General features: G+C 37.2%; 3 protein-coding genes and 6 pseudogenes across 3 annotated transcripts; 2 read left to right on the plus strand and 7 right to left on the minus strand.

Moving 5' to 3' along the window:
• Nucleotides 1-3,803: 3,803 nt before the first annotated feature.
• OR5M9 (olfactory receptor family 5 subfamily M member 9) lies at nt 3,804-4,736 on the minus strand. The gene has a single exon (NM_001004743.1). The coding sequence runs from the start codon at nt 4,734-4,736 to the stop codon at nt 3,804-3,806; it is 933 nt and encodes a 310-aa protein (NP_001004743.1).
• Nucleotides 4,737-10,608: 5,872 nt separating this feature from the next.
• Nucleotides 10,609-14,687, minus strand: OR5M3 (olfactory receptor family 5 subfamily M member 3). The gene is made up of 2 exons (NM_001004742.3): nt 14,556-14,687; nt 10,609-11,876 (listed from the first exon to the last, which is right to left on the minus strand). The coding sequence occupies exon 2, from the start codon at nt 11,830-11,832 to the stop codon at nt 10,909-10,911; it is 924 nt and encodes a 307-aa protein (NP_001004742.2). The 5' UTR covers nt 11,833-11,876; nt 14,556-14,687; the 3' UTR covers nt 10,609-10,908.
• On the minus strand, nt 20,826-21,761 carry OR5M2P (olfactory receptor family 5 subfamily M member 2 pseudogene; annotated as a pseudogene).
• OR5M8 (olfactory receptor family 5 subfamily M member 8) lies at nt 31,770-32,705 on the minus strand. The gene has a single exon (NM_001005282.1). It carries the CDS (start codon nt 32,703-32,705, stop codon nt 31,770-31,772), a length of 936 nt encoding a protein of 311 aa, NP_001005282.1.
• Nucleotides 37,096-37,748, plus strand: LOC100128210 (ubiquitin C-terminal hydrolase L1 pseudogene; annotated as a pseudogene).
• Nucleotides 41,634-42,605, minus strand: OR5M7P (olfactory receptor family 5 subfamily M member 7 pseudogene; annotated as a pseudogene).
• On the plus strand, nt 50,909-51,531 carry LOC100129607 (ubiquitin C-terminal hydrolase L1 pseudogene; annotated as a pseudogene).
• Nucleotides 53,569-54,505, minus strand: OR5M6P (olfactory receptor family 5 subfamily M member 6 pseudogene; annotated as a pseudogene).
• Nucleotides 67,902-68,837, minus strand: OR5M5P (olfactory receptor family 5 subfamily M member 5 pseudogene; annotated as a pseudogene).

Consider the following 72,089-nt stretch of genomic DNA (forward strand, 5'->3'; position numbering starts at 1 on the left):
GAAAAGAATAGGGATTCCAGAAATAAAGCTGCACACCTACAGCCATCTGATAATTGTGAAAGTCAAAAAAAAAAAATGACCTCCTATTCATTAAATGTTGCTGGCTATTCATATGCAGAAGAATGAAACCTCACCCCTACTTTTCACCATATACAAAAATTAACTTAAGATGAATTAAAGTTTAAATGTAAGTGCTCAAAAAGTAAGAAGCCTAGAAGAAAACCTAGGAAACACCCTTCTGGACATGGGCCTTGGAAAAGAATTTGTGACTAAATGCATTCAGCAATTTAGCAATTGTTAAATGAGCAACTGCAACAAAAACAAAAATTCACAAGTGGGGCCTAATTAAATGAAGTGTTTCTGCACAGCCAAAGAAACTATCAACAGAGGAAACAGATAGCCTACAGGATGAAAGAAAATATTCACAAACTATGACAAAGGTCTAATATCCAGAGTTTATAAGAAACTTAAATGATTCAACAAGCAAAAAATAAATAACTCCATTAAAAAGTAATCAAAAGATATGAACAATTTTCTAAAAAATACATACAAGTGGCCAAAGAGACACATGAAAAAATACTCAACATCACTAATCATCACAGAAATGTAAATCAAAACCACAATAAGATACCATCTCACACCAGTCAGAACGGCTATTGTTAAAAAGCCAAAAAAACAACAAATGTTGGTGAGGCTTCCAACAAAAGGTAACATTTATACACTGTTGGTGGGAATGTAAATCAGTTCAGTCACTGCAGAAAGCACTTTGGAGATTTCTCAAAGAACGTGAAACAGAACTACCATCCAATCCAGCAATCCCATTACTGTGTATATATTGAAAAGAAAACAAATTGTTCTGTTGCAGCTTTCTTACTCCTGTCGTTTGGTGAGCAGGAGGGAGTGGTGCCCAGCAGCTTCTTCACTCCCATAGTTTGGCGAGTGAGAGGAAGTGTTATAGCTCTTTCATTTCTGCAGTTCCATGAGTTCCAAGTTCTTCTCTTGAGACCAAGAGGAATGAGGTACATGGACACTGGAGAGTAAGTAAGTCTCATTAAAATTTATTGAGTGAAAGAAACACTCTCAACAGTGAGAGGGGACCCAAAAGTGGGTAGCCTTATGTGAGGCTGAGTCTGGGCTTTTTATGGGCTTAGACTGGGGAATGCATGCTGATTGTTTTATTGGTGGGCTTGGAAAAGACACCATTCGGTTGGTTAAAAGGCATCATTCAGAAGGAATCAATCAAGAGCATGGGTAAGGTGGGGATGGGAGTTCTCCCTCTGTCAGTGGATTCTGTCTGGAACTAGCAGCTTGGCTTTCAGGCTTTAGACTGTCCTGGGCTTGAAGGTGGAGTTTCACCTGGACCCAACCCTGTCAGCCTAGGAATTTGTCTGTCTCCTGTTGTTATCCATTCTACCAAAAGGACATATACATTTGTAAGTTGAATACAGAGCAATTAACAATAGCAAATACATGGAATCAACCGAGGTGTCCATCAACAGTTGACTGGATGTGGCAAATATACACTATGTATCACCAAGAAAATGTGGTGTATATACACCATGGAATACTACACAGTCTTAGAAAAAAATGAAATCATGTCCTTTGCAGTAACATGAATACAGCTGAAGGACATAATCCTAGGTAAATTGATGCTGGAACAGAAAACCAAATACCGCATATTTTCACTTATAAGCCAGAGCTAAACATTGGACACTTGTGGACATATAGATGGGAACAATAGACACTGGAGACTATTAGAGTGGGGAGGAAAGAGTGGGGCAAGGATTGGAAAACTAACAGTTCTGTACCATGCTCACTACCTGGGTGATGAGATAATTTGTATCCTAAGTCTCAGCATCACACAATATACCCATGTAACAAACTTAGACATGAGCCCCTCAAATGTAATAAAAACTGAAAACATATTGAATGAACTGGAAAGAGGACCCAGAGTCTCAGGTGGAACCACAGACCTGACCAAGAAATTGATTTCTGCCTGAGAAGACCCTGAGCAGCAGGCCCATTTTATCTTTACCTGCACTCATAACCCATGGCAATTCTGAAATAATAAATTTATGCTGTTTAAGTTGTTAAAACAAAAAAGCCCAAACCCCCACAAATGTATATCAGGATAATAAGGAGAGATTAGAACTCTGACATACAGTTGGATAGCAAGTTTTATATTTCTAAAAGGAAAAATGAACTAGTGGAGAATGAGGAATAGCTCTGCCATAATGACCCCCCAAAAAATAAGGCCTTAGAATGTCAGGTTGTGACGCCGATCTCTGTAAAAGAAGTTGTTGCTTGAGTAGCCCTGCGTTTTGTTCTTCATCCTGACTTTTTAGAAGCAAATTTGGGTGGTTTAGAAATATAAACATAGTGTTAACACAATTTTCAATACAAGCAGATCATACTTTACTTTCAGAATGTAAATTTATGAAAGAGTACGTATCCCATCTACCTTTACTCAGATCCATTCTAAGTTACTAGGAAAGTGAACCATGGTAAATTTGCATGAATAACAATGCTTTCTGTGTTTGAATTAGTCCATCTTCCTACAAGCATTACCACAACTATATTTTACTTCTCAGAGTCAACTTGTACATACTAATTGAATTGTGCACCCTTGTAGTTGGATTATCACATCCCGAATAAACTCACTCATCAGCAATCACCTTTATCTCCCACTTGCCTTTATGCAGTTAACTTAGCAAGAGTCACCTGGGGCAAACAAATTTCCATTGTTGTCTTTAACAAGAATATAATGTAGAACAAGTAAGCTATGGAAGCACCAATCTAGACAAACAGTGAGCTTTTAAAAATGTTTAACCAGGCCCAAATGGGATGCAATTTAGAACTCTGCTGGTCACCTTTGAGTGAGGGTCCCATACAATTTAGCTGAACAGTTCTTCTTATCTGGTTTATCAACTATAGACATTAAAAGCTTGATTTAAGTTGCTATATACAAAGTCAAAGAATTTAATGTTAGTGAAAAGAGCTGGAAGCAAAGAAAACTTTCAAATCATATTATCAATCAATGGTTTAATAAGACAATATGGTATTGCCAAAGCTCAGACTTTGTGTCAGAAAATGTATACTGCCTCATCTTTTCATTATGATTAGGGCAGGAAAATCTTTTGTCAGAGAGAGTTCACCCTACTAACATAAAAGAATGTGTAAATGAGTACCCATCAAGGAGTAGAGTTAGGGTAAGAAAACAGACCATTGAAACAAAACATTATTAACTATCAAATTATGTGAAATGATGACAAACAGGATTATATTAAGACACTAGTTTAAAATTCTAAATATAATTGCATTTTCAAAATTTTAAACACTTTTTAGGTAAACTGTTCATCAGTATTCTATGGCCATGAAAAAGAAATGAAGTATTTACTTTTTTCTGAGAATTTGTATATTTCACATGAAATCTAGTTTGAGGAATATGTATATGTATAAAGTACTCTGCAAAATAACATCCAACACTAACAAGCATACTTCCAACTTAACATATATGTATGTACACTCATTTGTGAGTTCCTCCAGTGACTAAACTTAGCCCAATTTTAAGCATATTGTGAATGAACATTGTGTCATCTTTCATAATATTGGCGCACATATAGGAGAAAATATGCTTAGTAATTAGAGTCCATACAAGGGGTAAAACATCACCCTGTTACATCAGACCTCTTAGTGTGTGAAAGAGTTACCTTTTGATACTGTTTTCTGAGCTAGGACTTTTACATGTGACCATTTATAACAGGACCCTATTTATAATAGGGACAACAATATCCACTACAGTTTTACTGCCTCACATATGTCTTGGTGATTGCTTTGTTGACTGCTTCTTTTACATCCTTATTTCTCAGACTGTAGATCATGGGATTCAACATAGGAATTACTGTGGTGTAAAACACAGCCACCATTTTGCCCTGCTCTACGGATTCCTCAGTGGGTCTCCTGAGATACATGAAGATGGGGGTCCCATAAAACATAGAAACAGCCGTCAAGTGGGACCCACAGGTGGAGAACGCCTTCCTCCTGCCATCGGCAGAGCGCATGCGTAGCACAGCTACTACAATGAGAGTGTAGGAGATGAGGACCACCGAGAGGGAATATGTGAAGTTAATTCCAGCAATAACAATCATTGTGATTTCTTTGATGTGCACTCTCCCACAGGCAATCTGGATGAGAGGGGGATCTGCACAATAGAAGTGATTGATTTCAAAGTTTCCACAGAAGTATAAGCCATAAGTCCATAGTGTGCATATTAGGCTGACAGAGAATCCATAGACATAAGGCACAGAGATGAGCCGAACACACACAGTCCTAGACATTTTACTGCCATAAAGCAGAGGGTTGCAGCCGGCCATGTACCTGTCAAAGGCCATCACAGCCAGGATATAGACCTCCACGTGGACAACGGCAATGAAAAAGTAGCACTGCACCAAGCATCCCACATAGGAAATGGTTTTTGTCTCTGATAATAAGTTTTCCAGCATTTTGGGGGTAACGTTGGAGGAGAAGCACACGTCCGCAAAAGACAGATGACTCAGGAAAAAGTACATGGGACTCTGAAGCTGAGGACTGATGCTAATCAAAATGATCATACCAATATTTCCCAACAGAGTGATCATGTAAACCGCTAGGAACACCACAAAAAAGAGAACCTGTAGCTCCTGACGACAGGTCAGCCCCAGGAGAGTAAATTCTGTCACATCCGTGAAATTAGGCATTGCCTTAGTATAGGCCAAGTCTGTGTTGCCTATGGAGAAATTGTTTCAAAAGGAAAGTAAATGAATTTGTTTTATTCTTGAAACTGAGTTGCGTTTGTCCTTATTTTAATTCAAATAATTTAAAAACAATGTACACTTTGCAAAAATGTACAATACAGGGTTTAAATATACTATACATAAAATGAACTGAATATATAACATAATAGACATTGCAGTTTTAGTTCTGATCCAACTTTCCTTTGCTATAGATGTCCATGATTGTAGTTTCACTTTTTTGGCTCATTATAAATGTCAAACTAGGTAAAGAGCTGCAGATGCTGTGGTCAGAGATTTTCCTATGTAAAAATTTCTGATCTCTACTGGTTTCCTGTTACTAACAGAATTTGACTTGGGTTAGTGTTACTACTGTATTAAGTATAAAATATATGAAATAAAGCATCAAGGCATCTAAGAAACATAAACTAACACTACATTTTGTTTCAGTCACAGTGTGATGTACTTTTCTTATTTTACACAAAATCATTAGCGCTTTAGCATTTAGGTTGCTGCAAAAGTTATTGTGGGTTTTGCCGTTACTTTCAATGGCAAAAATGCAATTACTTTTGTACCAGCCTAATATTAGTTTGTTTTGTTTACCTTGAAACTCCTTAAACTGTCTTGCTTAGTAGTTACATTTAACAGAAATTTAGAAATAGTTATACATATGATTTCTACATGCCCTGATCTCTAGATCCACTAAACATAGTACAATAATCCAGTATAATTAAAACTCTCTAAGAAATATTTTTCTAGAGGCAACAGTCCCAGCCTTGTAATACTTATAAGAATAGCTGTTATTGAATGTTCAGGAAAACTCTTCTACGCAAATGTCCTGTAAAACAGGTTTTATTTGCATGACCATTTTACAAATGAGGAAGCTAAACACTGAGAGATTAAGAAAGTCTCCCTGGGTCAGAGGTCTACTAATTAGCAGAATTGGGATGCAAACAAAATCATTTTAGTGTTGTGTCTTTAACAATCTTCTATTGCTGCATCTTTGACAGCCTCTTCTACCATTATATTTCTTTTCATTTGAAATTCAGTTTGCTCATCCTCCACAATATGTGGAAGTTATCTCTTTCATAGTTCATCTTTAATGGACTTTTAAGAGCTTTGGTTACCCCAGAGCAGCCTAAACCACTGAGATAGTAAATCACTGCAACTCTCTACTTGTCCAAGTTTATCATCCCAGGATCAGATGATAATGATTTCTGGGAGAAAATTAATTTAATACCTAAATGTGTATCATCTATCAAAATAATCAAGAAGATTGAATTTGTAATCGACAAATAAAACCCAAAATTCATTTCTATTAACACTTCAGGAATTTTTCATGAAGAAAACCAGTGAAGGCATAAATTACTGGACCAATCATGCCAACTGACCCTATATCCCCAACTCCATTCATACATATATTTAAACAATATTATGAAAGTTAATAGTTTTTGTCTGTAAAAGAGAATGAGAGGACAAAAAATGAGAAATGAGGAGTTTTGCAAATCTTCATTATAATAAGCTCATTCTTACAAAGTTTTCAACAAACCAGGGATAGAAATACAAAAAGTTCCCAATAATATAATTTCATACAAGAAGACACTCTGATAACAAAATAAGTCTGTGAATAAGGTATTAGTTGCCTCTTCAAGACAGAGAGTGAAATTAAAATATTTGACTACATCAATCTCTATTGTAATGAGTGAAAAACTTGCAGACCTACCTTCAGCATAGAGAGTAGAAAATGATAACTTCTCACTATTTATAATAATGTCTTAAACATTAGGAACACTGGGATCATCTCCCTAAAGGACGATTCAGGTAATTATGAAAAAAATAATAAGTAAAATTCTAGACACAGCTCAGGTATAGGAGCAGTTAAGGAGTGTGGATGAGAAGAAGATTTTTTAAATAAAATAGATCAAAATTCTTGATCAATAATATAATCTTATCTCTCACTTTCACATGGGTTCTGTCTTCTTTTATTTACATATTGACAATTATGCATTTCAGCAAAATATTGGCCTGCATCATATAAAATTTCAGTGAGTCCCTTTCTTTCTGGTTGGACAATTGTTCTAAAAAGTGCCGTCTGTCAGGATAGATGATCATAGGAATGCACGTCCTATGCATCTCATGGTTGTGTTACAATGTCAGATGCCTCAAAGAATAAATCATTGGTAAAATGAGTACAAGTAGAAGTTATTACTGAAGTCAGTCAGGTCTGGGATTATACCTTTGGTATACCACTTTCACTATGCCACCTTGGACAAGCAATGTACTTCAGAGCCTCAGTGTACTCATCTGCAGAATAGGGAAATGACTATCTTACATTTTGGTTGAGATGATCTTAGAATGATATAGGGATAACTCTCTTCCCAATGGCTGTTGCATGTGAAGCACACAAAAAGTTGTCATTATTTGTGCAGTTTTACCTCTAAACAGTTTACTAGTATTATCTTACTACTTCTTTAGTATTCTAATATTATCCTTACCTTGAAGAATAAAAGTATTCCTATGTGAAATAAGTATGATGTACCAGGCTTGGTGGCTCACACCTGTAATCCCAGCACTTTGGGAGGCCAACGCGGGTAGAACATCTGAGGTCAGGAGTTCAAGACCAGCCCGGCCAACATGGTGGTACCCCGTCTCTACAATAATACAAAAATTACCTGGGCATGATGTCGGGTGCCTGTAATCCCAGCCACTCGGGAGGCTGAGGCAAGAGAATCGCTTGAACCTGGGAGGCAGAGGTAGTAGTGAGTCGAGACAGTGCCACTGCACTCCAGCCTGGGCAAGAGAGTAAGACTCCATCTCAAGAAAAAAAAAAAAAGAGAAGTATGATTTTAAGTCTTTCCTTTTTTAATTTTAGGGTTGGGGTACATATGCAGGTTTGTTACACAGACAAAGTGGCTTGATGTACAGATTATTTCATCACCAGGTAACAAACATAGCACCTAATAGGTATTTTAGGTATTTTTTTGCTCCTCTCCCTCCCCTCACCCCTATTCTCAAGTAGGCCGTGGTTATGTTGTTGTTGTTCCCTGCTATGTGTCCATGTATTCTTGTTGTTTAGCTCCCACTTATAAGTGAGAACATGCAGTATTGGCAAGTTTACATACTATCAAGCCAAAGAACATGGATACATGGATGCAAACTTAAATTATTTAAACTCTAAAGCATATACTTCCTCAATTTAGTCTGAAAAATCAACAACAGAATTGTGTTTGGGCAAAGTTTTTTCCAGTGTCAAAGTACCCAGAATTTATTAATTTCTTCTCACCAGTTATTGAGAAAGTCTATTAGATGAGTTTGACATTAGGGAATTTTGACTTCATATGCAATATCTCAAGAAAATGTAGATTGGAAAAGAAGAAAGAGTGTGTGTGTGTGTGTGTGTGTGTGTGTGTGTGTGTGTGTGTGAGAGAGAGAGAGAGACAGAGAGAGACAGGAAGAAAAAAATACAGAAGAGAAATAGAGAAAGAGATAACTTGGCTTCATGCTTAGACGTTGGAAATGCTTAAATATGATTAAGCTCACAGATGTAGAAATAAGTGTGACAATACTATCTATTTTTAAAAGTACTTTACAGAAATATCTTGAAATTCAGATGGGAAAATTGCTTTAAGCTCTGCCAAAAAATCGAGACTCATGAAAATTATTAGGCAGAAAATACATAGGGATCAGAGTTTACAACCTTAAAAGTAACTGGATGGGTGAAAAAAGTGACTTGTCCAAGGTCATCCACAAATTCACTTGAAATTTGGAAACTCAAACCAGAAACATGGTTTGACCACTGACCTGGAGTCATCATTCTTTATGTAACACTAAACTAACCCTCAAAAGAATAAACAGAAACACATTTCGCCTTTGAAAAAGAGAGGTAACAAAGATGGTTCAAATTTACCTGCCAATAAGCTGCAGGTGATAAAATGCTTTCAAAACACATTTTGAAATTTATTAATAACAAGAAAATAATTTGGCATATCAAGGGTTCCCCAAAAATGGCAAATAAATGTTTTTATTGACAAAATAAATTACTTTCAACTTCGGAGTAATCCCAAAAGAAGTTGTGTACCTTAGATATTAAAAGTCTCTAGAGGTTCGACATCTTTCAACCATGCTGCCCATGATTTATGTGTATGTATGTCGAAATGAGTTCATTTCACTTATAGGTTCTCTTGAGGTAAATAAAATTCAATATTGGACAAAGAAGAATGCTTTTTTACACTTTCATCAATAGCAGATAAACATTTCTTTTTCTTCACAACCTTGCCAGCATCTAATTTTTTTGGCTTTTTGATAATAGCCATTCTGACTGGTGTGAGAAGGTATCTCGTAGTTTTGATTTCCATTTTGTTAATCATCAGTGATGTTGAGCTTTTTCTTATGATTCTTGGCCTCATGTATCTTGGTTTAACCATTGTGGAAGACAGTGTGGGGATTACTCAAAGACCTCAGAACAGAAATATCCAGCAATTCCATGCCTGGGTATATGCCCAAGTGAATATAAATTGTTCTACTATAAAGACAAATGTACATGTATATTCACTGCAGCACTATTCACAATACAGGTAATCAACCTAAAAGCCCATTGGTGATAAACTGGATAAAGAAAATGCACATATACATCATGGAATACTAGGCAGCCATAAGGAAAAAAACGAGATCTTGTCCTTTGCAAGAAGATAGACGGAGATAGAGACCATTATCTTTAGCAAACTAATGCAGGAACAGAAAACCAAATACCTCATGTTCTCACTTAGAAGTGTGAGCTAAATGTTGAGAGTACAAGGACACATAGAGGGGAGCAACACACATTGAGGCCTATGAAAGGGTGGAGATTGGGAGGAGGGGGAGGATCAGGATAATAATTAATGGGTACTAGGCTTAGTACTTGGGTGATGAAATATTCTGTACCACAAACCTCTATAACACAAGTTTACCTATAGAACAAACCTGCACTCCTACCCTTGAACTTAAAATAAAAGTTAAATAAAAAAAGAATGCTTTTCTCTCAGATGACACCAATCTTGCTTTATATTCACATCTTTGCAGATAATTTTAATTATTTAAATGTATAATATAAAATGTATAAATTACATTTCTTTAGCTATATATTGTTTGCCTCAAAACAGAAGGTGATTATTTATTTATTTGGGCTGAGGACGTAGACTTGATGAAATAAGTTAAGTTGTAGCTTCATCCTTATGCTTCACGAAATATGGTGCAAGAGAGATGTGAAATTATGTTCCCATTATTATGTCATAAAATGTTATTGATAACAACAAATAGTGCATGCTAAATACTGAATTTATTTTAAATGCAAAAGTTAACTAGAATATGTAAGTGCCATGTCTTGGTCACAGGTGTACCAAATATCCCACATGAGTAGAATGTAATTTATTCTGTGGAATTTGGAGAGCAATGGTTTTACAATGACAGCTTCTTCCACTAATTCTTCAACTCCTCAGTCAGAGTGAAGACACCAGCAGGGGCAAACCACAGTCTGGTGACTGGCAATCATAGAGTAGAAACACAGCAGTTCCTGGGGTCTGTGAAACAGAGACACTTACCATGTTGTGTTTCTTAAGAAACACCAAAAATTTAAAAATCATGAAATACAATAGTATTGCTATTTTCAAAGTAGCAGTCTCTGAACAGACCCTACCCAACATAATGAAAGACGCATTAAACAATAAATAATCTCATAACAATTAGAGAGACCAATATTTTATGTCTTCATGTTGGAAAACCAAATTAAATATCATGGGTTTTTTTTTTCTGCCCCACATTTGTTTTTAAGTGGGCAAATAAATATTTCTTAAATTCATGCACCTGCACTTTTCAATAAGAAAACGTCTTTTGGTTGCAGCTATTTGAGCAATTTCCCTTAGTACACCTATGAACTTTGGCACACATCACAGTTTCAATTAACTTATTTGTATGTAATTAATCTCCATACTCACATCAACAGAAATGAATCATTCCTCCTTATATTTTCTCAATTTGTACCACTTTTATTTTTCTTTTCAACCCACAGAATATCTTTATCTTAATGTTCCTAGGTACTGGGTAATAAACTTTTTCCAAACAAATAATAGAAGATAAAATTAAATCAAATTTGATTTTATTTTGTTTAACATGATCTGCTGATCACTTTCATCATGGCCTTTTTCACATCCTTGTTCCTCAGACTGTAGATCATGGGATTCAACATGGGGATCACTGTGGTATAGAACACAGCCACCATCTTCCCCTGCTCCACAGACTCCTCTGTGGGACGTCTGAGATACATGAAGATCAGAGTACCATAGAATATAATGACAGCTGTCAGATGGGACCCACATGTGGAAAAGGCCTTCTGCCTTCCTTCTGCTGAGCGCATTCGCAGAATGGCAATGAGGATGAATAAGTAAGAGATGATAATTACAGTCAGGGAATATGTGAAGTTAATGCCGGCAAGTATGATCATTGTATATTCTTTTACAAAGGTCCCAGCACAGGCCATTTTGATGAGAGGTGGATCTGCACAGTAGAAATGGTTGATCTCAATTTTTCCACAGAAGTACAAGCCGTAAGTCCATAATGTTGCTGCCAGACTCGTCAGAAAACCATAAATGTAAGGGAAAGTAATCAGTCGAATACAGACAACCCTTGACATTTTACTGCCATAAAGCAGAGGATTCCCAATTGCCATGTATCTATCAAAGGCCATCGCAGCAAGAATAAAAATTTCCACATGGACAAGAGCAATGAAGAAGAAACACTGTACTAAACAACCAGCATAAGTAATTGTTTTTTTATCTGATAACAGGTTTTCCAACATTTTAGGGGTGACATTGGAAGAAAACCACACATCAACAAATGACAAGTGACTGAGGAAAAAGTACATGGGGTTGTTAAGCTGAGGACTGACCTTGATTAACACCATCATGCCGATATTGCCCACCATGGTGATGATGTAGACCACAAGAAAGATGATGAAGAAGAGAACTTGCCATTCTCGACGGCTCGTTAGCCCCAAAAGAATGAACTCTGTCACATCGGTGAAATTGAGCATTTTCTGAATTCTAAGTCAATATCAGTTACAAAACTTTTTGATAACTAAAATAAAATAAAGGAAATATTAGAATATTTATTTATTAATTTATACCTTCAGATGCTCCCTTTATACAATATCTATTAGCACACTTTGCATTCTTTTCACAGATCTTTTCTCAGTGCCTGTTATGTAACAGGCTCTGTGATGAATAAATGTAGACAGTCCCTATTATATAACAATTATACAAAGTTTAGTGACTGAAATACACTGGTAGTAAGTAATGTGAGTAGTCATATTTCCAAGATTATTTCATTACTTCTTAAATATCCCTCATTTCCAATGATGGCATGTTTGGAGTTTTATATTTTAAAGATAATTACAATGGATTATAGTTATTTTCGTAATAGAACTTAAAAAGTGTACATTTTTACCTAATCTCTTTTTCATTGTAAGCATATTCTCAATGATTAGAGAAAAAAATCATATGATGAAATAATTCATCAGCCTAAAATGTTATAAAAATGTTTTTAATCTAATCTTATATTTGCATTATTTTCAACTGAAGAACAAAAAAAAGATGATAGTAGCCATCAAAGTCAAGTTAAAGGGTGAATTATTGGTCCATGTTCACACTATATAAACATTTCCTGGATATGGACTCCCAACTCTAACATGAAATTATAATCCACTAGATATCATATACTGCTGTGTTCTAGAGATTCAAAAATAGGTAAAACATACAGATTAATGTCAGTATTTATGAAGATACTAATGTAAACAAATACTTTTTAAAACTTGAATGTATTCTCATAGAGGTATAATAGGGACAGAAATTTAGGAAGTGATTTATTCTTCTTTGAGGGTTCAGTGGAATTCTAGGAAGGTTTCTTGTATATTTTGCAAATTTATTTTCAAATATAAGATGTATCATATAGGAAACTTCTTCTAGAAAATGCTTCTCAAATTATATTTCTAAGAAAACATTAGTGCTTGGCATGATCTTACTAGATATAATGGAGAATAATCCACAAATTTTTCTCCATCAAATGGGACATCTTTGTGTCCTGTCAAATCTCTTAGTGATTCACAATCTACCTAGTAAAGTTATTTACTGTACACATCATTCATTTAACATAGAAATTTACACTCACACGCACACACACCTCTATTTATGTATATACATATGTATATATATACACACACATATGTATATAAACATACATAAAGCTTATGTATATTTCTCTCATATATGTATGAGAAATTCCATTAATTGGATATTTTGTCAATGAGCATTCACATTCTGCAGAACAGAGTGCAAATCTATCTAATAAGAATCTTGAGATAGCCTTTCAGCAGGAAATACATTTGTTGGAGATGCGATTGTGTCAAACCTTCTAATGGCTATATGTTATCTCTAGAGCAAACAATTATTCCCAAGACCCTTCTTGTAATCTGCAATGTTAAACTGTATTCAATCACAATTTGATGAAATTTATCCATATTATTACTGGTTAGCAGTTACCCAGAAAATTAGCAGTCAGGAAGGTAAATCACAATGGATAGTGAAAATAAGTGAACATTTATCCATAGTAATAATCCAAAACTTTTCAACCACAAACTTGGAAAGAACATTTTTCTATGACTAGAGGAGAAAATTACTAATTGAAACAGATTGCATTCTACATGGCCCCAGAGGTTTGGTCTAATTAATAAAAATTTGAAGGATTAATTAGTGGGTACATTTTTAAAAATGAATAATAGTTAAAGTTCTAAAAACTGTGTATACTGCCTTAGAATATATTTATATATAGACTGTAAAATCTGTTACAGAGTTGTTAAAATCTCTAAGATCCTTAGATTTATATCCAAACGGAGATTACAGACATGTCAACAGATAACTCCAGATTTCTGGTTCAACAGTTTATGTCTGTGGCTGCCTGAAATGTTCTTGCTGGCAATAGAGGGATTCTTATTTGGAAAGTCATATCTCATTTTGTAGTGACGGGTGATTCAGCACAAACAAGGATGTAGAAGATGGCATTGTTAGTACTCCCCTCAAGCTAAATACCAAGAGCCCTGAGTGACGGTTATCCAGGTGATAAATAGCAATAGTAAAATTACAGGAAACTAGGGGTTAGATTTCATCCTAGGGGGTGCGAAGTGTACAAAGAAATAGAGATTAGGGGACCTCAAGAGTATTTAGAGAATTTCCTCACCACCTAAATTTAAAAATACACACATGACCTTCCCTTATTGAATTACTTTATTTCAAATTAAAATGCCCATAAATATGGATTCTTTTCCAGATCAGGTATGAAGCAATATTAAGTATCCTAGTTAAAGTGTTCTGTTTCTATCATCAGAGCTTGGTTGGATCCAGGCTCTATGATTTATTTTATAAAACTGGACATGTTTTATTCTTGTTTTGTTTTGCTTTTACTTTTTATGTTCCTCAGTAGGACTTAATGATAATATCCATTTCTTTGTGTGTTTGTGAATATGAAAAGATATATTAAGTATTAACACATAATAAATATGAAAACAATTATCAGATACACTCCATTATTCACTTGTAATTATCAAATAATATAATCCTATTGAAAATGTATCTCTCTTTTGTGTATCTCAACACATACATAACAGATAAAATCATGAATGCATTTCTATAAATCGTAAAAGAAAATAAAATCTCCAATGCAAGCTCCATCTGACAATTCCAGATAGATACATTTTTCACCAACCTGAGAATGATGAGAAATATTCCCAATGTGGTTGCAGAGTTGAAAAGCGCATGCTATATATGGGAATGGTAAACACTTTCAACCTGATGAAAGGGAAACTTGGAAAAGTCCACAGTGGAAGCCTCCCTTAACTGCTTGCCTTAGAAAGCAAGGAGCAATTAAGATTTATTTTATTTTTTCCCGTAGAAATGGCCCCATGGGAAATGAATCTCTAGAGAGAAAGCCAGCTGTTGAGTGTGTGGGTTTTTTTCATTAGAGTTTTCTACAATTTTATTTTTCCCCAAACTCCAGTTATTTCGAATGGGTTCTAGAATCAAGTAAAATGTCGGGGGCGATTTGTATCACACTAAACCTGTTTATGGGGTTACCCAAACTGTATATATCAAGTTCATGCTCTATACTTCACATTCTCTGCCGCTAGGTTTTGCAGGGAAGATAAGTCAAGTATTATTCCCTCTAATTAAAAATATAGCATATCAAAGCAGAAAAAATACATTTTCTTCAATTCCCTCATTTTATAAATAACAAAAATATTACTCCAAGTAGTAGTAATAATAATAGCAACAATAATGCATTTTTGAAGTAATACACACCAGATACTGTGCTAATTTATTGTAACTCAACCCTGAGGCAATTATTATTATTCTCATTTTATAGACCAGAAACTGAGTCTTTCAGAGGTTCAGTGATTTGGTCAATGTCACACTTTCAATGAACCAGACTCCTGATTCCAGAATTTGTACCATTAACCATCTCATCCTTTTGTCCAACAAGTAACCATTACAGGAAAAGAGACCAAATTTCTTATTTCCTAATCCTAAAAGACTCTCATTTTCGTTACATGACTGGTGTACATGATGCATTCTATTATGGTCTTTGTGGACTTAAGGGAACACAAATCTGTTTTTTGTATAGCAAAAAATTGTGGATTGCTTCAGTGTCATGTGCACTTGTCACTTTACTTGGGTGCCTGAAAATTTTCTCCCACAGCTCAAACTTGTTCCCTCTTCTGGCCTCCCCACTGCACTGCATTAACACCAGCCATGTTTACATTCCCACAAAAAAAATGTTGATTCTCACTTATGAAGTATTGGAGAAAATTGCTGGTTTCTCTACACATACATTTTTACTTCTCCATGGTAATATAATTTTGATAAAAGGGCCATTGACTGAATTGCCCCAGCCCTGCCCCAGTATTTATAACAGTATTTGGCACATGGTAGGTGTTCACAAAATATTTGTTAACTGACGAAAATGGTTAAAGTGATTGAGTTTTCAATAGATGACTAAATAGATAGGAGAGGTACACATCTAAGTATTCCTAAGTAATTCTCAGAATAATGTTGAGATGTTTCAGACACAAAATGAAGTTGTAGTTTAACGTTGAAGAACCTTGGTTAAGACTGTGAAAGTTAGAGGTCTGAGTGCATCTAGAGAGAATAATTGTTGGCATAAGAGAATAATTGTGCTATCTATTGCCAAGAGTTTACTATCCACAGAGGTCACGGGCCTCACATTATAAAGGGTAACCTGCAGTTCTCTGAACACAGACTGCTTTTCAGTTGCAAATTAAATAATTTTGATCTGTAGTAATATTGTGTTAGGTTTAATTTTTAAGGTCAGTCTCTACAAGATATTAAATAGCCTCATGTGGTTTCTCTGGGTTTTATGATGTAAATACGCTTATCAGTGACTGATAAGCTGGGGAAAGTCAACATTTTTTACATACACATTACATGCACACAGAAATATAGATAAGACTCATTCCATATAGAAAGAAAGTAAGCTTGCCTTATTCCAGTCCTAATTAAAGTCCTCTCCAAGATAGAAAGAAGGTAACTTAACTCAAGGGTTGCTTACTTGAATCATGCAAATGTTGTCTTCTCTTAAACACTTCCTGGAGGCTCCCATGTAAAATTAATAATCTCTACTCCTGCATTTTGACAGCCCTTAGCTCATATTGCTCATATTGTAGCTACCACATTTTATTACAGTTCATTTTAAGTGCATGTTTCATAATGCTAGACTATGAATAGCTTGAAACCAGACACAGTGTCTTAAACATTATTGCATTTTTGATGATTACATAATATTAAGTATTTTGCTAGATACTGTAGAAAGTCCAGTAAGGTGCATAATATTTCCCATCCTACTTGCTTACCTTGGGACTTACCCCTCACACACCCAGAGATATACACAGACCACACTGACCCACCAAACTCATCCCATGCCTCTAGCACGTACTCCAAGATGCAGCATCTTGTCTCAGGGTCCAGGGCAACTCAGACATTTTTAATTTATTAATTTTAATGATATATACATTTATAAGGTTTTGTGGTTTGACATTTGTAGGATTTTATCTGCAAAATATTTTAGAAATTTGAGATTATATTGTATATCACTAAAATTAAACAATGATATTAATAAATTAATTGAGGTCTCATGTTTTCCTAAATTGTTAAAACCAAGCTGCACCCTGACCACCTTGAACACAAGTTCTCAAGTCCTCCTGAGGGCTGTGTCACAGGCCACAGTCATTCATAATTGGCTCAGAATAAATTGTTTCAAATATTTTACGGTGTTTGACTCTTTTTGCCTTCCTGATTGAATCACTTCTTAATGGTCATACCTCTTAACACCATCACAATGAAAATTAAATTTCAACATGAGATTTGGAGTCAACATTGAAACCATAGCACACAGCCACGTGAAGATGGAGGCAGAGATTGTTATTATGTTGCCACAAGCCAAGAAATGCCTGGGGTTACCAGAAGCAAAAAGAAGAAACAAGATTCTCCTCTAGAGTTCAGAAAGGAGGATGGTCTTGTGGAAACCCTGATTTGGGGTTTCTAGCTCCAGATCTGTGCAAGAACACATTGTTGTTATCTTAAGCCATTCAGTGTTTACTTTGTTATGGCAGCTGAAGAAAACTAATACTTTACTCTTCAATTTGGAACTGTCATTTACATGAGCCTTTATTAGTCTCTTTGTCTAAAAAGCCCAGGAAGGTGGGCAGTTTTTCCTTCTCCTCTGGGACATCTTCAAACTGATCCAACCTTTCTAAGCCTCAGTAGCTCATTTTAAAATTAAACATTTTTGTAAATTTTGATTGGTCTCTGCCTACTTCTCATACCATCAGGTAGCAGTATCAGTCAGGGAATATATTTTTGTTTGTTCTCCAAGAATATCACACAATATCAACCACATGATAGACATTAAACATGTGAATGGATAAATGAAAAAAATACATTTATTATATTATAGTTGAAGAGTTAAGTAGATCTGGGATTATGTTGCTTTATAATCAACCCAACATAAAGTTTTGTTCCTGGACTCTGACAGCACCACACTTATCACTTGGTTCTAGGCTACTCCTTCCTACCCCCACTCTATTGTAAGTTATTGAAATCCTCAAATTTTCAAATAGTCTTTGAAGTATGAAGAAGTATGGCCTTCTACCTCAAATAATCCTGACTTTCAAATTTGCATATGAAATTGACATCTTTTCAAAGGACGTGATGATCATGTCCTCTTAATTTTTCCCTAATTTTATTAATGTTTTATTGTTTTATTTTGGGGATGGGGTCTCTCTGTTTCCCAGGCGGAAGTGCAGAGGCACAATACAGGTTCACTGTGGCCTCAATCTCTCAGTCTCAAGGAATTCTCCCACCCCAGCCTCCCAAGTAGCTGCAACTACAGACATGTGCCATCACTCCTGACTAGTTTTGTTGCATTTGTTTGTTTGTTTTTGTGCAGACAATATCTCACTATATTGCACAGGCTGATCTCAAACTCCTGGATTCAGTGATCCTCCTGCCTCTACCTCCCAAAGTGCTGGGATTATAGGCATGAGCCACCCTGCCTGGCAATTTTTTTTTCCAATTTTATACTCTATTTTTTCTTCAAATAACATAGAGCATTTTGGAGCTATCTTGCAAAACTGGATCACAGATTTGCCATCAGTGTCTGAAGTGGCTAAGGAATGGGAGGTAAAGCAGTGTTGTGGGGCTGAGCCTGTGTGATCTGAGGCAAGTGCCAGGTAGATAGTGTCAGAACTGAATTGAATTGTAGGAAAAGTTGATATCCACAGAGAATTGGAGAATTTAACACACACACACACACACACACATAAAAGTGTGTGTGAGTGTGTTGAAGGTAAAACAGTTTAATTTTCTTTCAGTTATTTGTGATCATGGAACATTAACATTGACTCAATAGAATTATGGTCTAGAACACAAGACGGTGTGGGCCATCTATCAGTTAATAAGATTTTAATAAATGCTCACAGGTCTCTGAAGATCATATTCCCTTTTCTCCTAAGCATAAAAATTACCACGATAAATTGTACCTCTACTGGCAAAATTATTTTAAATCCAAAGATGTCTTTATTGAACTAATGGTTAGATATTATTGGTTAATAGCAATATAACAAAATGATGATAGTCATTGTATTTATATTACTGCCTTATCCATTCCTTTAACTTTTAAAGCAGGGTTAGATGTGAGAAGAAACACCATCAGGCTTGGTCAGTACTTAGCATCTTTGGCACATCTTTGCTAGGTATTGCTTCTCTTGCTATGCAGTAATTCAGCTTGTGACCCCTAACAGTTTTGTGTCTGTTTCCAATTTTTAGATGGTTGGATAATGTGCTTTCATTAGCAACACAGAAGGAGAGTTCTAGGTCCTCAAATCATCCATGAGGGTGAGAAGAATCTTTAGATGGCTGGGTAAACAGCCAAGTAATCTGATTCCAACTCTTTCCTGATACTTGGATTTTATTTTATTTTATTTTATTTTTTCAGAGACAGGGTCTTGCTCTGTTGCTCAGGCTGAAGTGAGTGGCTGAGTGGCATAGTCACACCTCATTCCAACCTCGAACTCCTGAGCTCAAATGATCCTTCCACCTTAGCCTCCTAAAGTGCTGGGATTACAGGCATGAGCCACTGTGCCTGGCTGGATTGGAATTTTTTGACACCATGGCTTCACACTTATGAGAAATTTCCTTATGACAATGGTCCATGAAGACCACAAGTCCCCTCTTCTGACACAGATTATAATGGTGTATTTGCCTTTGCTGCTAAGACATTTTAAGATGGCCAGGTATGGTGGCTCATGCCTGTAATCCCAACCACTTTTTGAGGCAGAAGCAGTCAGATTGCTTGAGCTCTGAAGTTCAAGAGCAGCCTGGGCAATGTGTTGAAATCCTGCCTCTACCAAAAATACACAAAAATTTGCCAGGTGTGGTGGCATGCTCCTGTGGTCTCAGCTACTTGGGAGGCTGAGGGGGAAGGATTGCTTGAGCCCGGCAGGTGGAGGCTGCAGTGAGCCGAGATCGCATCACTGCACTCCAGCCTGGGTGACAGAGGGAGACCCCACCCATCTCAAAAAAAAAAAAGACATTGTAAGATATAATGTTGATCAATGGAGAAACTAAATAAGAAAATTTTAGCATACACTTGCTGATTGTTGATTTAACGTCAGCAGTGTTGACCCTTCTCTAACAACCTCTAAAGATTAAGGAATATTGTAATTTGGCTGAGGCCATATTAGAATCCTTCACAGTATGATGATAAGTGAAATGGAAGGAAAGTAAGAATATAGTAATTTACTTGCACTGGGGTGAGTCTCCCTGCTCATGTTGATATTTAAATACAACTAAACCTAAACATCATGATTTACAAAATAACTTTAGTGGAATGACGGTTATCAAAACAAAATAAAGCAAAAAATCAGTTTGGTTTAAACCACTATATTTTGCAAGAAGTGACACTTGCTGTTACAAGCAGGAATGAGAAAATTGCCTAAATGGCATCTATTTTTGGGTGGGGGGACAGCATCTTGCTCTGTTGCTAGGCTGGAGTGCAGTGGCACTATCTCGACTCACTGCAAGCTCCGCCTCCTGGGTTCAAGTGATTCTCCTGCGTCAGCCTCCCAAGTAGCCGGGATTACAGGCAACCACCACCATACCTGGCTAATTTTTGTATTTTTATTATGTTGACTAGGATGGTCTCGATCTCTTGACCTCGTGGTCCACCCACCTCAGTTTCCCAAAGTGCTGGGAATTGCAGGCGTGAGCCACCGTGCAAGCCTAAATGGAATCTTCTACTCTTCCCGTTTCAACCCGCTAGTTTCAGGAAGCTTAACTCAGTCAGCTACCTAACAGAAAATTAGAAATGAATTGTGCAAATGTAGCCTAAAATGTGACATCTAACCCAATGATATTATATCTCATTACTTCACAAATTTTTAATGATAGCTTAGCATTTTTATTTTCCCAATGTTTGTTTTCCTATTGCTTTTTTCAACGCCTCTTTCACATCCTTGTTCCTGAGGCCATAGATCATGGAGTTCAGCATGAGTATCACTGTGGTGTAAAACACAGCCACCATTTTCCCCTGCTCCACGGACTCGTCTGTGGGACGTCTCAAATGCATGCAGAAGAGGGTTCCATAGAAGATTGTGACAACTGTCAGGTGGGAACCACATGTGGAAAAAGCTTTTTTCCTTCCCTCTGCAGAATGGCTTCTGAGGATAGCGACAAGGATGAACATGTAGGATGTGAGAATGATCAGAAGAGACTGGACGTTGCTGTAGCCGGCTACTATGTACATGGACAGCTCCTTGCTGTACGTGTCAGAGCATGCCAGTTTGATAAGAGGAGGATCAGCACAGTAGAAATGGTTGATTTCATTTGTTCCACAGAAGGAGAGGTTGTAGGTCCTTAAGGTTTCCATCACACTGAGAAGAAAGCCATAGACATAAGGGACAATGACCAGGTGGACACAAACACCTTGGGACATTTTGCTACTGTAGAGCAATGGATTACAGATGGCCATATAGCGGTCATATGCCATGACTGCCAACATGCAGTGCTCTGCAAGGACCACAGCAATGACAACATAGCACTGCATCAAACAACCTGCATAGGAAATGGTCTTCTTCTCTGATAAGAAATTTTCTAGCATTTTGGGAGTGAAATTTGTGGAGAAACACAGATCTAGAATGGACAAACTGGAGAGAAAAAATTACATGGGAGTGTGAAGTCGAGAATCAACTTTGATTAAAATAATCATCCCCAAGTTTCCTACCACAGTGGCTATGTAGACAAAAAGGAACAGTGCCAAGAAAGCAACTCGCAGCTCTGGACGGCTTGTTAGACCCAAGAGAACAAATTCTGTCAGTTCAGTATAGTTTCTTCTGGACATTTCTTCATCTCATATGAGACGCATTGGTCTGAATATCTAAGGAGAAAGAGAAACTTTTTAAAAATCACTAAAACCCTAGTTAAATATCATGCTTTGTATAAAAAGAGCCAAAAGGCTTTAGTTATGTTATCTCAGTAGCAGTTCTGTAACTGAAGATGAACAGTTATACTATGAAGCAAGTCTAAACATTTGCAACAAGTGGTTTCCACTGAGGCTGAATTTGTAATCACAGTGTGCAATTAAGTTGGAGGCTTAATGCAAAATTATAAACGAAAGTATCCTTATGCTGTGGGAAATTTCTTTTAAAAATCTAGATAACTTATATGTTAAAGATTAAATTGTAATAGAGATTTTGAAATGCTTAGAACTTCTAATGACATGCTTACATATACATACAAAGCTACATGGAGAGGTAGAAAGGACTTTGAGGATAATGCAGGCAAAGCTCTTCATTCTGAAGACTGAGAGACTGAATCCTAGAGAGATGAAGTGACTAATCCCACTGAGATGCTTATCTCATACATCCCCATTCGGTGATCTGCTAATATACTATATATCTCACCGAGTTCAACTTACTGTCTCGGTGTATTTTTATATTTTGTTGTTTTTAGTAGTAGTGCTTTTCATTGTGATATGTATATTGGTTCTTTGTTTATAAGTTAGTTTTTGGGAACTTATGTAAATAAAGCCTTTCGTTTGAGTCTTAAACATTGATATCACGTGTTTATAAGCATTTTTTCCAATTTGCACATCCCAATTTAGCCTGTCTGTCTGTTGGGTTAAACAAGTGTATTTATGCTCCTTCATCAATATCTCAATTCTATATGAAATTTCATATGTATTATCTTTGAGGTATCAATCTATGTTTTAATTTGTTCCTATATTTTAATTTCTTGCTATTTTACAACATTCATGCTGCATAGAACCAACATTATAGTCCCCTGCTTGGCTCACATGCTCTTTTATATCTCTGTATAAAGAAGTCCTATATCAAAGAATTTCCTATTCCTCCATTATGTTAACCCTGATGTGTAGTTTAGCCATTAGGATAAAAGGAATTAACTCAATCACCCTAAGATGATTAAAAAAATGTTTTCAGGTTCTCAATCTATACTTACTCCCTGCTAATATACCCAGAATAAATTATGTGATCACTTTGATGCCATTGCCACACAACATTAAAAAGCCTTAAAAATGGGCTGGATGTGGTGGCTTATGCCTATAATCCCAGCATTTTGGGAGGCCAAGACGGGTTGATCACTTCTGGTCATGAGTTCGAGACCAGCCTGGCCAACATGGTGAAACCCTGTCTCTACTAAAAATAAAACAAATCAGCCAGGTATGGAGGTGTGCACCTGTAACCCCAGCTACTCAGGAGACTGAGGCAGGAGAATCACTTGAACACAGGAGGCAGAGGTTGTAGTGCACTGAGATCATGCCACTGCACTCCAGCCTGGGTGGCAAAGAGAGGCGAGAGTTCGTCTCAGAAACAAAGAAAGGAAGGAAGGAAGGAAGGAAGGAAGGAAGGAAGGAAGAAAGAAAGAAAGAAAGAAAAAGAAAGAAGAAAGAAAGAAAGGAAAGGAAAGGAAAGAAAGGAAAGGAAAGGAAAGGAAAGAAAAGAGAGAGAAAGAAAGAACTAAAAATGGAGAGAGATTCTTTGTTCACTAAGGGAAGGATTCAATAGCATAAAAAGGTCAGTCTTTCCTAAGTGACCCATAGAGTCAAATAAATTCCAATCAAAATTCAAACACAATTCTTGTGGAATAGCTGATTCTAATATTTATACGGAAGTATAAAATAACCGTAAGACTCAATATCTCTCAGGGCAATAAGCAGAGTTACTTATTAGATATCAAGATTTGCTGTAAAACCAGTATTCAGGACAGTGTGTTATTGACATGAAATTGGAAAAAAATATACACTTTAACTAATGTTCCAGAATAGAAAGTCCAGGAACAGCTACATGTATATAGGTGATGTGGCATATAACAAAGATGACATTTCAGATCAGGGTTGGAAAGAGGGACTATTTTAGTATTTACTATTGGCTTAATGGATTATAGATTATTTAAATGGGAAAATTATTAAATTGTGCATTTACTTTAAACAATGCACAGAAATTACTTATAATTCTAGGGAGTGGTTTAATGTGTATTCATTATATTTTGTAGCTTACAATTTATATAGACATTATGCATTTACTGAATTTATCACAAATTATCTTAAATATATAAAATATCAAATTAAGTTAAAATATCATATGTGTTAATCTGTCTCCAAATTTTGGTTAAAAACAATTTCAGTATACTAACAATTGCGTAAAATGAAATTTACATCTAATTTTTTTCCATGGGGCAATTCAGACATGAGCAAATGTCATTAGTGGAGAACTTGTCAGAAGCTGATAAAACTTATCTCTTCTGAGCAGTCTCAGGAAGTCAATACGAGTAGCACTTTATTTTTCACCTAATCTAAGAATATCAGACACATATTTTCTATTAAATTGTATGAGATCTTACAACAATTGCTAAACTCTTATTAAAGTGAAATTTTATAGTTAAAAAAACACTAATTTACTTTGTAATATGTTGTCAGCCATGCATTTGTGTATGCATGCGTGCTTATAGCAGATAATTATTGAGCATTTTTCAAGTTCCAGACATGGTGCTGGATGCTAGAAATAGAGCAGTGGACAATATAGTAGAAATAAATTTAGTTAGGTGAGTAACCAGGCTCAGAAAATTTGACATTCTGGTCCCAGCTTACAACTCATAAGCAGAAGAATCAGAAGACAAATCATATATTATAATTCTCAGAACGGTGCTCTCCTTCTGTAATATTTTACTTTCCCAGAAAGGTCTATCTCTTCCTTTGGTTCCATTGACTGGTTGGGTAATGACAGAAATTGTTTCCAAAATGTTAAAATTCAATTTATCTAATATTATTGCCTCCTTATCCTGTCCCAGGAAACAAATATGAATAAATGAGGACTTTGAGTTAGAGTTGTCTTTGAGTTACAGATGATAGTGACAAGCACTCTAACAAAGATAAGAGATGGATGAGGAAGAAGAAAGCGAGCCAGCCGAGGTATCAGTGCCGAAACTGTAAAGAATATGAAAAATCTGGGCCAAGAATCTAGAATAATGCCTATGAATTGTAACTTAATTGGCAAGAAGGAAGGCACAAGGGCTTCTTTTAACTCTCTGGTGGTGAGCAACTTCTTCAATCCAGGGTCTTGGTTTTAGTCCTGACTTAGTCTCTAAGGAGCTTTGCAAATTTGCTCAGGTTTCACTGGTCATCTGGACATGCACTTTTAGTGGAGACCATTATCGTTAACCATATTTTAATTCTAGCATTGCGGGACAATGGCAATCAGAGACAGCTAATATACAGATATAGAGCCCATGAGAAATCTGTCCACTGCTGCTGAGAGGCAAGAAACACTCAAAACAAACATTCAAATGCAGTCAATAACTTTGATGATGATGAATTTGATAATGACCCGAGAATGATTCTGTGACTACTTGTGCAGCCTAGAAAAATAGGTATGAGAATTTCATTCATCAACTTACTGTTTAAGGTCCTTGACACAAGTTAGTTATTTGATTAGAATCAGACTGATTTGATTATAATCAGACTGATTTGATTATAATCAGGCTGATTTATGTTTCAAGTATTTTGTTGAAAAAAGTAAAATAATATTCTGAAAACTAAAGTCTCACTGAGGCACAAGTATTGCTTGTAAAAAAACTAGGTCTCTAGACAAAAATAGGGCATTGGAAAAGAACCCAGAATCTTATAAAATAAGAGAACCCAAGAGAACTTAAGATCTACTCACCCAAGTTCGTTAGCTCCACATACTGAAGCTAATGGACCACTTTCACACATGTTTAATGGTCACAATAAAAAGCCTGTTTGAGCATTTATTTTACTTAGACGTCAGAAAAATTTTATGTGATTAATTAAGCTATGTAGACTTAAATTATTTTCAACTTGCCTTTTTCTTGTGGCGATTGGTGACAGTAGGCACCAAGACATTAGGCAAATGGAAAACACAAAAATAATATTACTTGAAACTAATAACAGTGAAAACATCTGCTGAAATAGCCATACTATGAAATTCCACCAGGATGTTTCAATAACACTGGTAATATCAAAAAAGTGAAAGATGAAGCTAAGTAAGCTCCCTACAGATTTTCTTTCATGGAAAATGCATTGTCTGTGCAAATTTGCCTCAAAACTACCTATTTAAACACATTGCTGTCTAAAATGTACACAATTTAACAAAGTGAATACAGACATTATTAGATACTGAAAAATAATATGCAAAAACATTTCCTTTCTTACCTGTGAAAATAAGGGTGTCTTTTTCATGACACCAAAGGTCAAATTCTGGCCAGTGCTGGAAGATATATACCCACATCACTGGCATCAGCATATATCTCAGGAGAATCCCCAAATGTGTAAGAAGAGGTAATTAGAAGTGAAATCACAGTGGAGAACATTCTCAAGGGAAATACTAATTGGTTGTACTATTTTATCTTGAATCAAGATGTTAGAAAAAAATCTATATTTTATACTTCAGTAGAGCTCAAAGCAATCACCTGTTATCCAACGAGGGTAGCACTTTATACAATACTGAAAAACAAATTTAAAATAGTCTGAGGACACTTAACTTCTCATGAAACCTGAATTCAGGTAATTGTCCTTCCCATCTCAAGAGCACTACCATATTTCCTCCATTGTTTGTCCTTTATCAAGTTCACACAAGAATATGTACTAAGTACAAACTTCAATACTATTTAATCTGAATAATAAAAATATTTTTAAAGGATTTCTTCAACAAAGGGATTTGCATTTTGATGGGATGCCTAAGATATGTAAACAAATAATACTAGGTACAAATAATTTCTGGAAAAAACATGAAATGTTTTAGAAACAGATAGATGAAACAATACAACAGGAAGAGACTGATGAAGAAACAATGAAACAGGTAGAAGAGACTGGTGACTGCCAATGATGAAAGTGACTGACAGGGACAATAATCATATGTTAAATAAATGAATAACTAACATATTTAACTTATTGTTTTGATCATGTTTCCCATGTTAAAAAACTTTCATGAAATTGAGTCCACACTGGAACTCAGCATACTTGCCTCAAAATGCAATTGAGGAAAATGTATATTAAAAATAATATTTGATATTCACAATAACTCCATGAAATGGGGTTTTGCATTTGAATAAACTGATATGGAGAGGGAACTTCTCTAAGTTTACCCAGCTAACAAAATAGTAATAAAACTAGGATTCAGGCTCAGTTCTGAATAATTACAAAGCCAAATATTTTTCCACAACTGTATTCTGTTTCAACTTGAAGAGAATGTTTTATCATCAGCTTATCACATGGCATAAATCTTAGGACGGTTGGCTATGAAAAAGTGATGCACAAGAATGTACTTTTTCAAGGATTGGATATTTCGTTGTCTCAATATATACCTGTTGTCTGATTCCCACCAAACCTCTTTTCTGTCTGAGCAACAATGAGGTCCCTTTTGTTTCCTGCACCTTAAATCATGACTCAGCCCTTCCCTTGCCTCTGTCCCAGACAGCCTAGTGTAATTCTGTTCATTTTAAAATAATTTTATTACACAGTGGTTGATTTTTCCATTATAACCTTGCTATAAAGATCAAAACTAACATTTATAAAGGTGATAAAAATTGTCAGTTGTTTCCCAAATGCTATGGATAATTATGATTGCATATCAAGGAAAATACACTGCTACAAAGATTTATTCCTCACAAATATTTCCCTTAACATCTTTTACTGTAGTTCAGCATTTATTGTTATCTGTCTCTCTGCTATGAAGAATAGGATGTAGTATGTGATCTTTCCTGTCTGCTGCCAATGAAATTACTTTCTCCAATTCTTGCTCAGTTATGATTCACGTTGCTGGGCTTTCAGTGGGCCATTTATGATAAAGAACTTGAACATGGTTTTCTTAAACTAAATGATCTATTGTTCTGCCTTGAATATATGTTAGGATGGGAGAAGCGAGTATCATGGAGAGAAATCTGTAATTGGCCATAATTACAGACAAAGGTAGAAAGTGGAAGGGATTGTTCTCACAGTTTCAAAAAAAAAATGGGCATCCTCCCTTTATAGAACACTATCTTAAGGTGGTAAAAATATAAAAACAAAAAGATGTGGTCCTTTCCTTTGAGAACTTGCTAAAATAGTGGAAGGAACAGATTTACATGCATATAATTATAGAACCATGTTATGAATGCAATAATATAATTGTGAATCTGTGGGTGAATCATCATGTGGTACCTAATGAGAAATACAAATAAAATCCTAACCCCTGAATCAATTGAACAGACTGCCTCTTGGTCAAGGAAACCTCAGAAAAACTTTAAAATCTGAGTTCCTGCCATGACAGATGGGAGATCAGACATGCCTCGTTATCTCCCCTCCCTTGCTAAACACCATTAGGCTTCCTACAATAAGGGTTAAACAGAAACCTGCCCTTGTGAGACTCGCACCACCACTGATATCTGCAAACCACCTGACACTGGACTTCTCTTTTTGCGGTTTCAACACAGCAATTGACCAGCATTCCTTCTTGATAAGAGACCACCAATAACCTAGTGGCTCTTGCCAGTCAACAGAGGCTGTGCACAGAGGGTCTTGGTGTCTTCTGATTCACCTTTTGGTGCATAGAGTCTAATCATGACACATTTAAATGTTAAGTCCCCACTCCAAAGGGAACATGGGATGCATGTTGCTTATATTAGCCTACTATTCATGCCTGTGCCTCTTCTTTGTGAATATTCATAGTTTTTTCTATAGCCTGTTGAATATGTATTATCATATATGTGTAATATATTTGGTCATCCCATTCAGCATAAATCCCTGTCTTACTCTTCATACTGTCGAAGTGTCTCTTTCCAACTTCTAGCTGGAGGATATGCTTCACAGCCTGTCAGAACGGTCACCCTACAGGCTACAACCCTTTATGAGAAAGTCCACCTTTCTAAATTTATGAATCTCATCATTCCTCAGTTGACACTACACATCCTGAATGTGTTAAAGAAACCTTGCAGGAAGAGATAATTCTTCAGCTAAGTCTATTTTCTTGAGATAGAATTTCACTCTTGTTGCCCAGGCTGGAGGGCAACAGTGCGGTCTCGGCTCACTGCAACCTCTGTCTCCTGGGTCCAAGCAATGCTCCTGCCTCAGCCTCCCAAATAGCTGGGATTACAGGTGTCCACCAGCATGCTCAGCTAATTTTTGTATTTTTAGTAGAAACAGGGTTTTACCATGTTGGCCAGGCTAGTGGCGAACTCCTGACCTCTGGTGATTCACCCACCTCAGCCTCCCAAAGTGCTGGGATTACAAACATGAGCCACTGCACCCAGCTCTTCAGCTAAGGCTGAAATGGTAAGGGTAAAGGAAAGTGTAGAAGGGAACCTGGGGCTGAATCGTAGTATAGAGCCCCATTGATATAAGTTACTCCATCTTAGAAAATGACTTCATCTTACATTTTTAAAGGCATCATGCCAACAAGGGCCAGATGTTTTGCCTAATCAAGAAAGACTGCATCCAACCAGATAAGGACATAACAAAGTCACTCTTCCACTATCAGTTCTTACTAGAGGACTCTGTGTCCATAAAAGAGCAGGATTTCAGCAGCTTGAAACAGCCACCTTAAAAGACACCATCTTGTTATCACTTGAGATAAGCATCTTGCATTTGCCACTGAAGGCTTTGCCCACAACGAAAACTCTTCTTTACAAGGTTATTGATGGACCACCAGGGCCTGAGTAGGCTATTCTTTTTGTTCATGTCACTCTCAGTGGACTGGTTCCTTAACCCATTTCCAGTCCCTTTATTCTTGATGATAAATGTTACTTTGTTTGCTGTACAATGTGTAATCTATTACATTTATAGACTGATTAAATATACTGTAATTCATGGACTGCAATACTGACTGACTTGTTGAATGACTTGAGCCTGTTTGCCCATGGCTCTGACTACTGAGTGAACAGGAAGTTTTAAGGAGAATTGCCTCCTCGGGAACCCCATGTAGCTCATGGATTTTATGATTGAAATAGCATCAAGAAAATTCTGACATTGCAGAAAAATACAAACATGCATGGACCTAGTTATCTCTGACCTTGTGCCACTCATGATAACAGCAGAAAAGTTCATTAACTGTTCCATAAAACTCTCTTTAAGACTTTTTTCTGTCTTATTTTTGTTGAATCTCCAGTTTGTTGCATATTGTCATGTAATCAAGTTGAATGAATGAAATGCCTTAAACCAATGATTGGAATCATTATCTTCAAATAACAGCTCTGCAAACAGAGCAGAATCCAATGGGAGGACAGAGAACGTCTGAGAAAAAAATATGGAAACTATAGATCATCTATTGTGTTTGACCCTATAAAGGTGCTTTACAGTTTAGTGACAGTTTGGGGAAAAGTAGCTACTATACAAAAAGAAGAGCAAAACTGGAGGCCATTGTCAACTTTATGAAAATCCAGTAACTGTGCAAGAAGAGAATTACAATCATAGTAGTATTCATATTATTAATAATTAATACTAGTGTTAGTGATGCTCAAAGTATTATAGTATACTTCAGGTATTATTAATGATACATTCATAGTAATTTTAACAGTAGATACTGATTAAGCCAAAAATTCAAATGTGATCCTACTGTGACAATGAAGAGAAAGAAGTGATCATTGTAGGGTAAGAATGAAGTGATTGGTGAAAGAATGATGGCACCTTATCTTTAATAAACAGATGTCAATAAATTATGTGCATATTTGAAAAATCAGTACAGAGGAATACAAGCATATAATTTAAAATGGGTTAATTTCCAAAGGAAATAACAAGAAAGTATTATCTATGGGGAGTTAGTGGTAAGGTAGAAGTGAGACAGGAGTTTATATATGGCTTGTAATATTATTTGACATTTAAAACTACATACATTAATCATGAGTAGGTTCAAATGGTAATTATAATAAATAATTTTAACTGAACACACATGTGTATGTAAAAGCATTAAAAATGACTACAAGAACACAAAACAAAATCTCAAATGTGATTTCTTCAAGGTTTGTGATGTTCTCATTCTATGTTATATAATTCAGCCTGTGTGAATTTGTATAATTAATATGGCATCAATCAGAATAGGCTATTTTGTGCTAGGGAAACAAGCAAACTCCACATATCATAGTAGCTTATGAAAACGTTATTTATCAGCCGTTTTGTATTGCCATTGTGAGTCGGATGAGAACAGTGTTCCATGTCTCCTGACTGGGCAGCCACTATATTAAGTCTTGCTGGTCACCATGGAAAAAATAAAAACAACAGATCCACTCAAAAATGTTCTAACAATCAATTAAGTATTCAACTGAGAAGTGACATATGTGAATTTTAATCTCATCTTCCAGAAATAGCCACATGATCTTACCTAAACCTAAGGGCATGGAGGTACAAAGCCATTCTGTGCACGGAAGACAAAGAACTTAAAATAACTGCTGAACAAGATGAATGACAACTTAAAACATAAAAGCTTTTGTGAACAAAATTGTACGTATTTGAATTTTAGAAAATAAAGTTTTTAGACTGGGCGCGGTGTTTCATGCGTGTAATCCCAGCACTTTGGGAGGCCGAGCCTGGCCAGCATGGTGAAACCCTGTCTCTACTAAAATACAAAAAATGAGTCGGGCATGGTGGTGTGCGCTTGTGTTCCCAGCTACTCGGGAGGCTGAGGCAGGAGAATTGCTTGAACCCGGGAGGCAAAGGTTGCAGTGAGCCGAGATCACACCACTGCACTCCAGCCTAAGACAGAGAGAAACTCCATCTCAAAATATAATAATAAAATAAAAATAAATAAAGTTTTGAAAACTGCAATGTTCTCCATTGATGCACTATATTTCTCAGCTAAAGAAAAAAGTCTAGGAAGGGCTTTAGAAACCAAAAGAATACTGATTTTTAAGAAAAGTATATCTTCATTGACAGCTCTTTGATTAATGCTTCTTTTACATTTTTATTTCTAAGGCTATAAATTATAAGGTTCAGCATAGGGATTACTGTGGTATAAAATACAGCTACCATTTTACCCTGTTCAACAGATTCCTTTGAGGGGGGTCTGAGATACATGAAGAAAAGGGTTGCATAGAATATAGTGACAGCTGTCAGATGGGAGCCACAGGTAGAAAAAGCTTTTTGCCTGCCCTCTGTAGAGCGAATCTTTAAAATAGCAGGGAAAATGTAAAGGTAGGAAATACATATGATGAAGAGAGAAAAAGAAAGGTTCCAGCCAGCCACAATAAACATTGACAACTCCTTGTTGTAGGTGTCAGAACAAGCCAGCTTAATCAGTGGTGGGTCCGCACAGTAGAAGTGATTAATTTCATTGGGGCCACAGAAGGCTAGGTTGTAGGTCCACATGGTCTCCATCAGGCCAGTGAGCGCTCCATACACATAAGGCACCGTGATGAGGAAGGAGCACACACTCTTGGACATTCTGCTGCCATAAAGCAGAGGGTTGCAGATGGCCATGTACCGGTCAAAGGCCATCACAGCCAGGATGTAGATCTCAACATGGACCAAGGCGATAAAAAGGTAACACTGCACAAGACAGGCAGGATAGGAAATGCTTTTCTTCTCTGAAAGGAAAATCTCCAGCATCTTTGGAGTCACATTGGAAGAGAAGCACAGATCCACGAAGGATAAGTGGCTCAGGAAAAAGTACATGGGCATGTGGAGCCAGGCGTTGGCCTGGATGAGGACAATCATGCCAAGGTTCCCTGCCACCGTGACCATGTAAATGGCCAGAAACAGCGTGAAGAGGAGAATTTGTAATTCCCGGCGACTGGTCAGTCCCAGGAGAATGAACTCAGTCACCAACGTGCAGTTTCTTCTCATAATTTCCTTCGGTGGAAGAAAGGAACTTTACATATATATTGGATTACAATACAATAGCAACATGATTATTACTATTACAGTAATGATCTTTTACCAAAAACGTCCCCTCTTTTTGGCAGTTTTCCTCATTCTATTTCTACTGAACTTTGTTTCAGGTAAACTAAATTAGGGATATTCAAAGCAGCTCTCTACCTTTTATGATACTGCCCTTTATTTTTCTTGTTTTCTTTCCATTTTCTTTCTTTTCACTCCCTTCAAATTCAGCTTCTGTTTTTCTATTCTTCTTCTCTCGTTTCTCCTCCCCTTATTCTGCCTCTCCTTTTATTTGAGAAATGTACTTTATAGGTGGACTTGCCCCAAAACATAACATTCAGAACTAAGCAATTTCTTTTTTCCCGATTATAATACTGGGCAGAGAATGCGCGTAAAGAGAGAAAAGGACAAGTATCAAAAAGCAATATTTGCCCGAGGATCTTGTTCTTTGTGAATAGTTTTCACCAATCCGATCCCTTCCTGGAGAAGCCTGAGCAAACAGGTTGGGCTCATTTGTTGCTTTCTTATTCCTCCAGGCTCAGTGCAATAGGGATTCTCCAGGCAGGGCATGATTTTTTTCCCCTTATTTTGAAAAGTGTCTGCATATTTGCCTTTTGAGGGTTGCACAGCTATTAAATTCTCTAGCCAGTAACACTCTCTTTGAATTTTTTGGAGGAAATTTTCCATTATGTGGAGTTAAGACTCATGGAAATTCTCTCCTCTTGATCTTCCACTTCTAGTTTCCACTGAGAGACCAGATTCTCTGTTTAGAAAGGAGTAGTCAGGGCAGGTGTGGTGGCAGGCGCCTGTAGTCCCAGCTACTCAGGAGGCTGAGGCAGGAGAATGGCGTGAACCCGGGAGGCGGAGCTTGCAGTGAGCCAAGACGGTGCCACTGCACTCCAGCCTGGACGACAGAGCCAGATGCTGTCTCAAAAAAAAAAAAAAAAAAAAAAAAAAAAAAAAAAAACCATAAAGGAGTAGGCAGGGGTCAGATGTTAGTCCCTGCTTGTCTTAAGTAAGTTCATGACTCAAGGTTGCAAAATATTTTTTCATCTAATTGATTACAGTGAAGTTTGAAGATCAGGCTGATGTTGCAAAGAAACACTGATTCTGTGTGGTTTGATCTGCTCAGCCTCCACACCTGCCTAGGCTGCTATCTGTTCTCTGAGCCTGGTCTTTTAACCGCACATTGATTTAGGAGCCCTAACATCCTTTCAGAATGTTCCGGTTTTGCTTAGCATAACCAGAGCTGTGTTCTGTTACTTACAACAACAACAAAAACTGTTAACACTGATATTAATGAAATGTACCTTCTATTTTTCTATATAAAAATCATCTATATTCACAAGAACAACTTATAGAAGGTTATTTTTGAATATCTGAAACAAAGATTTTATTTGTGATTTATACAACATTGAGTAAAAGCTGTGTCTACATCTATTCAATCATAGTAGTGATGTACCCTCATTCATTTTTATATATCAAGCTCCTGTCAGATTTCACCTTTGTTTCTTTGTTTAATGTTGTTTTTGCAATAATTTATATACAGTGAAATTCACATATTTAAAGTGCCCAACTTTGTGTGTTTGACAAATGCACACATCTGGTTGACATTCTTAAGTTTTAGGACTCAACCAAACAAAAAGATGAATGCTTTGATAAAAATGCAATAGGCTTAGCATAAAATCAGTTCACAGGATCTGGAGTTAGATATTTCTGAAATGCTGCTCTATTCTTTTGACATGTTCCTTATTCTGTGTTTTAGTTTTACAACTAATTTAACCAGCACTTACATGGTGTTTCTTATAATCCAAACGCTAATCTATTTTATAAGTTTTAACACATTCAACCCTCAAACCGATTCTATGACACTCTGCCTGTAATAGGTATGGATAATAGCATATTTCCCTCATGGTTAGTACAGAAGGAAATTCCACTACGAACCATAAAGCATACTGTACTGGTAGAAACATGTGCTTTGGAGTCAACTGGTTGAGATCACACTGTGATGTCAGAACTTCTGATCTGAGTAGTCTGGGTCATATTTCTTAATAACTCTGGGCTATAGTTTTTTTCTATTACTGATGAAATTAACAAACACAAAAGTGCTATTTTTAGGATTTCACAAAATGGAGTATGTAATATGCGTAGCACTGTGCCCAATGTGTGGTAAACCCTTAATAAATATTAGCTTTCATTTATATTGAGTGAAAGATCCTAGAGCATGCCTCTTATATTTTTATGCCATTAACTTCCATCCTCATTAATCAAAACTTTAACAAATAAAAGTATCTTAAATACTAACTGTCTACATTTTTCTGGTAATTGGCATTTTTCTTTCTACCTAGTCATTTAATCATCACAATCATATATCTAACTCTGAAAATACATACGATTGTATAGCAAGTAGAGTTCCAGGATTAAAAACACATGCAGAAACTTACCTATGAATAAGGGAAGAGCTGTCCTTACAAAGAATATCAATGGCTTTTCTGGTGACAAATACAGGAATAATTTATAATATTTGTATGATGACTTTATTTCCCTAAGGGATTTCACAGATATGCAAAAATGAAGCAATTACTCTGTTAGATTTTTTTTCTCACTGAATAATTTCTCTAGAGAGATGACATTTGGCACAACACAAATTTAAAATGGGAACTCACAACTCTCTGGTCCTTCTCTGCCTTATGTTTCAGTCTCAGCATTTTCCTTCTTACATTAGAAAATCCATACAATAACATTCCTGACTGCCATGGATTCTCACATTGCCTTAGGTTTACCATGTTACTTTCAACTTAATTCAACTTTTCTGATACAGTTTCTCTCCTACCAGTGTCACAAACTTTGTGTCAAAATTCTATTAGCATTTTACATTTCTTAATCTGTGTTATGGACTGGATTGTGCCTCTTCCCTCACTCTCCAAAATTCTTATGCTGAAGTTCCAGCTCCAAGCCCCACAGAGCGTGACTGTTGGAGACACGATATCGAAAGAGAACATTTAAGTAAGATAAGGTCTAGTGGGTGAGCTGTGCCCTAATCCAATATGACTTGCATCCTTATAAGAAGAGATTAGAATACAGATACACACAGAAAAAGAAAGTGTAAAGAGGTCGGGATAAGATGATCATCCACAAGATAGAAAAAGAACTCAGAATGAAACCAGTTTTGCCCACACCTTGATCTTGGACTTCTAGCCTCTAGAACTGTGAGGAAATAAATCTGCATGTTTAAGTCACCAAGTTCATGGTACTTATTTGTGGCAGCCCTAGCAAACTAATACCCTCTGTGTACTGATGGGTAAATAGAATGCTTTGATATTGGAATGAAGCTTTACTTGCTTGAAGTCTAGTACTATTTTTATTCGTTTTTAGTAACCTTTATATTGAAGTCTAATTTACACACAGAAAGTGTGCACAAAATGTAGGCGTACAGCTTCATGAATTTTTACAAAGTGAACATACTTGTATTACTTGCCTCTAAATCCTCAAGTAGAACATTAACAGTACTGCACTATCTCTCTGCTTGCCCTTTCCTAGTCACTAACCTCAAATTAACTACATCTTCACTTTTAACACTGTACATTAATTGTGTCTGCTTTTGAGTTTTCCATAATAGAAATTATACAGTGCATATTCTGTTAGGTCTAGCCTTCCAATGAACACTACATTGGTGCTAAATATTATGTTGGTGATTTTTATTCAAAATGAGGAGTGTCATGAATATGTAAATAATTCCTTCATCTCCACGGCTGTATAGTAAGTACACCAAAATTAATAAATCCTTCCTACTATTGATACACATATAGGATACTTCCAGGTGTGGCTGTTACAAAATTCAATCTTGTGCATATCTCTTCACGAACATATTCATGTATTTCTGCCTGTTAGTACTTTGGGCAGTAGTGTTGGTTTATGGAGTATAAATATGTGCAGCTTAAATTTATGCTGCCTAGTAGTTTTCCATACTGTTTATATCCATTTGCATTCCCACTAGCATTATATGAGAGGGTCAGTTGTTCCACAGTCTCTCCAATGCTTAACAATATCAGTTTTTCTGTCATTCTGCAACATACAGACACAGATATATAGGTACAGATATATAAAGATACAGATATCTTGTAATGTACACTTCCCTAATTATTATTCAGGTTGAGCACAAAGTCATAAGTTACTTGGTTCTTTAAATATGTTTTTATATAGCACCAGTTCATATTTTGCCATTTTTTTCTGCTATCAGTTTGTTTGTTTTTTAACCGGGTGATATTTTAACACCACCAATAGCCTTACTAACTTTGAAAGGTTGTTTTTTCTTTACTCTGGGTTGTGGTTTCTTTTCTGATTTGTGAAGGTGCTGATCAAGCCCATGGAGATTTACCTGTATATGCTGAAAAAAGTGTTGGCCAGATTGAGGTTGCTGGTCAGAGGTGCTTTAAGGATGTCCTGGGCCTGGAAGAGGTGGCTCTGGGCTGGATGCCAGCAGCTGCCTACTGTTTATATCAGATCCCCACACGAGAACTTCAGGAAAAAGTTGATTGAAGAACTGAAGAGACAAGAGGTAGTCCTAAAGGGTACTTCATGAAGCAGAGCATTGGGAACTTCTGTCACACAATTAGACTTATATAAGCAGTGGCCGATAACCAAGACAAACCGAAATTTGAGGTGGGTCAATCCTAAAATATTTTATTTCTGAGGTGGAGAAAAATACCACTTGTAGACAGCACAAAATCCTTTGAAAATAATAAGACCTTTCAGGCAGTTTATGATGCTATTGCATAGCAAGGCCAATGTCAGGCAGATGACAAAGTGAATTTTTGTTTTATTCTGTTTAGCAACATGGATGGCCACCTCTCTGAACTTGATGGATGAATGCCTTTCCCAGTGAACTATGGTGCCAGTTCAGAGGACTCACTGCTGCAGGACTGTAGAGATTAGGCTGCCAAGGTCTGTAGAAAATTTACTGAGGAGGAAGGAGAGAAAGGCAGCCTCTCTGCTGTAACCCTCTCCAAGACAGTCTCATGAGAGGGACTTAGCTGTTTCTTCCTCTTCCTTTCAATGTGAAAATTTATATACCTACCTATCCACTCTAAAATGCTTCAATGCTCTCCCTCTCCCTCTCCTTCCACGGTCTCCCTCTCCCTCTCCCTCCACGGTCTCCCTCTTCCTCTCCCTCTCCCTCTCTCTCCACGGTATCCCTCTGATGCCCAGCCGAGGCTGGACTGTACTGCCGCCATCTCGGCTCACTGCAACCTCCCTGCCTGATTCTCCTGCCTCAGCCTGCCGAGTGCCTGGGATTGCAGGCATGCCCCGCCACACCTGACTGGTTTTTGTATTTTTTGGTGGGTTTCGCCGTGTTGGCCGGGCTGGTCTCCAGCTCCTGACCGCGAGTGATCTGCCCGCCTCAGCCCCCCGAGGTGCCGGGATTGCAGACGGAGTCTCACTCACTCAGTGCTCAATGTTACCCAGGCTGGAGTGCAGTGGCGTCATCTCGGCTTGCTACAACCTCCACCTCCCAGCTGCCTGCCTTGGCCTCCCAAAGTGCCCAGATTGCAGCCTCTGCCCAGCCGCCACCCTGTCTGGGAAGTGAGGAGCGTCTCTGCCTGGCCGCCCATCGTCTGGGATGTGAGGAGCCCCTCTGCTCGGCCACCCAGTCTGGGAAGTGAGGAGCGCCTCTGCTTGGCCGCGACCCCGTCTGGGAACTGAGGAGTGTCTCTGCCCGACCGCCACCCCGTCTGGGAGGTGAGGACCGTCTCTGCCCGGCTGCCCTGCCTGAGAAGTCAGGAGCTCCTCCGCATGGCCGCCGCCACATCTGAGAAGTGAGGAGCCCCTCCGCCCGGCAGCCGCCACGTCTGGGAAGTGAGGAGCCCCTCCGCCTGGCAGCCGCCCCATCCGGGAAGTGAGGCGTGTCTCCACCCAGCAGCCGCCCTGTCCAGGAGGTGGGGGTCAGCCCCTGCCCGGCCAGCTGCCCCGTCCGGGAGGGAGGTGGGGGGCAGCCCCCGCCCGGCCAGCTGCCCCGTCCGGGAGGGAGGTGGGGGGCAGCCCCTACCCGGCCAGCCGCCCCATCCGGGAGGGAGGTGGGGGGCAGCCCCCGCCCAGCAGCCACCCCGCCCGGGAGGTGGGGGGCGCCTCTGCCCGGCCCCCCCGTCTGGGAAGTGAGGAGCCCCTCTGCCCGGCCGCCACCCCGTCTGGGAGGTGTACCCAACAGCTCATTGAGAATGGGCCATGATGACGATGGCAGTTTTGTCAAATAGATAAGGGGGAAATGTGGGGAAAAGAAAGAGAAATCAGATTGTTACTGTGTCTGTGTAGAAAGAAGTAGACATAGGAGACTCCATTTTGTTCTGTACTAAGAAAAATTCTTCTGCCTTGGGATGCTGTTAATCTATAACCTTACCCCCAACCCCGTGCTCTCTGAAACATGTGCTGTGTCCACTCAGGGTTAAATGGATTAAGGGCGGTGCAAGATGTGCTTTGTTAAACAGATGCTTGAAGGCAGCATGCTCGTTAAGAGTCATCACCACTCCCTAATCTCAAGTACCCAGGGACACAAACACTGCGGAAGGCCGCAGGGTCCTCTGCCTAGGAAAACCAGAGACCCTTGTTCACATGTTTATCTGCTGACCTTCCCTCCACTATTGTCCTATGACCCTGCCAAATCCCCCTCTTCGAGAAACACCCAAGAATGATCAATAAATACTAAAAAAATAAATAAATAAATAAAGGTGCTGAGAACATAAAAAAAAATGTAAAATGCTTCAATGCCTATAAAACACAGAGTCTCTCCTTCGGCCTGCAGATATGCTCGGAACTCTACATATTATATATAATTATTGCTTTATATAATCAGTCTTTGCATATATATGTACACATACATATATATACACACATATATATGGTCTTCGAATTTTAATTTTCACACTTATTTCAATGATTAAATATCTTTATTTTATAATTTGCATCAAGTAATCCTAATATCTGTAATAAGTTGAAGGTATTCATTTGTGCTTTTTATTTCTTATTTTCCTGGAAAATGTCTGTCAATTAGAAACTTATCTGCGGGATATCTTTGAAGTCTGAGTAGTTGATAATTCATTCTCTGACTTATGTTTATATTTGCTTATTCCAGTGTCATGAGGTTTCTTCTAACCTGGGCCTCTTTATGTTTTGTTTTTTGTTTGCTTGTTTTTGTTTTTGTTTATGTTTGTTTTGAGACAGAGTCTCCTTCTGTCACCCAGGCTGGAGTGCAGTGGCTCAATCTCCACTCACTGCAAGCTGCGCCTCCCAAGTTCAGGCCATTCTTCTGCCTCAGTCTCCTGAGTAGCTAAGACTACCGGCGCCCGCCACCACGCCCTGCTGATTTTTTGTACTCTTAGTAGAGACGGGGTTTCACCGTGTTAGGCAGATGGTCTCAATCTCCTGACCTCGTGATCCAACCGCCTGGGCCTCCCAAAGTGCTGGGATTTCAGGTGTGAGCCACCACGCCGGGCCTATTTCATGTTTTTTTAGCTTCAGATTTGATAGCCCATCAAAGCAGTGTAAATATAAACGCTGAATTAATATGACCGTTAATCTATTGTCATAAATTCTTAAATAAGACTTTTTAACTCCTCCATGAAACAAAGCCTAAACGGACTAGTTTCATCCTTGTTGTTGCTGTTGTTGACTCTGTCCTACTCTAGAGGTTGCAGCCCTTCAATAATCCGAATTTCCTGAGGGCATCTCTGTTCTAATTTCTCACCTTGCACACACCTCATCATTAGTCTCTCGTCTTCCTTGTATGTGATTATATCTTAAGTTCTAGGTTACCTCTAGGGGAACTATAGGCCTCCACACCCAAAAACACACATCTTCAAGATCATTACAACCACATGTTATACCTTTTGGGTTGATGTGGTTTTAGACATGCATTGAACAGATTATCTGTTAGCCTTGGGTCTCCTTAGACAGACTTTTAGGTAACATTCAATTTAGAATCCTACTGGTCATTTATTTTTCCTCTAAAAAGCCAAGAAATAAACCAGATATGGACTGTGGAAACATAAGTGTGCCTCACTGTGGACCAAAGCATTGGTGTGTTTTAGGCTGGAGATGAGGTTGGTACAGGCAGAGGAAACAGCTGAGATGACAACTGAGTGTGCAAGGGATGAGGCTTACGTTTTAGGTTGGACATGGTAAAGTGGAATGCTGACTTCCTCTGTAAGATAGGCAAAAGTATCTAGTAGAGTTTAGCAGAAGTGCTCTTTTTTAAACCTTATTACAGGCTGGGCACAGTGGCTCACCCATGTAATGCAAACTCTTTTGGAGGCCCAGGCAGATAGATCACTTGCACTCAGCAGTTCAAGACCAGTCTGGGCAACATGATGAAACCCCGTCTCTACAAAAAATACAAAAATTAGTGTGGTATGGTGGTGCACACCTGTAGTCCCAGCTACTGTGGCAGGGGTGAGGGGTGTAAGTGGGAGGATGGTTTGAAACCCTGAGATCAAGGTTGCTGTAAGCTGTGATCATGCCACTGCACTCCAGTCCATCCTGGGTGATGGAGTGAGATGCTGTTTCAAAAAAAAAAAATAGCTTAATATATGTTTAAGAAGCAGTTTAAAACTATATGCCTAACTCCTTCCAAAAAGAAAACCCAGGTCTGGTTTTAAGGGTTTTATTTTCTAAAATACAAATTAGATTTTTTTTTATTTACATTGATTCCTCACTATAGAAATTTTTACTTTGGGGTATGGGCAGTTAAAACTATATTGATATCAAACTATCTGTTAATTGATGTAAATACTCATATTTCTTTTATTCACACTTCATAAAAATTCCCTAACCCTTCAAGGAAAATGTATAATTTTGGATAAATTTGTATTGCACTAAGCTCTATGAAAAAATTATAGGCTAAATAAAATGACAGCATGACAAAAATCAATACTGATGTTTATTTAGGAAACAATTTTCTTTTGAACAGTTCTTTGGATAAAGCCTTTTTCACATCCTTGTTCCTCAGACTGTAGATCATGGGATTAACATGGGGATCACAGTGGTATAAAGTACAGCTACCATTTGTCCTTGCTCCATGGACTCTTCTGATGGAGGTCTGAGACACATGAAGAACAGAGTTGCATAGAAAATAGTAACAGCTGTCAGATGGGAGCCACAGGTAGAAAAAGCTTTTTGCCTGCCCTCTGTAGAGCGAATCCTTAAGATAGCAGGAAAAATGTAAAAGTAGGAAATAAATATGATGAAGAGAGAAAACGAAAGATTCCAGCCAGCCACAACAAACATTGACAACTCCTTGTTGTAGGTGTCAGAACAAGCCAGCTTAATCAGTGGTGGGTCTGCACAGTAGAAGTGATTAATTTCGTTGGGGCCACAGAAGGCTAGGTTGTAGGTCCACATGGTCTCCATCAGGCCAGTGAGCGCTCCATACACATAAGGCACCGTGATGAGGAAGGAACACACACTTTTGGACATTTTGCTGCCATAAAGCAGAGGGTTTCAGATGGCCATGTACTAGTCAAAGGCCATCACAGCCAGGATGTAGATCTCAACGTGTACCAAGATGATATAAAGGTAACACTGAACAAGACAGGCAGGATAGGAAATGCTTTTCTTCTCTGAAAGGAAAATCTCCAGCATCTTTGGGGTCACATTGGAAGAGAAGCACAGATCCAGGAAGGATAAGTGGCTCAGGAAAAAGTACATGGGCGTGTGGAGCCGGGCATTGGCCTGGATGAGGGCAATCATGCTAAGATTCCCTGCCACTGTGACCATGTAAATGGCCAGAAACAGCATGAAGAGGAGAATCTGTAATTCCTGGTGATTCGTCAGTCCCAGGAGAATGAACTCAGTCACCAACGTGAAGTTCCTTCTCATAATTTCCTTCAGTGGGAGAAAGGAACTTTACATATATATTGATTGCAATACAATAGCAACATGATTATTACTATTATTACCAGTAGAGTAATAATCTTCTTACCAAAAGTTTTCCCCTCTTTTCAGCAGTTTTCCTCATTTTATTTCTAATGAACTTTGTTTCAGGTAAACTAAAGTAGGGATATTCAAAGCAGCTCTCTGCCTTTTTTGATACTGCCCTTTATTTTTCTTGTTTTATGTCCCTTTGTCTTTCTTTTCATTCCCTTCTAATTCAGCTTCTGTCTCTATTCTTCTTCTCTTCTTTCTCCTTCTCTTATTCTGCCCCTCTTTATATTTGAGAAATGTACTTTATAGGTGGACTTGCCCCAAAACATAACATTTAAAACTAACCAATTTCTTTATTCCTGATTATAATTCTGGCAGAGAATGAGTTTAGAGAGAGGAAAGAACAAGATATCAAAGAACAATATTGACTGAATGATCTTGTTATTTCTGAATAGATTTCACCAGTTCAATCCCCTCTTGGAGAAGCCTGAGCAAACAAGCGGGGCTCACTTGTTGCTTTCTTCTTCCTCCAGACTCAATGCAATAGAGATTTTCCAGGCAGGGCATGATTTGTTCCCCTTATTTTGAAAAATATCTACATATTTGCGTTTCGAGGGTTGCACAGCTATTAAATTCCAGCCATTAACACTCCACTTGAATTTTTTGGAGGAAATTTTCCAATGTGTCAAGTTGAGAGTCATGGAAATTCTGTCCTCTTGATCTTCCACTTCTAGTTTCCACTGAGAGATGAGATTCTCTGTTTAGAAAGGCTTAAGCAGGGGTCAGATGCTAGCCTCTCCTTGTCTTAAGGGAGTGAGTTAATGACTCAAGTTTGACAAAATTTTTTTTCATCTAATTCATTACAGTGAGGTTTGAAGATCAGGCTGATGTTGCAAAGAAACACTGATTCTGTGTGGTTTGATCTGCTCAGCCTCCACACCTGCCTAGGCTGCTATCTGTTCTCTAAGCCTGGTCTTTTAACCGCACATTGATTTAGGAGCCCTAACATCCTTTCAGAATGTTCCGGTTTTGCTTAGCATAACCAGAGCTGTGTTCTGTTACTTACAACAACAACAAAAACTGTTAACACTGATATTAATGAAATGTACCTTCTATTTTTCTATATAAAAATCATCTATATTCACAAGAACATCTTATAGAAGGTTATTTTTGAATATCTGAAACAAAGATTTTATTTGTGATTTATACAACATCGAGTAAAAGCTGTGTCTACATCTATTCAATCATAGTAGTGATGTACCTTTGAAGGGGTGGCCTGCCCCTCCACACCTGTGGGTATTTCTAGTTGGGTGGGATGAAAGACTGAGAAAAGAAATAAGACACAGAGACAAAGTACAGAGAAACAACAATGGGCCCAGGGGACCGGCACTCAGCATATCAAGGACCTGCACCAGCCTCTGAGTTCCCTCAGTTTTTATTAATTATTATCTTCATTATTTCAGCAAAAAGGAATGTAGTAGGAGGGCAGGGTGATAATAAGAAGGTCAGCAACAAACATGTGAGCAATAGAATCTATGTCATAATTAAGTTCAAGGGAAGGTACTATGACTGGACATGCACATAAGCCAGATTTATGTTTCTCTCCACCCAAACATCTCAGTGGAGTAAAGAATAACAAGGCAGCATTGCTGCAAACGTGTCTCACCTCCCACCATAGGGCAGTTTTTATCTGATCTCAGAATTGAACAAATGTACTATCGGGTTTTATACCGAGACATTCAGTCCCCAGGGGCAGGCAGGAGACAGTGGCCTTCCTCTATCTCAACTGCAAGAGGCTTTCCTCTTTTACTAATCCTCCTCATCACAGACCCTTTACGGGTGTCGGGCTGGGGGATGGTCAGGTCTTTCTCATGCCACAAGGCCATATTTCAGACTATCACATGGGGAGAAACCTTGGACAATACCCCGCTTTCAAGGGCAGAGGTCCCTACGGCTTTCCGCAGTGCAATGTGCCCCTGGTTTCAGACCATATTTCAGACTATCACATGGGGAGAAACCTTGGACAATACTCCGCTTTCAAGGGCAGAGGTCCCTGCGGCTTTCCACAGTGCATTGTGCTCCTGGTTTATCAAGACTAGAGAATGGCGATGACTTTTACCAATGTATACTGCTTGTAAACATTTTGTTAACAAGGCATGTCCTGCACAGCCCTAGATCACTTAAACCTTGATTTCATACAACACATGTTTTTGTGAGCTCCAGGTTGGGTCAAAGTGGTTGGGTCAAAGTGGCTGGGGCAAAGCTACAAATTAACAACATCTCAGCAAAGCAATTGTTTAAAGTACAGGTCTTTTTCAAAATGGAGTCTCTTATGTCTTTCCTTTCTACACAGACACAGTAACAGTCTGATCTCTCTTTCTTTTCCCTACATACCTTCATTCATTTTTATATATCAAGCTCCTGTCAGATTTCACCTTTGTTTCTTTGTTTAATGTTTAATGTTGTTTATGCAATAATTTATATACAGTGAAATTCATATATTTAAAGTGCCCAACTTTGTGTATTTGACAAATGCACACATCCGGTTGACATTCTTAAGTTTTAGGACTAGACCAAACACAAAGATGAATGCCTTGATAAAAATATGATAGCCTTAGCATAAAATCAATTCACAGGATCTGGAGTTAGATATTTCTGAAATGCTGCTCTGTTCTTTTGACATGTTCCTTATTCTGTGTTTTAGTTTTACCACTAATTTAACCAGCACTTACATGGTGTTTCTTATAAGCCAAACACTAATCTATTTTATAAGTTTTAACACATTCAACCCTCAAACCAATTCTATGACATTTTGCCTATAATAGATATGGATAATAACATATTTCCCTCATGGTTAGTACAGAAAGAAATTCCACTACAAACCATAAAGCATACTGTACTGGTAGAAACATACGTTTGGGAGTCGACTGGTTGAGTTCACATTCTGATGTCAGAACTTCTGATCTGAGTAGTCTGGGTCATGTTTCTTAATAATTCTGGGCTATAATTTTTTTCTATTACAGATGAAATTAGCAAATACAAAAGCACTCTTTTTCGGATTTCACAAAATGGGGTATGTGATATGCATAGCACTGTGCCCAATGTGTGGCAAACCCTTAATAAATATTAGCTTTCATTTATATTGAGTGAAAGATCCTAGAGCATGCCTCTTATATTTTTATGCCATTAACTTCCATCCTCATTATTCAAGACTTTAACAAATAAAAGTACCTTAAATGCTAAGTGTCTACATTTTTCTGGTAATTGGCATTTTTCTTTCTACCTAGTCATTTAATCATCACAATCATATATCTAACTCTGAAAATACATATGATTGTACAACAAGTGTTCCAGGATTACAAACACATGCAGAAACTTATTTATGAATAAGGGAAGAGCTATCCTTACAAAGAATATCAAATGGCTTTTCTGGTGACAAATACAGGAATAATTTATAATATTTGTATGATGACTTTATTTCCCTAAGGGATTTCACAGATATGCAAAAATGAAGCAATTACTCTGTCAGATTTTTTTTCTCACTGAATAATTTCTCTAGAGATATGACATTTGGCACAACACAAATTTAAAATGGGAACTCACAACTCTCTGGTCCTTCTCTGCCTTATGTTTCATTCTCAGTATTTTCCTTCTTACATTGGAAAATCCATAAGATAACATTCATGTCTGCCATGGATTCTCACATTGCCTTAGGTTTACCATGTTACTTTCAACTTAATTCAACTTTTCTGATACAGTTTCTCTCGTACTAGTGTCACAAACTTTGTGTCAAACTTCTATTAGCCTTTCACGTTTCTTAATCTGTGTTATGGACTGGATTGTGCCCCTTCCCTCCCTCTCCAAAATTCATATGCTGAAGTTCTAACTCCAAGCACCACAGAGCATGACTGTTGGAGACACAATATCTAAAGAGAACATTTAGTAAAATAAAGCCTAATGGGTGAGCTGTGCCCTAATCCAATATAACTTGCATCCTTATAAGAAGAGATTAGAATACAGATACACACAGAAAAATAAAGTGTAAAGAGGTCGGGATAAGATGATCATCCACAAGCCAGAAAGAGAACTCAGAATGAAACCAATTTTGCCCACACCTTGATCTTGGACTTCTAGCCTCTAGAACTGTGAGGAAATAAATCTGCATGTTTAAGTCACCAAGTTCATGGTACTTATTTGTGGCAGCCCTAGCAAACTAATACCCTCTGTGTACTGATAGGTAAATAGAATGCTTTGATATTGGAATGAAGCTTTGCTTGCTTGAAGACTAGTACTATTTTTATTCGTTTTTAGTAAGCTTTATATTGAAGTCTAATTTACACACAAATAATGAGCACAAAACGTAAGTGTACAGCTTCATGAATTATGATTTTTTTTTTTTTTTTGAGTCAGAGTGTCGCTCTGTTGCCCAGGCTGGAGTGCAGTGGTGGGATCTCGGCTCACTGCAAGCTCCGCCTCCGGGTTCATGCCATTCTCCTGCCTCAGCCTCCCTAGTAGCTGGGACTACGGGTGCCCGCCACCACGCCTGGCTAATTTTTTGTATTTTTAGTAGAGACAGGGTTTCACTGTGCTGGCCAGGATGGTCTCAACCTCCTGACCTCGTGATTCACCTGCCTCGGCCTCCCAAAGTCCTGGGATTACAGGCACGAGCCACCGTGCCCGGCCTGCTTCATGAATTTTTACAAAGTGAACATACTTGTATTACTTGCTTCTAAATTCTCAAATAGAAGATTACCAGTACTCCACCATCTGTCTTCATGCCCTTTCCTAGTCAGTAACCTCAAATTAACTATATCTTTGCTTTTAACACTGTAGATTAATTGTGTCTGGTTTTGAATTTTCTGTAATAGAAATTATACAGTGCATATTTTGTTAGGTCTAGTCTCCAATGAACACTACATTGGTGCTAAATATTATGTTGGTGATTTTTATTCATGATGATGAGTGTGATGAATATGTAAATAATTCCTTCATCTGCACTGCTGTATAATAAGTACACCAAACTTTATATATAGGTTATTTCCAGATGTGGCTATTACAAAATTCAGTCTTGTGCATATCTCTTCATGAACATATTCATGCATGTCTGACTGCTGTAACTATGAGTAGAAGTGCTGGCTTATGGAGTATAAATATGTCCAGCTTAAATTTATGCTGCCTAATAGTTTTCCAAACTGGTTGTATCCATTTGTATTCTCACTAACATTATGTGAGAGATTCAATTGTTCCATAGTCCCACCAGTACTTAGCAATATCATTTTTTTCTTTTTGTCATTTAGCAACATATAGGTACAGATATATAAAAACACAAATATCTTGTAATTGTAATGTGTACTTCCCTAATGATTATTAAAGTTGAGCACAAAGTCATATGTTACTTGGTTCTTTGAATACATTTTTATATAGCACCAGTTCTCATTTTGCTGGTTTTTCTACTATCTGTTTTTTAACAAGGTGACATACATTTGTTTTATTACACTTTAAGTTCTGGGATACATGTGCAGAACCTGCAGGTTTGTTACATAGGTATATATGTGCTATGGTGGTTTGCTGCACCCATCAACCTGTAATCTACATTAAGTATTTCTCCTAGTGCTATCCCTTCCCTAGCCCCCGAACCCCTGACAAGCCCTGGTGTGTGATATTCCCCTTCCTGTGTCCATGTGTTCTCATTGTTCACACCCACTTATAAGTGAGAACAACATGCAGTGTTTTGTTTTCTGTTCCTGTGTTAGTTTGCTGAGAATGATGGTTTCCAGGTTCATCCATTTCCCTGCATAGGACATGAACTCATCCTCTTTTATGTCTGCATAGTGTGCCATGGTGTATATGTGCCATATTTTCTTTATCCAGTCTATGGTTGATGGGCATTTGTGTTGGTTTCAAGTCTTTGCTATTGTGAATAGTGCTGCAATGAACATACATGTGCATGTGTCTTTATAGTAGAATATTTATAATCTTTTGGGTATGTAACCCAGTAATGGGATTGTTGGGTCAAATGGTATTTCCGGTTCTAGATCCTCGAGGAATCACCACACTGTCTTCCACAATGGTTGAACTAATTTATACTCCCACTAACAATGTAAAAGCATTCCTGTTTCTCCACGTCCTCTCCAGCATCTGTTGTTTCCTGACTTTTTCATGATCGCCATTCTAACTGGCGTGAGATGGTATCTCATTGTGTTTTTTTGATGTGCATTTCTCTAATGACCAGTGATGATGAGGTTTTTTTCACATGTTTATTGCCCACATAAATGTCTTCTTCTGTGAAGTGTCTGTTCATATCTTTTGCCCACTTTTTGATGGGGTCGTTTGTTTATTTCCTGTAAATTTGTTTAAGTTCCTTATAGATTCTGGATGGATAGATTGCAAAAATTTTCTCCCATTTTGTAGGTTGCCTGTTCACTCTGATGATAGTTTCCTTTGCTGTGCAGAAGCTCTTTAGTTTAGTGAGATCCCATTTGCCAGTTTTGGCTTCTGTTGCCATTGCTTTTGATGTTTTAGTCATGAAGTCTTTGCCTGTTCCTATGTCCTGAATGGTATTGCCTAGGTTTTCTTCTAGGGTTTTTGTGGCTTTAGGTCTTACGTTTAAGTCTTTTATCCCTCTTGAGTTAATTTTTGTCTAAGGCATAAGGAAGGGGTCCAGCTTCAGTTTTCTGCATATGGCTAGCCAGTTTTCCCAACATCATTTATTAAACAGGGAATCCTTTATCCTATTGCTTGCTTTTGCCAGGTTTGTCAAAGATCAGATGGTTGTAGATGTGTGGCATCATTTCTGAGGCCTCTGTTCTGTTCCATTGGTCTATATATGTGTTTTGGTACCAGTATCATGCTGTTTTTGTTACTGTAGCCTTGTAGTATAGTTTGAAGTCAGGTAGTATGATGCTTCCAGCTTAGTTCTTTTTGCTTAGGATTGTCTTGGCTATATGGGTTCTTTTTCAGTTTCATATGAAATTTACAAGAGATTTTTCTAATTCTGTGAAGAAAGTCAATGGTAGCTTGACAGGGATAGCATTGAATCAATAAATTACTTTGGGCAGTTTGACCATTTTCATGATATTGATTCTTCCTATCCATGAGCATGGAATGTTTTTCCATCTGTTTGTGTCCTCTCTTATTTCCTTGAGTGGTGGTTTGTAGTTCTCCTTGAAGAGGTCCTTCACATCCCTTGTAAGTTGGATTCCTAGGCATTTTATTCTCTTTGTAGCAATTGTGAATGGGAATTCACTCATGATTTGTCTCTCTGTTTGTCTGTTATTGGTGTATAGGAATGCTTGTGATTTTTGCACATTGATTTTGTATCCTAAGACTTTGCTGAAGATGTTCATCAGCTTAAGGAGATTTGGGGCTGAGACAATGGGGTTTTCTAAATATACAGTCATGTCATCTCCAAAACAAGGAAGAAGCCAAATCCCTGGATAGATCAATAACAAGTTCTGAAATTGTGGCAATAATTAATAGCCTACCAATCAAAAAAAACCCAGGACCAGATGGAATCACAGCCGAATTCTACCAGAGGTACAAACAGGAGCTGGTACCATTCCTTCTGAAACTATTCCAAATAACAGAAAAAGAGGGACTCCTCCCTAACTCATTTTATGAGGCCAGCGTCATCCTGATATCAAAACCTGGCAGAGACACAACAAAAAAAGAAAATTTCAGGCCAGTATCCCTGATGAACATCGATGCAAATATCCTCAATAAAATACTGGCAAACCAAATCCAACAGCACATCAAAAAGCTTATCCACCACGATCAAGTTGGCTTTATCGCTGGGATGCAAGGCTAACTTAACATACCCAAGTCAATAAACATAATCCATCACATAAACAGAACGAATGACAAAATCCACATGATTATCTCAATAGATGAAGAAAAAAAGGCGTTCTATGAAATTCAACACCCCTTCATGCTGAAAACTCTCAATAAACTAGGTATTGATGGAATGTATCTCAAAATAATAAGAGCTATTTATGACAAACTCACAGCCAATATCATACTGAATGGGCAAAAGCTGGAAACATTCCCTTTGAAAAGTGACACAAGACAAGGATGCCCTCTCTCACCACTCCTATTAAACACAGTATTGGAAGATCTGGCCAGGGCAATCAGGCAAAAAAAAAATAGGGTATTCAAATAGGAAGACAGGGTGATATCTTAACACCACTACTAACCTTACCAATTTTGAAAAGCTGTTTTCCCTGTACTCTGTGTTGTGGTTTCTCTTGTGATTTGTGAAGGTGCAGCTCAAGCCCATGGAGGTTAACCTGTAGATGCTGAAAAACCTGTTGGCCAGGTTGAGGGTGCTGGTCAGGGGTGCTTTAAGGATGTGCTAGGGCTGGAAAGGGTGGCTCTGGGCTGGATGCCAGCACCTGCCTACTCTTTGTATCAGAGCCTCACACAAGAACTTCAGGAAAAATTGATTGAAGAACTGAAGAGACAAGGAGATAGTCCTAAAGGGTACTTCATGAAGCAGAGTATCGGAAACTTCTGTCACACAATTAGACTTATACATGCAATGGCCAATAACCAAGACAAACTAAAATTTGAGGCAGGTCAATCCTGAAATATTTTATTTCTGACATGGAGAAAAATATCACTTGAAGACAGCACAAAATCCTTTGAAAAGAATAAGGCCTTTCAGGCAGTTTATGAGGCTATCTTATAGCAAGGCCAATGTCAGGCAGATGACAAAGTGAATTTTTGTTTTATTCTGTTTAGCAATGCGGATGGCCACCTCTCTGAACTTGGTGGATGAGTGCCTTTCCTAGTGAACTATGGTGCCAGTTCAGAGGACTCACTGATGCAGGATTGTAGTGATTAGGCTGCCAAGGTCTGCATGAAATTTACTAAGGAAGAAGAAGAGAAAGGCTGACTCTCCAAGACCACTTAAAGCCTCATGAGAGGGACTTAGCTGTTTCTTCCTCTTCCTTTCAATGTGAAAATTTATATACCTGCCTATCCACTCTAAAAATGCTTCAATGCCTATAAAACACAGAGACTCTCCTTCAGCCTGCAGATATGCTTGGAACTCTACATATTATATATAATTATTGGTTTCTATAATCAGTCTTTGCATATATATATGTACACATACATATGTACACACATATATACATGGTCTTAGAGTTTAAATTTTCACATTTATTTTCAATGATTAAATATCTTTATTTTACAATTTGCATCAAGTAATCCTAATATCTGAAATAAATTAAAGATATTCATTTGTGCTTTTTATTTCTTATTTTCCTGGAAAATTTCTGTGAATTAGAACTTTTTCAGTGGGCTATCTTTGAAGTCTCAGTGGTTGATAACCCATTCTCTGACTTATGTTTATGTTTGCTTATTCCAGTGTCATGAAGCTTCTTCTAACCTGGGCCTCTTTATGTTCTTCATTATTTAGCTTGAGATTTGATAGCCCATCAAAGCAGTATAAATATAAATGCTGACTTAACATGAGCATTAATTATTGTCATAAATTCTTAAATAAGACTTTTTAACTCCTCCATGAAACCAAGTCTAAACGGACTAGTTTCATCCTTGTTGTTGCTGTTGTTGACTCTGTCCTACTCTAGAGGTTGTAGCCCTTCAATAATCCGAATTTCATGAGGGCATCTGTGTTCTAATTTCTCACCTTGCACACACCTCATCATTAGTCTCTCGCTTCCTTGTATGTGATTATATCTTAAGTTCTAGGTTACCTCTAGGGGAACTATAGGCCTCCACACCCAAAAACACACATCTTCAAGACTGGAAGACAGTGATCCCATGCAAATCTGTGATGATAGTATCATTACAACCACATGTTACACCTTTTGGGTTGATGTGGTTTTAGACATGCATTGAACAGATTGTCTGTTAGCCTTGGATCTCCTTAGACAGACTTTTAGGTAACATTCAATTTAGAAGTCTACTAGCCATTTATTTTTCCTCTAAAAAGCCAAGAAATAAACCAGGTATGGACTGTGGAAACATAAGTGTGCCTCACTGTGGACCAAAGTGTTGGTGTGTTTTTGGCTGGAGATGAGGTTGGTACAGGCAGAGGCAACAGCTGAGATGACAGCTGAGTGTACAAGGGATGAGGCTCATATTTTAGGTTGAATATGGTAAAGTGGAATGTTGACTTTCTTTGTAAGACACAAAAGTATTTAGTAGAGTTTAGCAGAACTGCTATTTTTCTTAAAGCTTATTATAGGCTGGGCAGAGTGGCTTACACCTGTAATTCCTAAACTTTGGGAAGCCCAGGCAGGTAGATTACTGGAGCTCAGCAATTCAAGACCAGTCTGGGCAGCATGGTGAAATCCCGTCTCTACAAAAAAAAACACAAAAATTAGTCAGGTATCATGGTGTACACCTGTAGTCCCAACTACTATGGCAGAGGTGAGGGGCTGAGGTGGGAGGATGATTTGAGCACCAGAGATCAAGATTGCAGTAAGCTGTGATCACACCGCTGCACTCAGGTCCATCCTGGGTGATGGAGTGAGATGCTGTTTTCTTTTTGTTGTTGCTGTTGTTGTTGTTGTTTTTTTTAAAAAAAGCTTAATATATGTTTAAGAAGCAGTCTAAAACTATATGCCTAACTCCTTGCAAAAAGAAAACCCAGGTCTGGTTTTAAGGATTTTTTTTCTCTAAAGTATAAATTAGATTTTTTAAAATTTACATTGATTCTTCACTATAGAGCTTCTTACTTTGGGGTATGGGCAGGCAAAACTATATTGAATTCAAAATTCCTGTTAATTGATGTAAATACTCATTTTTTCTTGTATTCACACTTCATAAAAATTCCCCAACACTTCTAGGAAAATATATAATTTTGGATATATTTGTATCAGACTATGCTCTATGAAAAATCATAGGGTAAATAAAATGACAACACAACAAAAATCAGTAGTAATGTTTATTTAGAAAACAATTTTCTTTTGAACAGTTCTTTGCATAATGCCTCTTTCACATCTTTGTTCCTCAGACTGTAGATCATGGGATTCAACATGGGGATTACAGTGGTATAAAATACAGCTACCATTTTCCCCTGCTCCATGGACTCTTCTGATGGACGTCTGAGATACATGAAGAAAAGAGCTGAATAGAAAATAGTAACGGCTGTCAGATGGGAGCCACAGGTAGAAAAAGCTTTGTGCCTGCCTTCTGTAGAGCAGATCCTTAGGGTGGCAGGAAATATGTAGAGATAGGAAATGAGGATGATAAGGAGAGGATAAGTGAAGTTGAAACCAGCCACAACAAACATTGACACCTCCTTGTTGTAGGTGTCAGAACAAGCCAGCTTAATCAGTGGTGGGTCCACACAGTAGAAGTGATTAATTTCACTGGGGCCACAGAAGGCTAGGTTGTAGGTCCACATAGTCTCCATCAGGCCAGTGAGTGCTCCATACACATAAAGCACTGTGATGAGGAAAGAGCACACGCTCTTGGACATTCTGCTGCCATAAAGCAGAGGGTTGCAGATGGCCATGTACCGGTCAAAGGCCATCACAGCCAGGATGTAGAGCTCAACGTGGACCAAGGTGATAAAAAGGTAACACTGCACAAGACGGGCAGGATAGGAAATGCTTTTCTTCTCTGAAAGGAAAATCTCCAGCATCCTTGGAGTCACATTGGAAGAGAAGCACAGATCCACAAAGGATAAGTTGCTCAGGAAAAAGTACATGGGCGTGTGGAGCCGGGGCGTTGGCCTGGATGAGGGCAATCATGCCAAGATTTCCTGCCACCGTGACCATGTAAATGGTGAGAAACAGCGTGAAGAGGAAAATCTGTAATTCCCGGTGATTGGCCAGTCCCAGGAGAATGAACTCAGTCACCAATGTACAGTTTCTTCTCATAATTTCCTTCAGTGGGAAATGAGAATGTTGGATTAGTAGATATTTTCTAAAGGGCAAACATTTTTATATTTTCTTGAAACATTGTTTTGCATTGCTCCTCTGCAGTTTTTCTAAATTTGTTTTGTGTCAGGAGACACTAGAGATAGTGATTTAATTGAAACAGGGTCTAATCTTTTCGGTTTATGTCACTTAATTTCTTACTCATATTCATTTCTACTGTGTCTATTTTTTTTTACATTTTGCTTTTTTATCTCACATCTTTATTGCTCAGATTTTGCCACTAGTGCTAATAAACAAATGAATACTCAGCACTTTTGTAAATTAATTGTTTAGATAACTTAGCTATAAGTTATCTAACTTAACTGTAAGTTGAGAACCTGGTACCTGACATTCTTTTTCTGATTACAGTTAATTCTTCCATGCCATGTCAGATAAAATCCCTTAGGTTCCTGTTATAAGGATAGGTAGTAAAAAACTAAAAATACATTTTAGCTCATTCTTTATGTGACAAACAGAATATGCTAATTTAGACTAGCTGCTACTTTTGGGGGAAAATAAAAGATAAATATTTGAGGAGGATACCAATTGAAAATTTTACAGAAAAATTTTCAAAATGTCTACTAACATGCTTCTAGTTAATTTCATAAACTTCAGAGTAGGTAATTTTTTGGAGCGACAGACCTGAATTAGAGCATGGAAATGACTTTGTCCAACATGTCTGTCTATATTTGTGCATACTGAGCATGCATAGCGAAGTGATTAGATGGCTAAGTGATCATCCAGACATCCAGACAACAGACAGATTTGACAGAGCCTGAGCCTGCACTAGAAGCTAGTACCTTTCCCTTAACCAGGTTAAGTATTTGCTCCTCAGAGCCAGAACTGATAATTATGGGACAGCTCTTAAAAATAAATAAGTTAAATAAATTTTAAAAAACAAAGCCAAAGAAAACAAAACAAAAATGACCAGAATTTCCTTTTTTTAAAATTCTAAAATTAGATTTGCTATGGCAAAAGGGTAGCTTCTGGCCAAGAGAATGTAATAAAAGAAAATTAAGCTACTTTTATCCATCCATTGATAAAACAGGTTTGCCCTTCCCTTCTTCTTTTCTGCCTCTCACTGGCTGTAATGTGGATATAGTGCTGAGCCATCCTGAATCATATAGATGAGAGTAACTCTTTATAGAAAGCAGAGAAAGAAGAGTAAATTAGTTGGAGCTCCTAAAACCTTGGCAGAGCTGATATGACATACTAGCTCAGAATTTTACATAAATGAGAAATAAACTTCTAATTTGTTTAACTGTTATTTTGTTTTGTTCTCATAGGAATTTAATCCGTTATCTAACTAATATAAATACTCTTAAGGTTGGTGCTTAATAAGATTATTGTAAACTTGACTGCTATATAAGATGAAAACATATGAAGTGATTGTTATTAGTTAGAATTAAATTAATCTGTGAGAGATTATATTCAAGGACTATGGTATGACTTATAAAATGTAAGGATAATGCTTAGATAATCCTGATGTCAGCAACTTGAGACCTTTCAAAATCATCTTAAAACTCCTATCTATTCCACGCCATTTAGAAATCTGTAATGTTTACAAGTATGCAAACACACAGACACAGATAATATTGCAACTCTGTGGAAGGCAAGTAGAAGATAGATATTTGTTGCAAAAGAGAATAAAAATTAAAATTAAAACATTAAATCTATTATATTTCTCAAATTTTCTACCTGTTGCCTAATCATAGAGGATTTGTCACCGGTTATTTTACAGCACTTAACCCAATTCATGATACCTCCCTGGTTTCTCTTAATTCTACTCCCCTCCTATTTCTCACCTCTCCTTCCTTCTCTTCTAAAATGACCTCAAAAACTGTATTTTTCTCTATATTTTTATTCTAAGTTCTTCACCTTTTGGGGTCTCCTAATCTCAAATTCTACTCTAGCTCCAACTTTGCCTAGTGAACACATTAAGGTGCTTTGACGAACTAAAAGGCTGTTCATGTAATAGGAACTATTATCTTTAGAAGGATGGTGATTTAACCTCTCTCTCTCTTCCCCTGACTATGTATATAAAGTCTCCCTGACTATGTATATTGTATGTATACACATAGACATATATAATACACACATGTGTACATGCATGCATGCATACACATGTAGTTTTTAATTATTTCAGTGTGCATGCATATGTTTTCATGAGGATTGGGTAGTTAGATGCTTTGCAATCTTTTCTTCATCTTTTTTTCTGGAGAACACTGGAACATCATCTTGCACTCTTCTATATATTCATGTCCTAACCTTACATCCCACCTTCCTTAGAAATAGTCTGCCATGTACATTTGTACTTTCCAAAACATTAAAATTATTTTGTGCTAAAATGTTTCCAACATCCTTAGTACTGGTATTCATCTCCCAAAACCAACTCAAAAGTTTTGGAACTTGCCTTATTTGACTTAAAAAATTACAACTATGCTGCATGTTAGCTCTACAATTGTAGACAGCTTACATAACTTTTTTGAGCTTTAGTTTTCTCACTTCAAAATGTTGTTGAAGGAATATCTTTTGAGGATTAAAAGTTATAATCTATGTAAAGATCTGACAACATGTGAGGCACATAAAGCCATTGCAAGAAATTTTACTTTCTTAGTCCCATTTGTTCAGTAGTTAGAACAAATACAAATTCTCAGATTGTGTGCATTGATACCTATATAACCACCCATACTCCTATGAAGTTATTTAACTATTTCTAATCATGCATCATTTCTACTGAATAAGTATTTGGCTTCTAAATATAAATAGCAACACTTTGTCTAGTTCCTAACACACACACACAAATAGACAGCCCTACCTATAAAGAAGCAGGAAAACCAATGGGCCTTCAGAGATAATAAATAAGGAAAGGTTTGCTTGTGTTTATAAAGTTGACTCCTTTTCCCTGTTGCATTAAAAAGAAATCACAAAGAAGCAGTCATTTCTGCCAATTAAATGTTCCCTGAAGACAGCTCAGTGATGTTGAACATGGATTTTAAAATGGCTTAACATCTCTTCTGTGTCCTCTTTTTCACATCTCTTGGTAATGACTTTACTTATTGCTTATCGTGTATCACTGGGCATCGTTCTACCTCACTCCCTCCATTACTTGGCAGAAAGAACTGCACTCAAAAAGGAACACCTTACTCACTCTTTTCACTTGGCCACTAATGCAGCAAAAACATGTTCTACCACACGGTATCATTACGGTGAGCATACATTCATTTGAAAAAAAAAAAAAAGTCATAGGGTATTTTTGCTCCCCTTCTTTTTCTTTGTTTATTTTGTGTTGCTTTGTTTGTAGAAAAGTCCAAGAGTAAATGAATATAATTGAAGAAATCTAGAGTGCAAATGATTAGGATAATTTTTATTATTCTTTATTTTCCTAGGCCATGATGTACCACATACAGATGTTAAAATTTGGGGTAATTAAGTATACTTAAAATAAAAAGTTTTTATAAATTCAATGTACAGAACTTTTTATGTATAATTTTATGTAAATATTAAAAATATGAAATAAATATTATTAGACCCATTATATATTGAAGGAACTGAGCCTTAGAAAGAAAATTCAATTTTCTCAAATTCAAAAAGCTGTTGAGTGAGCTCACTGAGAGAAGAAAGCAGCTTTGACTATGAATCTCCTCTCTCTAGCCACTAACATGCACTAACATGCTTCACTTGCTGTTATTTCATCTAATTTCATGATTAAACATTGATTACAATGAATCAAAATGTCTATGCTTTCCAGGTACACGGAAGCAATATCTGGTAAATTTATTACGACATTTAACTAGAAATAAAACCAAGGAAAGGCAGTTTAGTTCTACTGAGAAACCCTGTTTTCTTTTTTTTTTTTTTTTTTGAGACGAGAAATCCTGTTTTCACAAGCTAGTCCATTAGTTTTAGGCTAGTCACCCTATTTCAGTTTCCACATCGTTAAAATATATGATTGTACTACATACAGTACATCCCAGCTCACTTCCAGTTAAAAACTAAACATATATTTATGTATCTCTCTGGATTCTTTGCCCTAAAAATCCCAGCTTTTCCACAAGATCTTTGAAATGCTTTCAGGGTCATCCTCCCATTGTCTTGATAAATCCAACCTGGATTCCTTCTATTTATGTTCATCTCTGTAGCAAATGATTGTTGGAAGTAAATGTTCGGTGCTACAAAGTGAAACTAGCACTCAGGCAAAAGTTTTCTCACCAAGGCAATTTACTTCTATAGAAGGGTGCATCTCAAGGATGGAGCGATGGCGAGAGCACACCGTACAAGGGAGGGGAAGAGGTGCTTATCCTAAAGCAGCTAGTCCCTACTGCTGTCTTTCCCCTATTGGCTGGGGTTGGACCACACAGTCTAAGCTAATTCTGACTGGCTATTTTAAAGAGAGCAGGGGTATGAGCCAGAGTGGCAGGGTGAGTAGTTTCGGCGGGAAGGACGGTTACAGTGTAGATGACTAGATAACTAAGGACAGAGCAGGTGACTGAGGATGACTAAGGACAGAACAGGTGATAGAGGCTAGGAGGGGGTTGTTTACTGAAACTAGGGGCAAGGAGATGTAAAGAACGAGGAGGTTAAACTTTAAAATGGAGAACAAAGAACAGGGAAGCTAAACATACTGACATATTGATTGGTTCTTTGAAGTGGAACTCAGAACTCTTTGTACTTAACAATTTTTCTCCTTCTTGAAGTTAACAGGCTAAACTTTGAAGAGGAATTTACTGTATCCTACATGAACACTTCCTTAGTATTCTGTCCCAAACATGCTTTTTTATTATTTACATGGCCAGGCTAAGAGTTTTCTAAATCGCTTCATGCTGCTTCCTTTTCATTACAAATTCTATCTTTTTTTTCTTTCTTCTCTCATTTTACTGTAAGCACCCAAAATAAGCTGTGCACCACCTTTAATTTTTTGCTTCGCAGATATTTCTTCTTCCAGATAGTCTAGCTCACCACTCTTAAGTTCTGTATTCCACAGAGCCCTGCTACATGGACACAATTCTGCCAATTTATTTGCCACTGTATAAAAAAGATGGCCTTTACTCTAGTTTCCAGTACATTGTTTCTCAGTTTCACCTGAGATCTTTTCAGAATGGCCTTTGCTACCCCTATTTCTACCAGCACTTTGATGATAGCCACACATGTAGTCTTTAAGAAGTTCCAGACTTTCCCTACATTTCCTGGCCCTCACCATAATCACCCTTAAACCTCCACTCATGGCATTCTAGGCTTTTTCTAGACTGTTCCTGCAAATTCTTTTGGCCTCTACTCATTACTCAGTTCTAAGGCCACTTTCACATGTTCAGCTGATATAGAACAGCCACACTTCTGAGTACCAAATTTCTCTTAGTCTGTTTTATGCTGCTACAACAGAATAACACAGACTAAGTAATTTATAGTAAATAGAAATGTACCTGTTTTATAGTTCTGGTAACCGAGAAGTCAAAATGCATGGTGCTGACATCTATCTAAAGGCCTTCATGCTGTGTCAGCCCATGGAGGAAGGCAGAGGGCAAGAAAAGGGGACAGCAAGTTAGAGAACTTGCAGCCTCAAGCCCATTTATAATTGCTTTTTTAAAAAAAGTAATCCTTTATTTAGCCTTTTTATCAATCCCACAAGGTTGTAACTTTTGTGACCTAATCACATCCCATTAGGCCCTACTTTTTAACACTGTTACGGTGGGGATTAACTTTCCAACACATTATTTTTGAGGATACGTTCAAATCACCACATCATGTAGATCCAATTAAGTCTAAATTTGTTAAAAAAGCATTTCATTCTTGCCTTATCTGATCTAGTTTACTATTCAACTTTATTATTTACTACTTTCCTATCTATTATTTGTGTCATAAGCACAACCAAGCTATTCTTCTTGATCAGTTGGTTCACTCTTTAGGAAAAGTCTTTGCAATTCATCCTCTACCCTTTGAAATTCCTACTCAACTTTCAAAACCCATCTCAGTGGTTACCTTCTCTGGGAGAATTACCCAAAAAGCTTTTTGTCAAGATAATTTTTTTCTTTCTTTGTGCTCACAAAACACTTTAAATAAATTATTTCAACTATTTCTTTTACCCAAGCTCCACAAGTAGGAGGACCAACATGGGGATTCTGCCAGTATGTCTATTCTATTTATGCATTTTAGAACCAGAGAAATAACCACAGGCTGAGTTCAGGGACCCACTGGGCCCACTTTGAGATGGAATTCACTGATAATCTAATCATCATAAGCCCCTACTGACTGAAGGGGCTATAATGATGTTGTGAGCCTGAAATTGTCAGTTCAGAGCCAGTGTCAAGTAGTACTCAAAAGTCTGATTATCTCCTTTTCTCCAATGCAGTTACCCAGATAAAAGGTCCCTCTCTGTGGGACCTAGCAATATATGGAAATCTTCCTTGAGAAGACCTTGTCTCCCCTTCATTTAAGGAGTTCTGGGTCTGTAAACTGCCTCAAGTCTACAAATTGATTGAGGGACTGTAACTATCAGTTATTATAATTCAGAATAGACTTTTGTTCACTTGACCTAAAATGTTTTTGCATATTCAGATCAAGTAAGAATTTAGTGGGCTTTCTATTTACTTATACAACTGGGAACACCATAATTAACTAGCCTGTGCTAGCCAATGTCATAGATACGTGTGGGTCAGACTATTCTATTTGATGCTTTAACCTGCTGTTCATTATGGTAACTATGCCCACCTTGCCTTGGGCCATTGAAAGCCACCACCTGGCCTCTGCCACCCCATGATCTAGTTACTATTACTGCATTTTGATTTTCCAATTGTGTGGTTGCAGTTTCCCCTCACAAGTTTATTTATCAATGTATTGGTGAAAAGCTTGTCTTCTGAACCCTTCCAGTATGGGTGAGTAGGTCTTCAATGGCAAGTCCACTCTTGAATTTTAATTTCTCTAGACCTTTGAATTCCTTCCTCTACATTAAACCAAGGGAAGTTAAACATTTCCAGTTTACTCACAGTGGACCATCTTTTGATTCATGTTTCAGCCAAACAACCAAACTTAGAGCTTTTTCTAACTCCCCAAGTTGCAACATTAAATGGAGAATCTCTGTTTAATGAGCTCATATTGACAAATTAGACCTGATCCAACTATATCTTCATTCTACTCTTTTACCATATGCTTAGTATCCATTCCTACACATGTTCCCTGGATTTCTGTTTGTATAAATTAGAAAACTCATCTACTTTTTTAGTGCACCACCTCATGGTCTTGCTTGGTACCTCTTCTTTCAGGGGCTGTTGGTACTTGGGTTTAGTTATAAGTTTAGAAGCAAAGAAGGGTGGTAAAGGTGGGCCCCAAAAAGAATCTGTATTGTCTTGTATGGAAACTGCCTCAGGGGAAGTCTTTACCATTTATTCTGGCAATATGGAGTTAATTACCCAAGACATAGGTGGAAAAGCTGATACCACTGGGAACGGGGAGGCCAATTCCACTAGGAGTATAGGAGTAGGGAAACCTCTTTCACTGTCAGATAGCACTTATCAGAATTTAGGGGCTCAGTCTTTCCAGCTTCATCAGGATCTTCCCACAAACCCCCAACGCAACATATAGGATCCCTTTCTGCAATTCTCTAATTGAAGCTACAGGAGACAAGGATCTCCTTCCAGACATACATAGAAGCTCTCAGGGTTGGACTGGAAATTAAAATCCCCAAGCTCATCCTTATCTTTCAGCACTTTGTCCAGTGACATTAAGAGTAACCAATCAATATCGTTATAATCCTTAGTTTTCTAAGAAAGTACAAAAGTATATAGAGAGTCACATAGTTCCTTATATCTTATAAGTGTCTGATGAGGATAATCCAATGTGGATACTTTGCATATATGTATAAACAGTTTATGTCATGGACTATCAATGCTTTTTCGACTACTCTAAATAGTCATTAGCATCTTTAAATCTAATGAAATTAAAGAGCCAATTCCAGAAACCTCAGAAACAGATAAGAAAATATATCCTTAAAATTATGTTGCTCTAGAACCACTCTCAATACCAAAATCTGTATTCATCAGGGTTCTCCAGAGAAAGAGAAGCATTCTATATATAGAATGAAGATTTTACATATATATATATATATATATATATATAACATTACATGATTACACACACACACACGCACACACACAATGGAAACTGGCTCATGCAACTATAAAGGCCAAAAAGTCCTGTGATTTGCCGCCTGCAGGCTGGAAAACCAGGAAAGCTGGTGGTTTAATTCAGTCTAAGTTTGAAGACCTGGTAGGGGAACAAATAGTTTAAGTCCTGGTCAGAGTCTGCAGGTCCGAGGTCCAGGAGCACCAACATTGTCCAAGAGCAGGCGAAGATTGATGTCCCAACTCACCCAGAGAAAACAAATCTGCTCTTCTTTTGCCTTTCTATTCTATTCAGGCCCTCAGCAGATTGCATGATGCCAGCCCACATTGGTGAGAACACTCTCCTTTACTCAGTCTTCCAATTCAAATGGTAAAATCTCTTCCAGACACACATTCACAGACACACCCAGAAATAACATTTTACCAAGTATTTGTGCACCCTGTCGCCCAGTCAAGTTGACACATAAAATTAACCATCATGCTACTATTTTCAAACGTTACGTTCTTTCTATTTCTATTTATTTGGTTGTTCAAAAAGAGTCACAAACATATAGGGCAGCTACTGTTTTGTGTTATTGATTCCTTCAAGGAGGTAACATTATCTAGACATATTCATAAGGTGAAATTCAAAAACAGAGAAGTTTTTCTGGCTTACAAAGAGTAGAAAGATTCCAAATTTGTTTGGAAAATATAAAGTTAGAACTCTCATACACTTCCATCACATTATGGAGTAGCAACATGGCGTGTGGTGAAATTTGGTTTTATTTGGTCGGAGTAGCCACAAGGTGGCAGGATATGATGCTATTCCATGTCGTCAGCTCTGGGGATAACACCATGTTAAATAAGTTTACATGAAATGCAAACATAGAGAAGGACAGCCATATAAACGTGGAGCACTTTGGACCCAATATTGTGACTACATGGAAGGCAGATGACCATGTGGATGTGATTGCCACAGATGGCTGCAGGGACAAAACACTGGGTTAACGGGAATGTGACCATGTTATGCTGTTCATATAAATTGGCTATGGAATTGAACTTGCCAAATAAAAAGTTAACCAGAATTTGTAGGATTGAGAGATTGGCAAGGAGACAGTGTGAGGATGTGATGTGCAGATTTAGGGCCAAGTTTTCCAGAAAAAGAAAAATACAAATTAATAGAACCAAGAGAAAGAAGACAAGATGCAACGCCGGGCAACTGGCCAACCTCAGGAAGATAAATTTCTTCTCTCTGGTTTGATTTATTCTGCACATTTCCAGATGAATTCTGTTGAAGGAGACAAAAGCAGACTGATTATACATGAATAAAATATACACATTTAAGTTACCATCAGTGTTTTGTTTTGCAGGAAAATCCCATTACCTTACAAAACTAATATTATAATCTCCATTATTTTTTTTACTTCTTTTTTTCTATCTATCTATCTATCTATCATCTATCTGTCATCTACCCATCAATCATCTATCTATCATTTTTTAGGGATCACATACTACATACCAGGCTGAAAAATAGAAAATAATTGCTCTCAAAACATCATTGTTTCTGACCTCATGTCACTTACAATATTATAGAGAACACAGACATTAATTATATCCAAAGAGTAATAAATGTATTAAAAGAAAACATAGAAGGTTATGAAAGGAACCTAAGTCTAAGATAGGTAAAGTAACTTTCCAGTTAATAATTAAAACAGGTACCTTTTATTGAGTAAATACTATGTATCCAGTACTGTCCTAAGTGTGTTTCATGTGTTAATTAATATCTTCTGTGAAGACAGCATCCTTATGAAAAATCACTATGTCTTCACTTTATAGAAGAGGGCACTGAGGCCGAGAGAGGTTGTATAACTTGCTCAGTAAATCAGATTCCAGAGTTCATGCTCATAACTACTCATTTAGCTAATAAATGATGGAGTTAGGATCTGACTGCAAAAATTTGTCTTATGGAACAAGTTAAATTTATCTATACATTATAAAAAGAATTTTTTATAGTGCATTATATCCTTCAGTGTGCATGCAGCTGTCAAATACATGATCAGCAATACTTCTGGAAGATAGAAAATAATTATATTTTTCATTGTATGATTTTGCCTTCAATGAAGTATAGTGGCAAAAGTATAATAGTAACACAAACAAACAAATAAACTTTAAAGCCAGGCATATTTGAGCTCCCCTTCTAATCTACCTATGTGCTTTTAGGTTAACAACTTGTAAATCTGTTGTCTTTTCTTTAAAGTGGAGATTATAGTACTGAATGCATAGTGTTGATGGGCAGATTAAGTAAAACAACTTACATTAAAATATTACCTGAACTATAATAAAAAGTATTACTCTGTCTTATTTTTGTGTGTATGTGTGAGTGTGAGTGTCTAAATATTTTTCACTTATTCATTGTTCCCAAAAACATCTGTTATATGAGTAAAGACATTAGGCTCATAACATCACTACTCCCTATAACATTTAGTATTTTATACACATGTATAAATTTTCCTGAAAGGAATATCAGAGTGATGATCTTTTGGATAGGTGAGGAGAAAATAATATATCATATTTATTGTTCTTTTCAAAAGTACAGTAAATATTCTTTATTTTTTCTGATTATTTCTTCATTGTATTACCCAATTTGTCCAACAAATAAAGAATTCAGCAGAATTAACTTTGAAAGAAAAGAGACATGAAATTGGAGACTCTTCTTGAAATCTCTTATGACAGACTTTAATAATGGGATTTTAATGTCATCAATAAGAAAGTTATTCTTTACTTTTTAGCTAAAATCCAGGGCCTACTAAAATAACATATTAATACCAAAAATTTTCATCAGCACATATTTATTTTATGTCTAATACAATATGATATGGACTTAGATAGTCTTAACAGGCTGATAGACGTGATTCCAGCGAGCCAGTCAATTCATGAAAGCACTTGGTGTAATTCCTTTCTATCTTGAACTTTTGTGTATATGGGCGTAACTATTGGTTTTGTATTGCTAAAGTCAGTCATAAACATCAATGACATTATGGTTACTTGTATTTCTGAAAAGTAAGTTGGCTTATGACTAATAACATATTCCCTCAGAGTCATCTGCTGGTCTGTTCAAAGACACTTTTCTTATAAATTCTAAAATTGAGGCACTTTGTTTACTTTGAAAGTGGACATTCATTAACTTTTAATAAAATTGTGTATGATGTGTACTCTTTCATGCTGCAGTCATTGAACCTTTCTTCGGTGCCAAGCTAGGCTGTACAGATAGAAGCATGGGCCCTGAGATCAGAAAATTTTATATAATTAAGAAGCTGGTTTCACATAACTAAAAACATATGTGTATTTAAACAGGAATACATCTAGGTATGTGTCTAAGCGGAATTCAACAATTGTTAATTAAATGTAAAAAATTAGTAAAAATAGCTTTTTTATTTATATGTGTGTTTTAACAGAATTTGTGGGCAATCTGACTTTCAAAATCAAGGTATTTAAATAGGAACATGTAGTAGTACAAGGTTTAAAATAATTATATGCAATAATATAAAATGAATGAGTCTGAAAATTTCTGTAGAAATACTAAGCAGAGATTAACTCGAAGGTACAAAGAAAGCTTTGAAATACAACTGAGAAAAAATATCATGTCTTTTTGAGTTGTGACTTGTTATAGTTTTATGGTTTTTTCTTTTTCATTGAAACTAACATCTACATATTTGATCACAAATTGGTTCTTAATTATTTTGCTCAGACCCCACCTGACATTACGTCATACTAGGAGCTATGGGAGGGCTGAGGAAGGTGCATAAAGCATAAACAAGTTCTAGTCTTGGACAATCACAGGGCTAGCTTCAATTTGCCCAGAGATAATTTTTTCTTTCCTCTCTTTCGTTAGCACCTCCATAGTCTTACAGCATTTAACAAATTGTATTGATCTTTCTGTTTACAGTTTCATGACCCCTGTAAAACTATGCCATTGTCGAGCTCCTTGAAAAGTCCTTGGTGTTAGGAGAAGTGTGACTTATTGTAGATACTCAGCACACATTCATCAATTTTGCTTATGTTATCAACTGCAAAGTCACCAGATTTGTCACATCCTTAAAATATCAACTTGTCCTTTGCTTCCTTTAGCACTAAAATACTTACAAACAAGTCGACATATGTCATTCTAAAATTAGGTATATAATAACTAACTGTGACAAAGTACCACTGTGAGTAAAATTTGAATGATGCTACTAATAAAAATATATGATCTATCCTGAAAAATAGATTAAAAAAGCAGAGGTGAGAGAAAGCATGAAGGACTCTAGTCCCCAGAAGTGTAGAATTGAATTGATAAGTTCTGCAGAAGTCACAGTTATTTGCAGCCAGTCATATACCCTTATAGGAGCCATTCTTTGTCTGCTTCCAGAGTTAATATTTGAAAAATAACTGCTGGGCTGGCCTCATGTCCTGTCGTGGCAGAAGGAGAAAGGTGTCTTATTGAAAGTGACTCTCACAAGTGGAGAGACATAAGTGGGTGTCAGGCATGGACACAGAGGTGTTATCGTAAGTTTTCTCTCCTAGAGAAACAGCCTAGAGGGACAGCAAGTCTCACCAGCAGTTGTGACATTCCTCTAAACCATGAGACTGAAGTTTCTTGGTAGTAATTGCTACAGAATTGTAAACCACTAAAAAGCAACCATGACAGTCAACTTGTGTTTTAACAATCGTGTATATATGTGTGTACATATAACCACACATTTGTTTGTAGATACGAAGAAATTAAAAAAAAAAAACTAAAGAAACTGTTAATCGTTGTAACTCTAGGAAGTGAGAATAAAAAATCAGGGTGTGGGAAAGAAAATAAAATATTTTAATCTCTTACTTTTTACCTTTCCATAGAGACCTAATGTTTTATTACAACAATGTATAATTTTTTATAATGTAAAAAATATGTTGTTATAAATGTAATTTACATGTAAATTTACATGTAAATTGTTACACATGTAAATTCATACATGTAAATGTATGCATGTTATGAATAAAAGAATAATTATTCCTCATACATGCATATACACCTCCCTACCCTTCACACACACATATTTCACTCATATGTAACATGTAAAACCATAAATTTTCTCTATCTATGTCTATGTTTTGTTGTTAGATTATAGTTTTTCATTGGGGATCTAAAATTGACTTTACTGTAAAGCTACTAAAGTTAAATACAGTTCTCATAAATAGAAAGATTTTTTTATTTGACTAATAAAGATACACTGATTTTACTTCAAAAGCACGTTTCTTCTGATCAGTTTCCAAAAAGCTTGTTTCACATCCTTGTTCCTCAAACTATAGATGATGGGGTTCAACATAGGGCTTACAAAAGTGTAGAAAACAGCAATGACTTTGGACTGTTCCACTGACCTGTCCGTGGGAGGTCTAACGTACATGCAGAACAGGGTTCCATAAAACACAGTCACTGCCACCAGGTGGGACCCGCAGGTGGAGAACGCTTTGTGCCTACTTTCAGCAGAACGCATCCTCAGGATGGCAATGAGAATGAAGATGTAGGAGATGAGGATTATGATGAGGGAGCTGGAGAGGTTAAATCATGCTACCACAAACATGGATGTTTCCTTAATGAAAGTGTCAGAGCAGGAAAGTCGGATGAGGGGTGGGTCAGCACAGTAGAAGTGATTAATGATATTGGAGCCACAGAAGGTCAAGTGGTATGTCCACATGGTTTCCATCAGTCCACTAAGAAACCCATAGACATATGGACCAGCAATCAGGCGAATACAGAGCCCTTTGGACATCTTGCTGCTGTAAAGCAAAGGGTTACAGATGGCCACATACCTATCATAGGCCATTACAGCTAGCATATAATATTCAGTAATCACCACAGCAATGAAAAAATAGCACTGGACTAAACAAGCAGCATAGGAAATGGCTTTCTTGTCTGAGAAGAAGTTCACCAACATCTTGGGAGTCACATTAGTGGAGTAATACAAATCCAAGCAGGACAAACTAGCAAGAAAGAAATACATGGGGGTGTGGAGGCGTGAATCTATCCTGATCAACACCAACATCCCAAGGTTCCCCCCGACAGTGATCAGGTAGATTAGCAGGAACAGTACAAAGAGGATGGGCTGAAGCTCTGGAAGATCCTTTAATCCCAAGAGAATAAATTCCGTCACCAAAGTAGAATTTCCTCTAACCATTTTCTTAGGTACCAGCATTTTTCACTTAAATGGATGAAAATAAATCAAGGTGAATGAGAAGTCCATTACATGTTACCTTTTTTCTCTTTCTCTTATTTGCTCTCTCTCTTTTTCTTTCTCTCTTGTTCTCCCTCACACAGCCAGTCAGGCAGGACTCAAGAATATAGGGCCTGGTGGTCTTAAAAAAGCAAAGGCCCCAATTAACTGGGTGTATCATATGCAGATGATTCCTAAAAAGAATGGTTTCTGTGTTACCAACGTGTTTTGGAATGAGGGAATAGTGTCCTAAAGTTTGTCGAAAAATGGATTAAGCCACTAACTGCCTTTTTCAGTTGACTATACAATCATGGGCTTCCTTTATAACAACAGTCCCCAACCTTTTTAGCACCAACGACCAGTTTTGTGGAAGACAATTTTTCCATGGATGGGGGTTGGAGGGTGGGGTTGTTGGGGATAATCAAGCATTAGATTCTCGTAAGGAGCACACAACCTAGATAGCTGGCATGCGCATGCAGTTCACAATAGGGTGGGTGCTCCCATGAGAATCTAATGCCAAGACTAATCTGACGGGAGGCGGAGCTCAGGCAGGAATGCTCACTTGCTGGTGGCTTGCCTCCTGCTGTGTGGCCCAGTTGCTAACAGGACATGGACCATACCAGTTCATGGCCTGGGGGTTAGGGGACCCCTGCTTTAGTGTCTCCACCTTTGAGAATTTCACTGGCTATGTGCTGTATTAGAGAGTCCAGAATCATAGGGGTTTGAAGGAAATTCTGGGTTTTTTTTCTTCACTTTTTTTTTCTTACTGCTATACCAACAAAATCAAAAGCAATTCATTTCTTTGTGAATAAACCAAAGATAAGGTTTCTAAATTTGGAATAACAAGGGCCTATATGAATTACTAATGAAGGAATTTTCAGTCGAAGGAGTTTGTAGGAGTAAAGCAAGAGAAGTTGCCAAATGTTATTTCATAGATTTTATCTACTGGTCCATTTATGTTTTAATTTAATCCTGAATGCATTTAAGGGGTTTACAGCATATAACAGAATGTGACAAATTTGTTCTGCTAGTGGAACACAAATTTGTTTCAGGTTTCTAGCAGCATTAGTTCAAACTTCTTTATAATATTATAATGTCCAGAATAATAAAATGAAAAGTAATCAAGAGAGATAGAATTATTCCTAGAGTTCAAACAATACAAATTATAATGAACAGATTATACTTTCAGATAATATTAATTCAGATAATATCAATTGTAATGAAATGAGACAATGGGAAATTATGGTGCTGGGATTCTATACAATAATTTTTTATTATAAATTCCCAATGTTGCCTTGTGTTATTTTATAAGTAAAACACTAAAGGAGATAAGAGATCAAAACTTAAATGTCTATGGGAGCCCTTTAGCTAATAAGAATGAGTGAAGTGGGTTGGGTTTAAGAGTCCACTGAAGTGAAACATAGAGTGGTTCCCAGTGTAGACTCAGAAGTCACTCAGGCCAATAGAATTTTGCTTTATGTTAGCAGGGACCTTGTGTTGTAAGGTCTTAAGAGCTTTACATTTTAAATATCAGAATTCATTGTTTTTATGGGAAATCTACCAAAGATAGTGTTGGCAATTCATTCGATTTTTAAATTTATCTTAATCCAGGGCACAAAACAGAAGTCTGTAGGCTTGAGCTAGTGGGATACAATTCCTTGCAACACCAGTGTCTTCAACTACATACTTCAGTGTCTAACCTCTTCCCGGAAATTGAATTAAGGGTTCACACAAGTTAGCTACTTTGACTCTGTGATGCTTTCAGGATGCTAAATGATTTAACCATTGTAATATGGTTACATTTGTGCACAAACAGCACTGAACACTCCATGCATGCAAGTTGCTTTGCTGGGGAATTGAAGACAACTGATCACAGTGCTTGCCTTGAAAGAGCTGGTTGATTTTCATGGTAAGGAGCATGAAAATTAAAGTTAAATATGATTAGTTCAATAATAAAAATACAAACAAAATAACTAATTGTTTCAGGAATCAGGGTAAGCATCAAAGGACAATAATCTAACTGGGGCTTGAAAAATAACTAGGAATTTCCTAGAGGAATAAGAGTGGGGAGCAGTTTTAGCTAGTATGAACAGTACATGCAGAAAATTGTCTTAGGCAACTTTCAAGAGAAATTAAACATATTTCACATAGATGCAGGGATGACTTTTCTATTGTGGCAAATAAGACATTTAATAAGCGGTAAGTAGTCAAACAAAACTTAAAGTCTCCAACACATACCAAGAAGAGTGAACATGCCTCCTGAAATCTACAAGGAAGCACATCTTTGAATTTGTCTTTGACACGCAGTTTTTGAGTGTGTGTGCCTGTGCGTGTGTATGGCACCCAAGTGATGGTGATGAATTAGAACTGACGTTCCCTGTTACTTGGAAATTGAAATGATTTCTTGTCTTAAATCTACAACTTTGGCCTTTGAGAGGAAAATGCAATAATTAGAAAATAAAGATTTATGTAAAGAGTAAAAGTGCCCTTTCCTCACTCTCCAGAAGGATGCATCATTTTGGAAAATATTCACCTTAGTAAATATAAATCTTATGTTTTAATGGCATAAATATATTTATCTAATCTTTACATTTATGCAATATATCTTGTATATTATCATCTGTTTAATCATCATATTATACTTAACAAATAATAAAATAATGACAAAAATAAAGAAAAAAGGATAAAAAAGATACTATAATTTAATTTTCTATGTCCTGCTCTTTCCTTTAAATATATGCAGCAACCTACCCTCTACAGCTTAAAGAGAAAACTCATATTTGGATAATAGTATCTCCTCCCATTGACATAGGCACTTTAGGTCTACAAAGAAATCACACCGCTTCTGTTTCATTTCACTTTTAGAAAAGCCCTTCAACTGATGTAGAGCAAGTACCATTAGGAGTAAGGAAAAGGGGTTGTAAACATGTTAATCTTGCTATCGTCTGAGTTTTTAGGTTAGAATTTTCAAAACTTTGTTCAGAAGAACCACTGAATATTAAGCAACAAAATAGGCCTATGGGGAAAAAAAAGTTTGGAAATACTGGGTTTAAGTGGGGAAAGGTAAAATAGGTTGCTCTATTGCAGAACATCACAGATCCTTCTATATGGACATGTGTAAAGTAAAGCTCCAGAAAGTGGGCAAAGGCTTTCAGCATGTCCCAACCTTCCTTATTCAAAGACCCAAGAGCACTATCAAATTTTCTCTTTAGGCTA

This window comes from Homo sapiens, chromosome 11, assembly GCF_000001405.40.
Source record: "Homo sapiens chromosome 11, GRCh38.p14 Primary Assembly".
In the NCBI taxonomy this organism is placed as follows: Eukaryota; Metazoa; Chordata; class Mammalia; order Primates; family Hominidae; genus Homo; species Homo sapiens.

Excerpts from the sequence above, each read along its gene's own strand:
- OR5M8 (NM_001005282.1), bottom strand. The coding sequence starts at position 32,705 with ATGAGAAGAAACTGCACGTTGGTGACTGAGTTCATTCTCCTGGGACTG.
- OR5M9 (NM_001004743.1), bottom strand. The coding sequence starts at position 4,736 with ATGCCTAATTTCACGGATGTGACAGAATTTACTCTCCTGGGGCTGACC.
- OR5M3 (NM_001004742.3), bottom strand. The coding sequence starts at position 11,832 with ATGCTCAATTTCACCGATGTGACAGAGTTCATTCTTTTGGGGCTAACG.